This window comes from Chamaea fasciata, unplaced genomic scaffold (genome assembly GCF_029207755.1).
Source record: "Chamaea fasciata isolate MVZ Bird 193981 ecotype frontalis unplaced genomic scaffold, bChaFas1.0.hap1 SCAF_12, whole genome shotgun sequence".
Taxonomy (NCBI): domain Eukaryota; kingdom Metazoa; phylum Chordata; class Aves; order Passeriformes; family Sylviidae; genus Chamaea; species Chamaea fasciata.
The window spans coordinates 14,346,901-14,415,516 of NW_027094097.1; the positions used below are offsets into that span (position 1 = coordinate 14,346,901).

The 68,616-nt window shown below is 49.0% G+C and overlaps 4 protein-coding genes across 7 annotated transcripts in view; 1 reads left to right on the plus strand and 3 right to left on the minus strand.

The window, feature by feature from the left end:
* Nucleotides 1-28,162: 28,162 nt before the first annotated feature.
* Nucleotides 28,163-31,298, minus strand: FOXL1 (forkhead box L1). Of its 2 annotated transcripts, XM_066194723.1 has the most exons (3): nucleotides 31,152-31,298; nucleotides 30,175-30,374; nucleotides 28,163-29,318 (listed from the first exon to the last, which is right to left on the minus strand). In XM_066194723.1, exon 3 carries the CDS (start codon nucleotides 29,152-29,154, stop codon nucleotides 28,294-28,296), a length of 861 nt encoding a protein of 286 aa, XP_066050820.1. In that variant the 5' UTR covers nucleotides 29,155-29,318; nucleotides 30,175-30,374; nucleotides 31,152-31,298; the 3' UTR covers nucleotides 28,163-28,293. The 2 variants fall into 2 exon arrangements, with proteins under 2 accessions (XP_066050820.1, XP_066050819.1); XM_066194722.1 differs by lacking the exon at nucleotides 31,152-31,298 and having other exon boundaries at nucleotides 30,175-30,574.
* Nucleotides 31,299-36,002: 4,704 nt separating this feature from the next.
* FOXC2 (forkhead box C2) lies at nucleotides 36,003-38,154 on the minus strand. The gene has a single exon (XM_066194721.1). The coding sequence runs from the start codon at nucleotides 37,631-37,633 to the stop codon at nucleotides 36,155-36,157; it is 1,479 nt and encodes a 492-aa protein (XP_066050818.1). The 5' UTR covers nucleotides 37,634-38,154; the 3' UTR covers nucleotides 36,003-36,154.
* Nucleotides 38,155-43,317: 5,163 nt separating this feature from the next.
* Nucleotides 43,318-58,722, plus strand: MTHFSD (methenyltetrahydrofolate synthetase domain containing). 3 transcript variants are annotated; one of them, XM_066194725.1, is made up of 7 exons: nucleotides 43,318-43,480; nucleotides 43,900-44,013; nucleotides 45,003-45,116; nucleotides 46,808-46,898; nucleotides 47,632-47,744; nucleotides 47,956-48,081; nucleotides 55,220-58,722. In XM_066194725.1, exons 1-7 carry the CDS (start codon nucleotides 43,343-43,345, stop codon nucleotides 55,754-55,756), a joined length of 1,233 nt encoding a protein of 410 aa, XP_066050822.1. In that variant the 5' UTR covers nucleotides 43,318-43,342; the 3' UTR covers nucleotides 55,757-58,722. The 3 variants fall into 3 exon arrangements, with proteins under 3 accessions (XP_066050822.1, XP_066050821.1, XP_066050823.1); XM_066194724.1 differs by lacking the exon at nucleotides 43,900-44,013 and adding an exon at nucleotides 44,057-44,170; XM_066194726.1 differs by lacking the exon at nucleotides 45,003-45,116.
* A 7,820-nt stretch (nucleotides 58,723-66,542) lies between these two features.
* Nucleotides 66,543-68,616, minus strand: part of FOXF1 (forkhead box F1) — a 4,047-nt gene continuing 1,973 nt past the window's right edge. Inside the window, exon 2 of the mRNA XM_066194727.1 lies at nucleotides 66,543-67,891. Within this exon, the coding sequence (XP_066050824.1) occupies nucleotides 67,731-67,891 (161 nt within the window). The 3' untranslated portion in view covers nucleotides 66,543-67,730. The remainder of the gene's footprint in view (nucleotides 67,892-68,616) is intronic.

Below are 68,616 nucleotides of genomic sequence, written 5' to 3' on the forward strand. Positions count from 1 at the left end.
CAATTTGGGATTTAATCTTTCCATTTTATCAATGTCTCTGCACTTCTGTACTAGTCTAAACTATCACCGAGCACAGCACGGAAAATGGGGACTGAGATGAAAGCAAACCAAAATTTAGCTGTCCCAAAGATGAGGAGCTCTTCTCCATCACGGTGAAGAAACAAGGAAAATGGTGCTGGGAGTGGATGTGATGACAATGCCGGAGAGCCAGAGCAGGGCCATCATCACCCTTGGCTTCCCAGGCAGCTCTGGTTTTGCCTTGGATTTCACCAGAACAAATGTCCACGGAATGATGATTCCTGTCCTCCATCGGCACATTTTCAGGGAATGAAAGTCCTGCGCTGTTAAGTGTAACTGTTCACACCAGAAATGGGCCACATTCCTCCAGCCGAGCAGCAGAAATGGCTGCACTGCGCTTATCCACCTGCAGCCAGCACAAACAAACACCTGCGGGGCATCTCACGAATCGAATTGCTCAAAAGCCCTTTGAGAGCTCAGCAATTGCCCCTGGCAATGCCCCTGGGCAGAAAGAGAGGTCAAAACTGTCCTCTAAATGCAGCAGCTGGCGGTTTGTTCTGCTCCCCAGGTAGGATACATCCCCAGGGAGAGGAGCAGGAGGAGGCAGGGTGGGACAGGACGGGGCAGCAGCAGTTTCAGAGCAGGTTTTCTCTGAGGTGCACCCCCAGCTCCTGACCTCACAACATGCCCAGTGTCTTTCCTAACATGGATTTTTCCAGCAGCTGTTAATTGACTTAAAGCCTTGCTTTAAACTCCAAACCGAGTCCTGAGATGCTCCAGGAAGGTTATTCCAGCTCGAGGGGCACAACCATCCAACTGAGGAACAAAAAACACGGAGATGTTTATTTTGGGATGCTCTGGCTGCCGGTGACTAACGCTGCTAAGCCTTTGGGCCCCGGGATGCAGCTTGGCTTGGGTTTTGATTTTTTGCAAGCTGGCAGGTGACAGAATTGCAATTCCCTTTTCCCACTCCAGCAGGCTTTTGGGTTTTTGTTTTTGGTTGTTTTTTTTTTTTTTTTTTTTTTTTTTTTGTGCTGAGGACACACCACCACCCCGGGGGCTGGATGCTGGGTCAGCAGGGAAAGGAAGAAGTTCCCAGCCCTCAGGCAGACCCACATCCTGTCAGAGGGCCAGTGCCACACTCTGCTTTTCCAGACGAATCCCAGGACATGAGGCTGCAGGGAGACCTTTCCCTGTGCCTCTCATTTATGAGCTTCCTGCTGTATTGAAGGATTATTTCTGCTCTTCACCTTCTTGATGTAATGTAGGGGTGTCATCAGCTGAAACAAGGCTTTACCCCAACCACCTTTACAAATTTTTCCCCCTTTTAATTTTTTTGTGCAAATTCACTGGCTACAGACCCGTAAAATGACTTCCTGCTTATTCCTTTTCTTCCCACAACCATCTCTAGTGTCAGGCTGCGGGAACAACACCCCACCTGCTCTACTCCCCATGATCCCACTCCAATTTTCACCTCTCAAGACCAGGAGATCCAGTAATTCCCAGGCTGACCCTTGAAGCTGCCCTTGTCACAGATGTGTTGGAGATGGGGGCAGCCTGAAGCCTTCACCACCCTCTCTATGTGGTGAGAAACAAGGAATTTTACTGGTTCAAAAGTGCATTGTTGGTAGGGGTGGTGAGAACCAAACCATGGCTGCTGAAAGGATCAACCATAAAAGACTTTTTCTTCTCTTTCAGGAACAACAGGAACCTTCCTCAGCATTGCAGGATTTTTATGACAGTAAATGATGCACTACTGAATTAAAATTATTTTCACTTCTTTCTTTTTAATGAGGTGAGATTTATAGGAACCTCTTCATATTCAGAGAATCCACTTCAAGCCTTGTTTCCCATACTTTTTACATGGCTGATGTTCTGAGATGACAGAGCTTCTTCCTCAAGAGCTTCTCCATCATGGGAAACTAATAATTACTAATTAATGAATACCTTCATTTCCCCACTCCATTGTCCAATAATGGCACAGAAATGACACAGCAAAGCAGATGCAAAAGTTTAACAATACATTGAATTATTTTCCTTTCAATAAAACCTCTCCCAGCCTTACAGTTAAACTCTTAAACTCTTTGCTGTGTCATTGCCTACGTATGGAAAATAAAGAAAATAATTGGGTTCTTTTTTTCCTTTGGCTTCTGTGGTCTTTGTGTCATCAGTGTGGTGGTGACAGTATTTTCCTCAGGAGCATCATGGTTGTTTGTGTTCATTCAAGAGAGTTTTGTATCAGGAGTTTTGTGACAGGAGTTTTGCATTCAGCTTTACTGCAGGAGCTGAAATGGTGATAATTCAGATTTTTTGTTCTGTTCTCCAACCCCTTGGAGGCATGGGAAATGTTGGCCAAGGGAAAAACAAGCTCAGGAAAGAGCTGAGCGTTTCCACAGTGGTGTGGAAATCAAACAGTGCTGGGACTGCTCACATCTCTCTTCATCTCCTCCCACTAAATATATTTTCATATTTAAAATTAAAAGAAAAGCAGCCTTCCAACCATTACTAAATATTAATATATTTTAACATAGGTGCATTTTTGCCAGAAACCTACTGGGCTTTTTCCCATTGGAAAAACCCTCGCCCTCAGTAGATAGGAGAGGGGTGAGATGAGGGAGCACTCAGGAATGTCATTTATCCAAATGTCAGTCAAGCTGTGCATTGCTGTGCTCCTCCCTGGTGTAAATCCATGTGTTGTTCCCCATTTACAAGAGTTTAGAAGGGTTTGTTTTTTCTCTAGTTGAAAAGGAACACTCAAAAGTTAATTTCACTGTAATCACTTTGGGAAGGGAAAAAACATAAGGAGGGAGAGAAAGGAAAAAGATGAGGAGGAAAATCAAAAATTTATTTCAGTGTAATCAGATTGGGTAAGGAAAAAAACAAGGAGGGAAAGAAAGGAAAAAGATGAGGAGGAGAATTCCCATACAACAAAAACTCCACGACAGCAGAATCCAGATAAACATAGGATAATAATAATAATAAAAAAGAATCCCTCCTTTGATTTTAGTTGGGTGCCATGGCTTTTCTGGCTTGGCTAAATCAGCTGAGAGCTAGAGCCCCCGTGCAGTCCCATCCCCTTCCAGCCCATACAAACAGAGGAAGTGGTTTCCTGGGAACAAAACCCACATGAAAGTTGTGCTGATGGTGCTTTGCTTCCTGTCATTTCCTCCTCTCTCCACATTTCACACGTGAAACCCCCCAGCAGGACAGAGCACCTGGTGCCCGGGTCAGATTTATTATCTCATCTGAGAGGAGAGGGCACAGCTCAGCCTCCAGGATCATCATCCCGGTCCCAGCACACAACTGGGTGTCTCCTGGAATGGCAGAGGTCATGTCAGGCTCATTTGGAATGGGATCCATCCATAAATGGTGGGATAAGGCGAGCTAAAAGGGCTTTTTCCCCTCCACCAGCTCTGATCCCTGTCCTTGCCATGGTGCCATGAGGGCCTCGAGTCACAGGCATTTGTGTCTGCCCCCATTCAAAGTGATGCTTTTGCTGCGTTTACCTTGATTTGAGAATTAAAAGGTGACCAAATCAAGTTCCAAGGGGCTGGATTTGAAAACACCTTTGGAGTGACCAAATTTCTGCAGTGCTCCGGGCATTTCTGGCCTCACCTGGCTGGAAGCAAGGATCACACTGGGATGATTTTGGATTATCAGTCTTCAGTCCTTCCCAATTCTGGTGTAATAAAGTAGAGCACAGAATTATGGAATGGTTTTGGTGGGAGAGGACCCTAAAGATCATCCAGTTCCAACCCCAACACCTTCCACTGTCCCAGGCTGCTCCAAGCCCCATCCAACCTGGCCTTGGACACTTCTAGGGATCCAGGGGCAGTCACAGCTTCTCTGGGCACCCTGTGCCAGGGCCTCCCCACTCTCAGAGTCAAAAATTCCTTCCCAATATTCAATCCAAACCTTTCCCCTCCCAGTTTAAAGCAAGGTTTTTTAATATTTAAGACTGAAGGATTAAAACTTAAGCGCTTCCATGAGCACATTTCCAAAGTCATGGCAAAGATTAAAAGAGTTTAATGGGTTAAAATTCGCTTCTCCTGGGTCGAGGCTGCATCCAAAATATTGAATGGACTGCCTTGAATGTGGCAGGAACTTCATGGAGCAGAAACATGCCTGGTTTTTAAAGAATAATCTTAAATACCTTTAGTACAGTTTAGTTAAGTGCTGTTTAGGGAGCCACTGGACATTTAATGGAGCAATGAAAATAGTCTGATAAGACTGGACAAAATAACCAGGGAGCTCAGAGTCAAAAATTATGTTTCCACATCAAAGCAGTAATGCCCTTCGTTATAAAAAATGAGGCATTTTGTTAATTGCCTTATGTTAAAATATTGTAATTCTACATTTTGCAGAACCCTGAAGAACGACACGAGGGAAGGTTCTCGTTGAACACCTCAAATGTTAATAAACTGCAGATCTCCCAGTGGTTTATGTCTTGAAAATTAAGCCTTTAACATGTGTTTGAAGAGTCAAACTTCAGCTGTTTCAGTTAATTAGTAGGCTTAAAAAATTGCAGCTTAATGAATTCAGTGCTTGTTTATGTTAAACTGTCAAGGAGTTAAGCAAGGAAAAAGTGTGATTTGGGGAACATCTGATTGCAGCCCATGTGGAATTCCACATGTCAGAGAAGCTGGAAAGCATTTTATTGAGCCATTGTCTAGAATGTGAATTAATTCCCTACTACTTCATAAAAGACTTCTTAGTAGGGCTGACAAAGGATTTATCATAATTATTGCTCTGGCCTGGATCATGATTATAAATGAAACGTGCGTGGATTTTGTTTATAAAATTCCCAGTTTGCAATTAAAACAAGCTGCAATTGGCTCTTTCCCTGCCTTCTCGTCGGCAGCTGAGCTGAAAATCTACCATTTGTTTTCAAAATTAATACCTGTCAAACATTTCTTTTGGCTCCACAGGGCCAGGAAAATGGAGAAAGAAGAAATGTTTGAAAGATTTGAACAGCAGAGGATTGGTACCGAGCTGGTGGAGGATAAATGATGCTTCAAATTTGTAGGGACAAAAGCTGCAACCACTTTTCTGTTTGAAGCTTGGTTTCATTGCTGCACAGCCAAGCCAAACACCCTTAATTATGTCAAGCACCAGCAGTTTGTTTGATTTTAATTAAATCACTTTGGAGGATCCTGAACTTGGTTTTGCTCTAAATTATCACTGTGTTTGCATGAGTTTTGGGGGGCAGGTGTGCATGGAAGGGATGTATTAAATTAACGGGGTTCCCTGTGCTCCTCCAGGCAGAGTTTGGATGAGTTTCCAGCCAAGGACCTGGAAGAGCATCCCAGGACTGGCCTGGCCTGGCCAAGGTGTCTTGGGTGGGGAACATGGAATGGTCACACAGACATTTGAGGATGAGGGGTGAGTGGGATCTGCTGTCCTGGAGTGGTTCCTGCGGGAAACACTGAACTCCAGCAGGAGGAAAGGCAACTTGGGAATAAATCAGGTGAATTAAGGGTGGAATGGGAAGGGGGAGATGGCTCTCACACCTTGGGGTCATCACCACTGCCAGAAATTTGGCGTTTATACAGCCTGGAAATGAAGAGCCAGCCCAGGGTGAGGTGTGTCCCCTGCTCCTCTCATTCCAGAGGTGTAAATCTCTTAAATCCCTAACCCTGCGTGCTCCAATAATTAACACGCTGAGACAATTCAGTCTGGGCACCTCAAGTCCTCTTCTTTTCCTCCTTGTCATCTCTGTTGCCTCAGAGGTTTCTTTTACATCCCAAACACTTGCCCAGGCCCTTCAGGATGCACGAGAGTCTGGGGGAAGAGTGGCTGGTTTCAGATGGAACAGATCTATGGCTTTAACTTTACAACATTTCTATTATTAAATAAGTCTATCTCATAAATATGAAAAGTTACTCAAAGAGGATATTCTAAATCTACTGAAATATTGAATAATGAAAGAACAGACCTGAGTGGGGCTGAAAGCAAATTTGTCATAAAATTTGATCCAAAGGAGCAGTTTGAACACCAAAAAAATCCATTTCAGCTCAGAATTTCAAGCTCTTAAAATGTCCAATAATTTTAAGTCTTTCAAATCTAGTTTTTGCTGCTTGATACCACCTCAGAGTTTGCAAGGAGGACCACAGCCATCCTGGGCTCTGTGAGTGCTGCAAGAATAAACAACTCTGCAGACACGGCCAAGCCTACGAGTCACTTGTGTCACTTGTGGTTTTCCATAAAATCGTGGCCCATTCCTTCAGAAATTTTGTTTTAAATGCTGCTGCAAACACCAGCAGTACCAAGCAAGCCCAAAAATCAATAGATGGCCCATTAAACATCATAAGTGCCTATGGAAAAGCTTTTCCCCTCCCAGCAAATCAAATTCCCATTTTCCATTCACAAAATTTGTGTGTTGTTTTTTTTGAAGTCGCCTGTGCTGGATGGTGTTCAAACATCAATACATTTTTATCACAGGTTTTGGGGTAGGGTTGTTTTTTGTTTTTTTTTTTTTTTTTAATTTTACATCTGAAAGTTAAAAGCCTAATGGGATCACTGCACAGAGAGGGAATAGTTCCCAGGGAGGAAGTAATATATGATAAAAAGAAGGGTGTTTGATTTCAAAGACTTCTAACAGAAAGTTTCAGAAAGCCATGAATAGAAAACACACTAATACTGCCAGCCTACATTATGTATATCAAATAAAAATAGGGGGCGGGGGGAAAGGTTCTTTTTTTAGCTCTTGGGGGAAATTAAAATAACATTCTTGTACAGGAGAATATGCAATGGAAGTGAAGGCTTTGTTTATGTTTCATGCAAGGCAGGGAAAGGATTTTTGACTTTGCTGGAGCAAATCAAGCTGGATGCATTTCAATGCCCGAGCCTGACCATTGCAGTGATCCTTGTGCTGGCCTTCATCCTGGTGCTGGAATTATTCCTGAGTAATTCCTGAGTGGAATCAGTCCCCACACTGATTGCACTGATGGCCATCACCAGGGCATCAGACTAAACTCAGACATTAACTAACCCCCTTTTCATAATCTCAAATGTGTTTCGTTTCTTCTCACTCCTTCGTTTCCTTGTTTGATGTGAAGTGTTCCAGAGTGTTTTTCCTTGGTTGAATTCCTAATTTTATTTTTTTTTTCCCAGGAGACAGGATTGCATCCATCATCCTGAGAACATTTCGTGTCAGTTCCCTGTCCCAGTTCCATAAACACGTGTGAGTTCATAAACCTTTCAAAAGGCCAAGTTTTCTCTGAAAAGAAGAAAAATTTTTAACACATGATGAAAGTGAAAAATAAGAGCTGTTTGCATGTGCAGTGTGAGGTTTATGGGGGCTTTAGACAGCTACTGGAACCCCTGGAAATGTAAAATGGAGCTCTCAGTGTTCCTGCCTGATGGTCCAAGCAGAAACACTTGGACCTTCTGGACATCAAACAAAGATTTCATCTCCGTGGAAACTTCCCACAAGGAAAATCCACTTCTGCATTCAACCAGCAGAAGTTGTGCAAACCTTGGCCCAGACTGGGATGTGAGCTTGCAGAGAAGCTTTAAATCTCACTCGTTGAACTTTTTAAAACTTCATTTCTTTCTCTTTTCCCTTTCTCAGCCTTGTTTCTGAGCAGGTCTGGCCCAAGCCAAACCCTACCGGGAGGTTTTCCTCCCCCAGGACACGTGGGATGCTCAGCTGTGCCGAGTCCAGAGAAGTGCTGGAGCCACCATCCCTGGAAATGTCAAAAAACCCCCACGTGGATTTGTCCTTTGAGGACACAATTCAGTGGTGGTGCTGAGCTGAGGGGTGGATGTGAGGATTTTAGAGGTCTTTCCCAACCTTAACTATTCTACTGAGCAGAATCGGCCACAAGGAAGGTGCAACAAGGAGGAAAGGAGGAAAGGAAAAGTGTGGTTGTATTCCAGAAATCAGGATTCCATTTCATTCCATTGAGGGATGTGGCAGGACAGTCATTTCACTGCATCCCACGTTCCCACCCTACCAAAGTGAATTAAATATGTGAATTTAAATACTGAATTAAAATACGTGAGATCGCTTTCCTGCACCGATGTGCTGCTAACAATGTTTGGCTGGTATTTTTGTGTTGGAGTGTTTGAAGAGGGACTTTTGTCCACGTGAATATGGGTATTCATCATGTAAATGAATGTATTTATTCTGTAAAGGCTCACCCTGTCTCTGCTACACTCCTGCAGTTACTTGATAGGAATGTGACAAGAGGAAATTGAATATAAAGTCTACTGGACAGCCAATAAATCAGGCTTATATCTTTCTCTCTACCTCAGACAGGAAGGAACCCAGCTATTTTTAAATCTCTGGTCCATGGAACCAGCCAGAGCTGGTTCTCCTGTTAAAAAAGGAGGTGGGGATAAAAAGAGAAAAGAAAAACTAGCAAGATTTTAAAAGCCCTAAGATTTGTTTACCTGGCCACGTCGTAGCTCCGAGGGCATTGCCTCCCCTTCCCAGGAGCGCACAACATCCCGGCCAAAACCCACTGCAGGACCCATGTCAGAGCCAACACAGGGCACATTCATCAGCCCCAGCCGAGAGCTGGATAAAACAGCGAGCAATAAAAACACTTTTCAGAGCCCCGGCAGCACGGAGAGCGCTGCTCACGGTGCTGGAGCCACCCTGTCCAGATGTGACAGATGCTGTGTGCCAGGCAGGGCTTTCCAAGGGCATTCCTGCAGCCTGGAGCGATCCGGCGGAGCCGGTTACTCGCACATGACCTCGGCACGGCTGCCGGGGAGGAGGGATTCATTCCAGGCAATCCCCCAGTGCGAATCTTTGCTGATTAACCTTTTCATTTGTCTTCCTTTAACAAGCGGGTTACTGCTGATGAGGAGATGAGGGATTCTTAAATTTCCTAGAACTAAATTAACTATTCCTTCTCGGTTCGCTCTGGCTGAACTTGGATTATATTGCCCTCAAGGCTGCTAATTTGAAAAATGCTGTTGGATATACATAATTTTTTTTGTAGTTTATTTTTTTTTCAGTGTTCCTGATAGGGATCCAAGTGCTAATAAGGAGCTAAGTTACATTTCTTGGTAAGATTTCTTAATTGCCCATGTTGGCTGAAATTGGAACAGTTCAGAGATTTCTGTTGATTGTGTCGGCCTGAATATTATTACATGAAAATCCCTTCAGGATAACTGCAGCTTTTGTAGTATCCATTGCATCATCTTCCTAACGTTGTTCAAACCCAGTGCTACAATAATTCTGTGGACTGGAAGGAAATTAAGTGTGTCCACGAAGCTGTGCCTCTCCAGTAGGGACTGCACTGTCTTGGAATCATGGCGTGGTTTGGGTTGGAAGGAATTTAAAACCCATCCAGTGCCACCCCTGCCATGGGCAAGGACACCTTCCACTGTGCCAAAGTGCTCCAAGCCCCATCCAGCCTGGCCTTGGACATTCCAGGGATGCAGGGGCAGGCACAGCTTCTCCCCACCCTGTCAGGGAAGAATTTCTTCCCAACATCCCATCTAATAAAATGGGGTTTGGCCCTATTTGCTCTATCACCTGGACGAAGCTTCAAAATATTTGCAAGGAAATATTCCCCACTATGGAATTAGCCACACAGACAGCTCCAGTATTTTAGGAGAGTGCAGGAGAATTTTCTACATCCATGAGCTCAGAATTAAGGGGCTCAAGATTAACCAGGGGCTCTGTGATTTCTCTGTGCAAGAACACCAGTGAGATTCTAAATGAAAGGGGGGGAATTTCTGACAGATGTCTGGAAGGAATTCTTCCCTTTGAGAGTGGGGAGGCACAGGGTGCCCAGAGAAGCTGGGGCTGCCCCTGGATCCCCGGAAGTGTCCAAGGCCAGGTTGGATGGGATTTGGAGCACCCTGGGACAGTGGGAGTTGTCCCTGCCCACGGCAGGGGTGGGATGAGACGAGCTTTAAGCCTTCCAACTGAACCATCCCACGGTGATTTTAAGACAGGATTTTCAAAGCAAGCAGCAGCAGTGGGGCACATCCCCAGATGCTCATCCCAAGACAATTCTTCCCGGGAATCAACCGGGACACGGGGTCAGCCCCATCCCCACGGCTGCAGTGCCTCAGCAGTACCTGCCACTGCCATGGGAGCTCATTTAAAACACGCCTTTTTCCACACATGCCCCGAAAAAAAACCCCTTGCCTTCAGACAGCTCATCCGTTACCCCAGTCACCAGCAGCTCCAGAGGCCATTTGTTCCCTTTGAAAAATGGGGTCTCTGAAGGGACAATATTCTCCCCAAGCCGCAGCTCTCAGTGTCTCATTTATCAGCTCATTAAGAGCGCGGCCGGGCTCGGTGGGGCTGATGCAGAAGATAAGACACATCAAGCAGCAGCCCCTGACAGGAGGAGCAGCAGATCCCTGGCCAGGCTGATTGGACTCAGCTGGACTTTCCTCCCCGTCCCCAGCTCCTCCAGGAATTCCCACCTACATCTTATTTTCCCTGGTCGCTTTTAGGCCACTCTCACTCCGGGCACAATGAGAGTTCTCGTTTTGTTTTTATTCTCTTTTCAGGAAGCGCATCGTTTTCTCCCTCACTCGTTCGAATCGGTGTGCTCTCACTGCAAATCCAAACCCTCGCTCCGCCAAGGAAATGTGTTTCTCGTTTTGCCAGTGTCAGACTCTCAGAAGTAATTTCTGTATAAACTTCCCACCCTTCTTCTCCCGCTGTTTTCTGTCCTGTGTTCAAAAGGCCTTAAAAGCGTGTCAGTTTTCTGTTCCCTTCTGTGGCGCAACAATCTTTTTAGCAAATCTCACAAACATCTCTGCTGAAGATGCAAATATAATCCACTGATGCTGGCTGAATGTTTCCTTCTTGTTGGGTAGGCACCAGGAGTTACAACCCACAAAGCCTCCCAGATCAATGCAACCATTAAAAATACATGACGGATAAAAAATTCTCATTTATTCTCTATTTACATGGGCTTGGTTACCGTCAGTATTTCCCAAACCGAGGAGGAACGGCACAAAACCGATGCTGAAAGGAGATTTTACAGGCACTAAATGTGGGTTAATGAGGTATTTAAGGGTCTCAGGAATTTTGTTCCAGTAATATTTGCTGGGGCTTCTCGAGATGAAAATCACAACAGCACTCAGTTAACAAAAGTTTTTCGGCTTTCTGAACTCTGCTACCAACTGTGGCCCTGGCTGCATCTTTTAATCTCCTTATGCTTCACTTTCCACTCCAACAATAAACCTGGGACTTTGTCACTGCTGTGACAAGAAGAAGGTTTGAGGTTTCAAACTGTGAAAATGCTCTTTTTTTTGTTCATCCTGTTAAATTTTGGGTTAAAAAAGAAACTTTCCATGTGGGGAACAGTGTGTTGCTGGCTCTCCTCATTATCCAGGGCATTCCCCATCCATCCTTCTGCACTGGGATTTGGCAATTCCCAGCTCCTGATCTCTCCTGCAGGTGATGCTGCCACGTGAGTGTCACCTCTGTGCAGCACAATTTTGCTCTGAAAGTGTAAACAGGTTCTTACAAAGCGAAAAATTCTGCTCAAAAACGGTTTCATCCTGACCCTGCAGCCTTCCTGCCACAATCCTAATTCCCATGGCTACGAGTGGAGGCAGGACCAGAACTCACATAATGCCCAGCTTTGTTTTTCCTGGTTTATTCTCGCTCTCAGTGACTCTGGTGTTCCCCAGGGTTTATTCCCCCTGTCTCCTGGATATCTCTCTCTGTTCACATTAATTTTTCACTTCTTTGCGCTGTTGCTGGTCGGGTGGATGAGATCATGGGGCTGGCAGTGTTGTTTTTGGACAGCCTCTCACCTTATCAGATGGGAGCAGAGTATCCCCTCTCCTTGACAAAGCCGCACAGCCGCTGAATTCTGCTTTTTGTGGGAGCTCTGTTCCCAAAACCTCCGGCAACTGGGCAGATTTGTGTGTTTATTTATTGACCTGAGCATCTGTTTGGTGAGAAAACGTGGTGATGAGCCCCCTCTCTCCAGAGCTGGGCTGGCCACTGATGAGTTTTCCTGCCCCAAGCCCCCCCGGGAAGCAGCTCCAACACATTTTGGGAGCCTGGGAAGTGGGGAAAGAAAGCAGCCAGTCCCAAGGGTGGCTGTGGTGTGACAGCACCTGCAGGGGGATGTTTTTCTGTCATCTCCTTGGCCCTTTCCAAATGTTGTGAGTTAGTCAGCTAGACAAACAAGGGGGAAGGGCTTTTATTTCCCCCCCCCCCCCCCATTTGGTCAGAATTGGAAATACGAAGAAATCTTTTCCTGACTCTGAGGGTAATGCTGGGTGTGCTGCTGTTCCCACGTAAATGGGAGAAACTGGGAACACACCATTCAACCCTGTGACTTCTTCAAATGAGGTTTTCTAAAGAAGGAGAATCAAATTATTTCCCCCTTTGCCTTAAAAAAGATCACAACCCTCCAACTGGGGCAGCATTTCAGCTTCCAGTGCAGCTCTCTGGAGGATGAAAGGGTCTAGAGCAAGTGATAATCTAATTTATTAGCACCAGGGTTGAGAAAACAGGGAGGAGAGAAGAAAGGGAAATGAAGGAGAAAGTAAAAGGTGGAAACCATAAAAAAATGTGTTCTTGTACTGAACATCTCAAATCCTTCTGGCAGCAGGTCCCACCTTGATGGCTAAACTTAATTTGCAAGCCCACTTTTAAATGCCACAAGCTGACCCCTGGTTTGGGATCCCCAGAGATCTGCAGGCAGAAAAACAGCCTTTAATATAATAAAACCCCTCAAATTTCCGTATCTTAATGAGTCAGAATGGCAAGAGCTGACTCGATCCTGTGGATTTTATTCCAGTTAGCAAAGAAGACCTTTGTCAGATGAGAAGTTTTTTGTGGCGTTTCTGAAGACCGACAAGCCCAGAGTTCACCTGACACTCAGGAGAGGCAGAGCTGATTTAGGAGGAACAAAATGTCTGGGGATGAGCCAGGCAAACCCTTAATCACCTGCCTTCACCCAGCACCTCTGACTGGCATCCCACCAAAATATCCAACATTCAAAACATTCCCTTGTTTTTCTTTTGGATTTTTTTTTCCCCTTTCAATTTCTTCACTTCTAAGTCCCAAGCAAGATGAGAAGAGCCCAGAGCAGCGTCAGAGACAACATTTCACTCTTCACCAGGAACAGGGGGAGAAGAAAATCAGAGCATATTTTCAAACCAGATAAACCAGTTCCCAATATTTATCTTCTGTGATGCACCAGTTTCATTTTTCTAAGTGAATGGTTCATTCTCTCTTCAAAACCCACTCGCCAGAAAAAAGATTGTTTAAATCAAAAAAAAGAGGACATCCCCAGAGCCAGGACTGGGTCAGCAGATGAACTGTCAGAAACTGAGGCAGGTAGAGGATGATTTAAAGTCAGAGCTAGAGAAAAAGAGGGGAAAAAAAACAGGGAAAGTTTAAGACAGGATTGACTTAAAGATCACCTGAAGTGGTTGGTTGTGCCTGTGTGAAATCCCCTCCTGCCATTTTCTGCACAATCTGCACCTTTTGAAGAAAAACCTGAAGCTTTCTCCTGAAGGTGGATGATTTGGTTTACACATCAGAGCCTGCAAAATGTGAATCCCACAGCACCTGGTGCAGGGTCAGGGACCCCTGAGCTGATTGTTCCACCGTGGTGATGACTGCAGCTCTGCTGGGCCACGCTCTGACTGAGGAGGAGAGGGAGGGCACAGCTACTCCAGGTAGTAAATCCATTAAAGTCCATAAGATAGCAGCCAAGAGAATCTGATTTCTTCTCTGTTGTGCTGTTTTCTCAAAGCATTCATGATCTTTAATAACCTTTTCCATTTAGGAACAGACGAGGAGAGGTGGGCACTGACCCTCCAGCTGCTGGTGGGACCTCCAGACTCTGAGCACTCAGAAGCAGCACAAGGAACAGAAAAAAGGGATTTACTCCCTTAGGTAATTTAGTGTGTGTGAGAGAAGAGAGACATCACCTCTGAGTGTGAGGTCAGGGAGGCAGGAGAAGGCCCTGAGCCCAGGCCAGCATCCCCTGGGGGGTGGCTGGAGGCGAAGGGGGGGCACAGACCTGGCTCTCACCCTCTCAGTCAGAGAGAGGAGCAGCTCTGAGAGCTCCCTGCTGCAGCTTCAAAAGGCCAAAGGGGCTGGACCCCGAGCTGATTTATTCACCCTCAGTCCCACATGCACCAGAAGATCCCAGGTCCCGTGTGGAGCCAGGATGTGCGGGCTCTGTTCTTCCCGGTGTCACCATAAGAGGGATCCTCTCGCCTGTCCCTGGAGGCTCGCCTGACTTTTCTTTTGGAAGCCAAGCACACAAAGCCTTTGCGAGTTGAGTGAAAGTGCAATTACACAACTCTTTGAAGTGCCCTGCTAATCCTCTCCTCCCTCGGGGCTTTGAGCGGTGACAGCCACGGAGCTTCACCCAAAATCTTGGCTCTGGCTCAGAGCGAAGGTGCTGGAGGAGCTGCTGCATCGGAACAGCCCTGTGCACGTGGACAGAGAGTGGCCAAAAAAGCCCTTTCCAAATTAAAAAAAAAAAATCCTTTGCTGTTGGAACCCTGGACGCTGAGAATTTTCCATGCTGTCAGGCACTGACCCCCAAGCAAACACTGCATTTGACCTGGGGCCGTGGAGAAGGCTTCTAAAATTGAGTGATGGCACTGGGATTATGGGTGTGGAGTTTGAATAGAAGTGTGTGATATCACAGGGTGCAAAACTTAGAGTTTAAGGGTTTAGAACATAGCAATATATACACAAAGCAAGATGGAGGTTCTAAGGCAGAGGCTGAGTCCTTCTTTTTCACCTTCTCCGTCATGGATCTGGGTGGGATTTTGTGATTGGATAGAAAAGTCCTCATTTTGGGCCACAGGTGGTTGGTTATTAGGTTAAAAATAAAAATAATTTAGGTGTCATTTCTTAATTGGACAGTTTGTGCTTAAAAGGCCTTGTAGAGAGATAGATATGGCTCCATTTTTTTACCTTGTTAGCTAGAAGTGCTGTAGAACTCACGGCTTGTGACACCGTAATGTAGATAATAATTAATAAACATCTGAGTTCGAACACAAAATACCATCTCGAGCATTTAATCCCGACTCTGGCTGAAAAAGAAGACAGAAGCAACACTTTGCCTCTACCATGAGTGAGGAGGAAGAAACCCAGTGAAGGAGGAGAAAGCCCAGCAGTGATGAGAGCTCCAGGGGATGCAGCAGCACCAGCACTGGTGATGTTTGTGGAGCCCATCTCCCCTCCTGGGATGAACCCACGTAGGAATGAGGTCTCCACACTATTTTAGGATACACCAGTGCAGCTCCCGGGATGCTCCGAAGAAGAACAAGGCCACGTGAGGCCGATGTAGACCAAATCCTGCCTTCAGCACAGAAATGAGCCGAGATTTTCCCTCCTGCCTTCCACCAGCTCCCTCTTGGACCTCAGGGAGGCAAAGAGCAGCAAACCATGAGGCGTTCCCACCTGCCTGCAGCACCTTGGCAGGGCTGTTTGTCCCAGCCTATTTACACAGCCTTTAACGCTCCTGATGTCAGCCTGGAGACGTGTTAATAACCCAATTAAACCGTTCACCCAGCTATGGCAAATCCCAACGCTCGCTGGGGGAAGGCCGGCCTGTTCTGCTTGGCAATTCCGCAATTCTCGGGCCTCGTCGCAGCACGCAAAGGCCACGGCCCTGTGGCTGACACTTAGCCAGCCCCAGCTCGTCCCCAGAGGGCTCTTCTGCAGGGGCGAGGGGGTGAAGTGCTAAAATCTAAAGCTGGATGGACGTGCGAACACCACCAGTGCTCCCTGGCTGTCCCCACCCCGGCCGTGCTCAGCCCGTGGCTTTCAGAGGTGACAAACACCGACTGCCCTTGGCAAGATTTCTGTGGAAAAGGCACTGCCTGGATGGCAGGAGGATGTTCACGGGTGGGGAAGGTGCAGGCTGGGGCTCAGGGCTGCCTGGGCTTGCCTGTGCAGGGCTGTGGTGACTGCGCCTCTGCTTTCCCATCCACCTCAGGAAGGCAGGAATGTTTCCCTGCCCCACTGGGAGGCTCCAGCCGTTCCTGTCCACGAAGGGATGACAAAATTCTGTGTCTGTTTGCTGGAAAAGATCAGCTGTTAACGTCCCTCCGTGGCTGTCACCCTCTGGATATGAGCGGCCCCGTGGAGCACAGGTGTGGATGTGTCCATATATCCCCATACACAACGGATCCATGTTTGTATCTCAGCGAATCAACCACAAATATTTGAATATTGTGGTTTGTGTTTCCTTCAGCTTGATCCAACTTCCTTCTGATCAAAATCCGTGAGCTCAAAATGCCCTCAAGGCTGTCCTCCCCTGAGCTGGGAATTTAGTACAGACTCCTGCAGGACCAAAGAAACTGAAAATTGTGTTATGAGGTCCCACTAGAAGAAAAAACCTCCCCTCCCAAGAGTCCTTAAGCTTGGATTTAACTGTGGGCAGGTTTAATGCCGGCTGGGATCCCCAGAGCTGAAAAAGACATCCACAAAGCTGAAATTCACCCATTTAACTCAAGAGCTGTTCCAAACTGGGACCAGCTTAAGCCTGTGCTTAAATATTTTCTTGAATCTAAGCCTATATTAGTGGAAAAGTCATTGTTCCATAGCAGATTTTTATAGGCCTGTGACTTTGGGGTAGGTTTAGTATTCTCAGTAGTTTTGGTTTTTTTTTCCTTTGGATGGCTTCCTCCACTCATCATTAATATCTGGCGTCAACTGTCTTTCTTTCTCATCCATTCCCAGAGACAAGGAAAAATTTTCCCTTCTTTCCACGGATGTATTTATGTTCCCCATGGAAATTCCTCCCTATGATATATGAACTATTTTCAGAGAAGTTTAGCAAAGCCTAAATCACAAAGGGGAAGAAAACCTCTTCGGCTTGAGTTCATGAGGGGAAAAACTGGGATTGCAGTGACCTGTAGTGTGAATTTTTTCTTAGGGTTTAATTGTTATTCCCATTCAAATCCCTCATATCCTTAGCCATAAATAACACTCGCGAATAATCCTCAATTTTTGTCCCTAGACCTGCCTCTCATAAAATTAGGAGGGAATATTTAGGACCTGCCAAGATGACAGAGTGTCCTTTATGGTGGCCGAATGAAAGGAAGAATATAACTTTGGGAGAAAGCAACATGCTTTTCTTCAGCGTAGGATTTCCTCCACAGAGACATCATCACAGACTGTCAGAAGCTGGGCAGCTCTCCAAAGGTTAGATTCAGGGCCAAAACTTACAATTTCTGCTCTGCACAGGGCCAGTTCTGTCTCGGAGATTTTAAAGGCTGTCTGACCACAGCTGTGAAATTCGGAGCTCGAAGATCGAGGAGTTATCTCGCCAGCCTGGGACGGTTCCCATCCAGGCCATTCCTGGGGAACTAGCTGGGAATTGGTTGTAAAACTAGTTGGGAATTGGTTGTGAAACGAGTTGGGAATTGGCTGTAAAATGTGGATGGCACAAGGGACAGAGCCCAGCCCTGGGAGATGACTCTGCTGCAGCCACCATGGGAAAGCTCAGCTCCACATCCCTCTGCCTCCCTCCCTCCTCTCCCGCACCGAACCACCCCAAACCCACTTCCTACACAGCCTCCCTTCCCCTTGCAGAGCTGAGTGTGGGCCCTCAGCTGGGTCACCTCAGTGCTGTTGGGGCGGTGTTGTGCGAGGCAGGGGCACTGGACTTCGTGTGGGAGCTGCGTGGAGGCACAGGAAGGAGTGTGGGCTTGGATTTTTCTCATGTGGAGCTTCCGTGGTCAATAAGGTCATCCTCTGGGTTGGACACCACTCAGGGCTCAGCTCCCACGCCTGCCTAAGCCAGGGAGGGCTGTGCACAGAGGCCAGGCTCTGCTCAGGCCACCCAGGAGACACGTTCTGCTCCCAGAAGGCAAAGGCTCCCTCGTTGGCTGAGGGTGTAGCTGCCCTGGGCAGAAGGTGGGTGATTCACCTTCAATCCCACAGCATTCCTTAAGGACAGAGGGAATCCCCTGGAGAGACAACCCACACTGTGAAGAACTCCACGTTCACATCCCTGTGCCACAGCCACAGAATCCACACGGGACTCTGGGCAGCCACGACCTTGGATTGGCATCCAGCACTTTGCAGTGGACACAAAGCAATCCAGGGAGACCCTGAGCCTGGGAAAGGTCTGCACAGCCCAGCCCAGCTCTCTGGTGGTCGCCCTTTGGGCCACAGCAGAGCTGCTGGTCTTACCCTGGCTGGGGCAAAGGCAGCCAGGATTTATGGGCTCCCAGTGCTGCCCCAAGGCCCCAAAAGGAACACGCAGGAACCCCCGGCTCACTGATCCTGCCCAGCCTTAGGAAATCAGAGGAGATGGATTTTCCCTCAGACAACATAACTGCAATAGAGTTTGGGAGGCAAGCACAGAGCCCCTGGCTCTGAGCCAAGGGAGTAAGCCTGGGATAGGTTTTCTTTCAAGAATTCCAACTCATTCATGTACTTTCTTAATGATCCAAAGTCTTCGAGGAGTTGCCTTTCAGCTTCAGTTCCCTTTCAATATTTGTCATGTGTGTCAAAGCTGATTCTTCACGTTTCCTCTGTAGTTTTAACGTTCTCAGGCAGAAACTTCATTCCTTCAACATTTGAAAGATTTTTCCCCTCCTCTTTTGATTTCTTTTTTTAATGGAAGAATAGAAGATCCCTTTTAAATCAACCAGGGGTAAAAGCAGAGGGAAGTGCGTTTCATTTGGAGATGCTAACAAAGAAATCTTAAAAATTAGACTGGAAGAGGCCATGGGGTCACTAATTCCTCACATTATTTGGATGGGCAAGCAACAATCTACAAGCAGTGACCACTTGTCCAGCACTTCTGAGTTCCTGGAAACCCCAAGAGAATGCCCTCCACCAGCTGGCCCTGCCGAGGAGCAGGAGTGGGAACGGAACCCTCCCTCCAACCAACTTTACTCACAACCTGCCCCCGCCTTTGGAAACCCAAGGAAAGGCCAAAAGGTCTCTGCTGAGCCACCAGGGTGGAGTGTGACGAGTCCTGTCTTGATTAAAGGCTTGACAAGAGCAAGGCAGAGGGAGCAAGGTTGGGAGGCCAACCCAACAAAGCTTGGTAGGTGCCTGCCCAGGCAAAGCCCGAGTGCTGCAAATTAAACACTCAGTGAAGCTTGGCTGAGCCCTGAGAGACAGAACCCCCTCCAGACTCCCCCTCCTGCTCCCTGGGGCTCCAAGGGAGTCACACCAGGATCTTGGAGCATCCACAGCCAAGAGCCCTCTGGAGAGACAGAAGAGCACCTGGGGTTTTTGGATTTGGGATGGGGTTTTTGTTTTCCCCAGCAACGGAAATCAAGTGTGGGTACAAGAAGAATTAGACCAGGAGACTTCAAAGGGCTGAATCACAGCTCAGTCTGCTCTTGGGCTGGCTCTGCTCAGCCTCAAGCCTTATCAGGCAAGTTTGGCTACCTGATTTCATTTCACACTCTCCACACAATTATTTTCCTAATTGTCTATAAACTACGCCTACAGCTTTTTGCCACTTGCTTTTGCCAGCAGCTGACCTGCTGATGCTCAAGTGAAGTAAAATATCTCTGAAATTAGCTAAGAAAATAAAACTGGGCAATCAAGGGCTTCCAGACAGGCAGCAAAGCAGTGCAGAGCAGCAGCTGAGTGCCCTGTTTCAAGTTTTAGCTTGGTCTGCTACTATTTACTCTCATTAAATCCAGAGTCGTCTGGCTTCATTTGGTTTGCCAGAAATTTGCTTTAGGATAATTTAGATCAGAGTCACCAGGCTTTCCCCCACCACCACCTTTTTAGGACAGAGGATAATAATAGAGGATTTTTTTTTTTCCATGAAAGCATATGCAATTTCCTCTCTAACCATCCAAAACAAATAATCAGAAGATTTCCCCATGTTTACAATGGGTCTTTCTACTGACCTTCCCTGCAAAGCACTTTAGGAGAAATCAGTGAAAAATACTCCATGAGAAGTGGGTCACAATTGCTGTTATTGTTACTCAGAAATTATGTAGCGTCTAATCTGAAAGCAGACACAACAACTGAGGGCTTCTCTTTGCCCTTTCCATAACAAACCAATTCTATTTAACAGTAAGCATAGTTAAACGGGGATAAATCTGGTTTGCACAGAGAGACATTGCATGTTTATTAATAATCTTTGTGTTTGGTGTTTAGACCAGTTCCAAATCTGAGCTGTAGCGATGGAGAAAAACTTTTCTCTTGGCATGGTTGAGTCACCGTGACTGACTCTTGGCTCTGCCACTCTTTTTGAACGACCATAATTACATCAGTTTCAGACTGGCTACATGAGCCTCAATTTGGAGCAAAGCAAAGATGGGCAAAATTGAGGGTAATTCTTTCAGATGTCATGGGCAAACAGATTTATTCAGCCCCTAATGTGAGGAGTTTTGACAGATTTTTTTTTTTATCTTTTACCTCAGCTTTGGGAAGAAGTTCTGGGGCTGCTTTTAAGTCACATCAGTGGGATTTGGGAGTTCTTGCTGTGAATCCTCAGTACAAGGAAAGCAGGGATGCCTCACCTGCACTACCAAGAACAGGCTGTAAGGAACACAAAACACCCTTTTGGGTGAGTGCAGAGAGGACAGTTTAGGGTAAAAGCTGCATTTGCTGCAAGTGAAATTCCACCTCCCCTAATTCCCTAAACCACAGATTTTATCCAGCTCCTCCACACACAACCAAAGAGTGATTTCACCAAAGCTTGAGCCACAGATGGTTGGGAGTTTCAGCCCTCTGAGGTGTTTCGTGTCAGATTTGGCAGATTCTGGAGATAATTTTGATGGCCAGCTCAGAGCAGGAATTGAGCTGTTGTGTGATGAGTGCTGATGGAGGTGAGCCTGTGCAAAGTGCCCTGCCCAGCTTTGCATGAGTAAGGATGGAAAGAGATCCCTGGGAAACAGAATCCTCACCTCGGAGCTTTAGTGTTTGTGGATGGGATTATAAAATATGACTCGGTGCATGCCAGGAGCTGTGGGTCCTCAGGACTCAGATCCCTGTGATGGAAATGAGGGCATGTTTCTGCTGAGCTCAAAAAACGCGGTTTGAGGCTCTTGTTCCCGTGATGTGGCTGATCCTGAGGGCCTGCTCCTCCAGGGGGTCTTACTCCTGTGGAGCTATTGATGAGACAGGACCAAAAGGAGAGAGGTCACAGGATCATGGAATGGGTTGAGTTGGAAGGGACCTAAAAATTATATCCTTCCACCCCTGCCATAGACAGGGACACCTTCCACCATCTCAAGGTGCTCCAAGCCATGTCCAACCTGGCCTTGGACACTTCCAGGGATCCAGGGGCAGCCACAGCTTCTCTGGGCACCTGTGCCAGGGCCTCACAGAGAAGAATTTCATCCTAATATCCAATCTAAGCCTATTCTTTTCCATTGTGAAGCCATCCCCCCTTGTCCTGTCACTCCAGTTCCTGATGAAGAATCCCACTCAGTTTCCTTCTAGCCTTTCCAGATACTGGAAGGTGCTGTGAGATCTCCACACAAGTTTCTCTTCTCCAGGCGGAGCAGTCACAGCTTTCTCAGGCTGTCTTCATAGAGGAAATGTTTTGTCCTCTTATCAACTGTGTGGCCTCATCTGGACTTTTTCCAACGGCTCCATGTTCTTCTGTTGGGGCCACCAGAACAGGATTCCAGGTGGGGTCTCACCAGAGCAGAGCAGAGGGGCAGAATCCCCTCCCCTGACTTGTTCTCAGATTGTTTTTCAGGCAGAACAGGGAAGGGCAGCACTGGAGCTCTCCCACATTTAATTTCCTGCAGGACCACCATGACCACCAACCCCAACCCTGCACAGCTCAGGAGCACAGAGAGAGGCACAACAAGGAATGAGAGAAAGCAGAGCTGAGGAAACACAACTTTTCCTGTTTTATCTGTTTACCTTTAGGGAGGTGGATGCTTTCTGGTGTTGTCATCCCTTTTCGTTGGGTTTCTGGTGTAGCAGCAGCTGGGACACGTGGCAGGACAACAGCAGCTTTTGCAAGGCATGAAGAGCTCCTTACACACTGTGAGATCCCAAATCCATCACATGGAGCCTAATGAGGGGGCTGAGCCAGGCCAAATACAAGTGTTTAACAGTTTATTTTAACCATCCAATGAGAGTGAAACAACTTAAAAGGATTCATGCTGCCAACAGTCTTTTCCTTCTTTTTTTTTTTTTCCCCTCTCTTCCCCTCCTTGCATGGCATTTGTTAGAAATCAGGATTTTCCTTAACTAAATGTCTTGTGGTCTCCTTAGCTTTGTTTCTTAACAGGGTTGTCTTTATGTTAGTTTTCTTTGGCTTCCCAATAGAAGAGTAACAGATTTCTTTTGAAGTTTTTATTGATGAATGAGCTCCTATAAATAACTCTCTGTGGCAGCAGCTTGATCTCAGAGTTTACTCTGGAATAATAGTAGCAATGGGAATGGAGGAAATTTATGGCAGCATGACATGAAATAGTTTAATGGGCTTCATACTGTTTAACTTAATCTTTACAGATGTAAAAACAGAAATACAATTATTTAAACAACTATTATTACATATTGCTCTTCGAAGGAAAACAGAAACTCAGTAAGCAATTGGAGGTAGATAGTGAAGAATTAAGGGGTCCAGCTCACTGTGGATTTGGGAATTACTGGGTTGGGCCGGTGGATTTGTAGAGAGCCTCATCTGGAGAGCTCCAGGAGATGTGAGGTGGGTCTGCAGGTGGGATTTGGCACCAGCATGGAAAGCTGAGTCATGGGATGGAGGTGCTGGGAGCTGCTCAAACCAGTGGAAGTAGTGGAGCTCTGTCTTTGAAAGGGAAAAGAATTAACCCTATGCTTTGTTCCATGCCCCTTTAATTCCACCTATGTGCCTGGGGAAGAGTTGATCCCAATCCCACCAAAGGGGGTACTTGGACACACCCCTTCTGCCCTGCAGCCCCCTGAGGGGCACAGCTGGAATCCTCCCACTCTAGGAGCAGAAACACTCCACTCACACCAACCAAAGGATGGAGGGAGATGATGAAAAATCATCTGATTAAAGAGAATTCAACTGTTTATCACATGCCTGCTCATCCTCCCATCATGGGTTAGCTCCTGTCTCTAAGGCAACGTCACTTGAGGCAAAGGTGACCCTGATGTGCCTCTTTGAGCTGTGGAAGCTTAGGAAGGTGAAAAGGAAAATCATAAAAATTTTCTGTCTATATATCCAACCCAGAGGCCGGCTGGCATTTCACCCAGCCCAGGATCCAGCTGGAGGATGTCTGAACCAATGTGCAAGAGGTGGGTGCAAAAATCCAGTATCAGAATCACTGGGAAAGGTCACAAGACCTAATCCAAACCTGAGATTTCCTCTGGCTGTGGCTCGTGGCCAAGCCCAGCTCCATTTGCTTCTCGGTGCTTCGCAAAGAGCTTGGGTAAATATTGAAACATGTTGGTGCTCTGCGTAATTTCTATTAAAAAAAAAAAACAAACAAACAAAAAAAACCCTGACAGCTTTTGTTTCCTCCTTGAGGGAGAATTATTTGAAACAAAACTGCAGTGAAAATGATCAGCGTTGTGCGTTTCCAGCTGTCTGTTCAGTGGGAAATTCGCGTCCTCCACGACTCTTTCCAATCCACGGAAATCGCCCGTGCAAGAAAGGAGCTCGCAAATTCTCCCTCGATTTCCAAAAATGTGGGAAAGTTTATTTATTTCTCCATGCATTCCTGATTCGCAATGTGCTCTCTAAAAATGTCGCTGAGATTTAGGCTAACCGAGCTCATGCTAAATTTAGCAACTGTATTTTAAATAAACATTCTTTACGCTTTGCTGAGCCGGCTTTGAAGCTGGCTTAAAACAAATCGTGTTCGCATGAACATGAGCAATGTTTGACTTCGGCCTAAGCGAGCATCTGAATAAGTAATAATGTATTACTGCCTATAATCCGAAAATGAGATTTTAGAGGCCTAATTCAGTCAATTTAGGAGAGATTCCTGTGAGGGATAGCGAATCAGGCCTGGATTATTTCTGGAAGGGCCCGTCCTGTTCTCTCTGACCACACAAAACTTCCTTTTTGGTGTCTTGTCAGCCACTGGAGCTGCGAGGCTCAGTGAAATCAGCTGTGACTTAGCACGCACAGCGTTTGAGGAATCTGGCCCATTTTAAAGCACTTAATGATTTGTCTGGATGAAGCACTAAAAATATACTGTGGGGAGCAATTATGCAACGTCCAGACTGATGGATTGCATAACCTCATAGACCTTTTCCATCTGTAACTTCTCTCATTCTGTGATCTTGTCTTCTTGGTCTTTCACTTCAAATCAAATATGTGATCTGTTTAATATCCCCTACACTGTCTCCTGGGGGATCTCTTCTCTGGGTGTGTGGGGCTATGAATCAAGTGAGGAAGCAGATCCTTCTTCCTTTTTTTTTTTTTTTTTTTTGCTTTGGGAATTGGCTGCTCCTCACACCAGGCTTAGGAGCAGTCAGCAGGAAGCCAGTGGGTTTTGGTGTGGGAAGGGATGGTGTCTCCTCTATGTGTTTTCTGTGGTAAAGAATGGAAAGAGAATTAACTTTTAAAATGGGGCAGGGGAAGGAGAAGAGGCTACAGAGTCCCCTGGATTTATGTCACTTTGGAATCAGGCATGGACAGCCACACCTTGAGTGACAAATCCTGAAAATGGCTTCTGCTCCTGCAGAAATCCTTGATTATATTTTATACCTGCCATGGGACCAACTTTAGGAGAACACACACTGAGCCTGCCTAAAGACTGGAAGCCCCATTTATGAGAAATTGAACTCCGGAATTATTTTAATATGCCAAATTTTCAGTTCCCCTCATAGGAAACTCGCGTTTGGAGCAAAGCTTCTCTGGGAACCAAACAACTCCTCTGCGAGCCTCTCCCACTCTGTGATCTGCCCTGCTCAGAGGAGTTAAAATTGGCTGCAGAGCTGGGAGACGGGAAACCTTGCTGGGTTGGGAGAGGTCATTCCTCTGCAGAGGAAGAGGGGAAGGCATCTCTATCGCCCACACAGGCAGCGTGCTGTTTATTCTGCATCCCGGGCTGTTTTCTCCAATTCTCCCCAGTATTCCAGACTGGTGTTTATGGCCAGCCCTGAGAGGTTGGGAAAGGCAGGAGGAGGGAGATTCCAGGGATGAGTGAAATGCTGGGTGGCAGCTCTGTGCTTGGCAGTTGCTTTTTTGGCTTGTGAAGCAGGTGTGAAACCATTGGCACCGATTCCTTCTGCAGCTTGTCAGGGCCTTGACGTTTCCGTGGCACCTTTGGCTGCAACAGCACCAAAATTCACAAGGATGTGGAGAGGATTAAAGGATGCTCAGCCCCATGCAAAAGGCAGGAATTGGTGCTTTGACTGCACACTCATTGCTCTGCTGTTGCTTTTGCTGTGGGCTTTTATTTAATGTTTTTACTGTATGTTTTTATTGTATGTTTTTATTGTACCATGACTTCTCCCCTCTCTATAAACAGATGACGTGCAAAAGCCGTGTGTGGTTACTCATCCGGCCCGCTGGCAATGAGACTTTTTCTTGGTATTCCTCCCCTGTTACAGCACTGGCCTGATCCCAATTAATTCCAAATTGCCCCTCAGAACTGCTCACCATGTTCTGAGCTCGTTGGAGTTAGTGTCACTTTTGTGCAGAGCATGCAAAGTTTACTAATTTCACTCCCTCAAGCAAAACCAAAATCAAGCTCAATGCGGCTTTTAAAGGCTGCAGCTGTACTCGGTCCCACTCCACTCCACCAAAACAGAAATGAGATCAAATGTCAAAGCAAAGCTTCGCAAAGAAACAAATTCCCATTGCGTAGAAAAAAGACGGGTTTCAAAAAAAGTGTCTGTGATAAAAATATATGTCGTGTATTAAACTGAAAGTCACTTTTTTTTGCCACCAAAAAACCGCTCTTGTGCAGAAAGGGCTCAGACGGGGAGAGGTTCCACATGTGTGAGTAGCAAAGGAATAAAAGCCCTGTTTGCAGGTCCAAAAAGGTATTTTGGGGGGCTGGAAGAGGAGCTGAGAGGTGACAAAATTCGGAGTCACAGCTGGGAGGCCAAGGTAGGAGAAAGGGAAACAGAGGAGCTGAAGACACAGATTAAAAGTGGTGACCGAGAGCATAAATATCCAATTTTGGGGGGTAAAACCTTTCCATGGGCCGGGCTGTGGGGACACTGGGGATGCAGGATCCCTCCCTGTGAGAAGGGCTTGATGGAGATCCATCAAACACATCCTGGGAGGCAGCATCAACCTCCCCCCTCAGCCTGAGCCCAGATCACCACACGGGAGGTGGAGAAAGGAGCTGATCTCTCTGCTGGGCTCATTTCCCTCCCCCTGCAGCTTCCTGCGCGTGATGTCACCTCCCAGACCCCAAACGGGCCGGTGGTGTCAGTGCCCAGCCTGGAATGGGACCTCCTGGCCAGGTGGCCCCCTCTGTCACTGGTACCTGTCCCTAATGTCACACAGGAGTGGCACTGCGTGGCCAGGGGTGGCACACAGTGACATTTAACCCTCCCAGCACTCACTTAGCCCTAGGAATGATTCCTGTAATAGTTATCTGTCCCTAATGTCACACAGGAGTGGCACTGCGTGGCCAGGGGTGGCACACAGGGACCTTTAACCCTCTCAGCACTCACCCAGACCTGGGACTGAGCAGTGACACCATAACGTTTTACAAGCATTTCTTCGTTTTCTACTTCAGTGCCAGGACTTCAAACAATGGACCAAATAGATATTCAAACAGGAGCTGTCAGAAATAGGATGCAAATAAAGGATTTTATTAAAATAAAGCCTATTTTGCAAATCGGTTTGGAAAAAAATTAATCTCTCTTTTTTTCTCTCCTTTTTTTTTGCATTGAGAAGCTCCAGCTCAGCCCATCCAGGGGATCTGCCTATGAGCATCCTTTTTGGAGGGGGAAGCTAAATAGCAATTCTCACCTTTTGGAGATTTTCTGTCTTGCCCCAAGTGAGAGCTCTTTGCCTTGAGCTGGAATGAGTAACCCTGGTCCAAATATCAAGGAATTGATGCCAACCTTCCTCTGCTAAAACTGAACCAAAGCTCACCTGAAAACCCCACTTTTCCAATATCCAGGTGCTCATTTAACAGCAAGCTTTGCTTTTGAGACGGGGTGGGATGAAAGAAGGGGAAGAGAAAGAGGAACTATCATTTCAAGGAAGATTTCATCAGTTTCAAGGAACAGGTAATTTCCCAGTTTTTGTTGCCTCTCCCATCTTTTCGTGGCCCATCATGTCAGCACCAGGATATTTGCTGCATCCCGCAGCAGGCCCCACTCCTCCATCCTCCAGCACAAGCCTCACATCACACCAGCCACATTCCTGAACAAAAATACCTTTATTGGATATAGGTTTGGTTTCATAATGAAAATTGAGAATATAAATTTTTTTTTCCAAAAGGGTATTTATCCACTAATATACAAAAAGCCTCTATTTACGGCAAACAAAAATACAAAATATTCCTGATTTCTCACAACATGTCGGGATTCTTCCTTCTTTACAAAAAAAAAAAAGAAAGAAAACTTTAGAAACATAGCTGATGTCTATTTTTTTTTCCTGGTATTTGTCCTGACCTCCACAACTCTGTCTCAGTCTTTTTAGGTCAGATCCCATTAAGACACGGAACACGGACAAATCTCTGTGTTTGCTCATCCATCCTCTCCTTTTTGGCAGAAAGAAGCAGAAACTCAGTGGAGATACCCCAAAGCACCAGTGCTGGGCAGGAAAGCAGTTCCACACCATGCTGGATCCAAGCAAGCAGGAATATTCGGGATGAGCCTGGATTGCTTGGTCTGCCACCAGTTCAGCTCCAGTTACCCACTGGGACGACTGGGCCAGTTGGAGTATCAGGAATTATGATGTGCCTGTGGGTATTCATGGCAAAAATTGCCGGTGTTATTAGTTCCTGTGGGTATTGATGGCAAAACAAAACTCGGCCTCCTCCTCCCCCCGGGACGGGGCTTGGTTTTCAAAGGAAAAAATCAAGGAAGAAAACAGAGACCTGCAGGGCTCGAGAGAAAGCCGGTCTGAGGAACCTGAGGGATGCAAAGGCTGAAGGTGCAGAGCAAAGCCCACGGGGCTCGGGGGCCGGCGTGGGCATCCCCCCGGTGCTGCCTCCACCTCCGCCCATCACGGGAAAACAAAACCGCTTTTTACCTTCCAAAGTCGCTCTGGCAGGGGGTGGGAGGCACCCTCTAAATAGAATCCGCAGCAAAGACGCGCCTTGAAAATGCCCTGAAATCCTGAGTCACCTTTAAAAAAACATCGCTTTGGGGTTTGCTTTTTTTTTTTTTTTTTTTTAGGTCTTGACCCTCGTGGTGAGGTCTGAGTCCGATCTCTCCCTCCCATCTCGCCCCTCCCCGGAGCAGAGCTCGGGGTCGCGGGGGGCGCGTTAATTCTGGGGCAACTACTGGAAATTAAACACGGCCTCGGAGAAGTGCAGAGGGAAGCAGGAGAGGAAGGGGATGCCGATGTGGTAAAGCCTGCCGTGCACCTGGGAGTCGAGCATGAGGGAGGCGTTGAGGGCCGGCCCGAAGCCGCCGCTGGCCACCAGGGAGCCGGCGGGGCTCTCCCGGGCCGCCTTGGGGGCAGCCCCGGGGGCCGGCGGCCGCAGCCCCTGCGCCAGGATGCTCTCGATGCTGAAGCTGCGACCCCGGGAACCGCTCTTGAGCGGCGGGGCGGCAGCGGGAGGGGCCGGGGGCTGTGCCCCGGGAGAAGCCGCTCTCCCCCCTCCCGGCCGCGGCACCCCCGCATCCCCCGGCGCCGCGGCCGCGCTGCCCTTGGCCCGCTTGGGCTCGACGGGGCGAGCGGGCGGCCCCGGCTGCTCGCCGGGCTTGGAGTCCTGAGGGGCCGCGGCTTTGGGCTTCCTCTTCCTGCGGCGGTAGTTGCCGTTCTCGAACATGTCCAGGCACCGCGGGTCCAGGGTCCAGTAGCTGCCCTTGCCGGGCCGCCCCTTCTCGCGGGGCACCTTGACGAAGCAGTCGTTGAGCGAGAGGTTGTGGCGGATGCTGTTCTGCCAGCCCTGCTTGTTGTCGTGGTAGAAAGGGAAGCGGTCCATGATGAACTGGTAGATGCCGCTGAGCGTCACCTTCTGCTCCGGAGCTTCTTTGATGGCCATGGCGATGAGGGCGATGTAGCTGTAGGGGGGTTTCTGAGGGGGGTCCTGCCGGGACATGGCCCCCCCGGGGGCGAAGCCGAGCGCTGCCGGCAGGTAAACCATGGACGGGCTGCCCAGGGGGGAGAGGTGGCTGCCGTAGATGTGGCTCATCGCCGGCGGGCTCGCAGCTCCGCGTCTTCCCCCTCGGAGCCGAGCGAAGGGACGGGGCAGGGCAGAACCGTGGGACGAGTCCACCGGGGAGCTGTTTGCGCGAGCTCAGCTCCCAGCCCTGCCTGAAGGAGCTCTCGCTCTGCCTCTGTCCCTGCTTCATAGCTCTTAAAAAAAAAAAAAAAAAAAAAAAAAAGGGAAAAAAAAAAAAAGGAGGGGGAGAAAAAAAAAAGTTAAATAATTGTTGTAAGTTTGCTATTATATGTTGACTTAGCGCTGGAAAATAAATTGTCTCTGATAAACAGTCGTTTGTGTTCTCAGCCCACCCACATTAATTAAAATTTCATTGCTACAAAACTCCGAGCTCTCTCCACGTGTCTCGCTGGTACCAGCCAATGGTCTCCGGGTTATTCCTTCATTTGTTTATAGAATTAGTCTGTTGATAAGTCTGCCCACCCAAGTCGAATCAAGCTGTGTTTATTTGGAAAAATTTCCGGGCACCCAATATATAAACGCACTGATCTGATGTTTGAAATATCACGTCCACCCTTTGACGCTGCAAGCACACACAGCAGAGCAGGATGTACACTGCTGGACTGGAGGGATCCCCGCAGCAAAACTGGGGCATCCAACAACACACACACAAAAAAATAAAATAAAATAAAAAAATAATTGAAGAAAGGAAGAGAAAGGGATGGATGAGGGGAGGAGGCGGAGCTGCGATGGCGAGGAAGGAAAAGGGAAGGGGGGGGCTCAGGTGTGGAGGGGTCCCGATTTTCCAGCCCAAGGAGAGCCCTGGGGACGGGCCAAGGGGGACCCCCGGTGCAGCCCCGCTCCCAGCCCGAGCAGGCAGAGCTGCACCGGGGGAGGCTGCAGCAAAAAAAGGGGAATTTGGCAGGCCCGGGGAGGAGGGTCAGTATTTGTGAATGCGGGCCTGTTGCTTTATATTATGTACTTTCCTGTTTATAACAAGGAGGGGGATTATAACAACTTTACAAGTGCACACAGCTGGCCAGTGCTTACATTAGGAATTTGTGATGCTCTTTTTCTGTATAAACGTCCAGGTTTGGGGCTGTGTTTTCTGTTGTGGGATTTATTATAATTTTTTTTCTTTAATTTACTGACGTAACAGCTTTAATCCGAGGCCCTGAGGGATTCCGATGCAGTTGGAGGTGTCGCCTGTGTCCCCCCGCGGGTTTAGGACCCCCTGTCCTGTGGAGCATCTTTTCTCCGAGGGAGGGAAGAAGAGGCCTAAGGGGGAGCCTTTCTCCTTCAAAGAGAAATATCCCAACCGCGCAGCTCCCTCGAGCCTGCCGGGATTTTTACCTGGCAAGGGAAGAGGTTAAAGCTCCGAGCAGACGCCTCCACCTCCCCATCCCCGGATTTCCCTTCAAGTTCCCCTCACCCCTGCGGTTTCGCGCCCAGCGTCTCTCCCCTGTCGGGAGAAGGATTTTTATCCCCGGGGTAAAACCCAGCGCGATGCTGTGGAGCTGCGGATAGGTCCTGAAAGCTGCAGATCTCCAGGAGAGCCCGGGAGACGCAGCCGGGGTGCGCAGGGACGAGGTTTACAGGGCGGGGGTGTGAGGGTCTCCCCTCCCCACGTGTGGGAGGGGAACTCACCCCTCTAACACCGCCCTTGCCCGAAATTCTTCATCCCTCCCGCGCCCTGCGCACCCCCGCCGGCCCCTGGGAGCTGCAGCACCCTGTCAAAAGCGCGATAAACCCCCAAATAAATAAAAAACCAGAGGTGAAAAGACGGATTTGGGGGGGTCTCCGCCTCTTGACACTGAGCAGCAGCACGCCCCGGCAGCCTCCCCGGCCCTGCAGCATCCTCGGCAGGGAGGGATGGAGCGGAGCGCGGCTGCTCTGACCCGCCCGGCGCATCCTCAGAGCAGCCGGCCGAGGGTCTTCCCCCACCCCTCACCCTTCTCCCTTCCCGCCTCGGGGAGTCCCCCGCTCCCAGAGACACTCCAGGCGCGGATTAGTAAAATAATAAATACTCGCGTGTGCGGCAGGAGACAGTCACACGGGCTCCCGCTCTCTCCCTGAGCTCCCTCCCCCAGGAAAATTCTTCCTTCCTCCCTCGTTTTCCCCCTCTGGGCGGTGGGAAATCCTTGGAGGCGGGGATGTGGCTTTTCTCTCCGTTCCTTCTTCCCGGCTCTTGTGTTATCCCTGTCATCCCTTTCCTGCCGGCGGCATGGCTGGAGCTCTTCGGCTGCGTTATCCGCACGGGTTCAGCCGCCGAGAGGAAGGGACAGAGGGGGGTTCTTGTTGGTGTTGTTGGTACCGTCGATCTTTCCCTAAACAGAAAAAAAAAAAGAAAAAAAAAAAAAAAAGAAACAAACAAACAAAAAAAAAAAGAAACAAACAAACAAAAAAAAAAAAACCACACCAAACAAACAACGCGGAGCCGGCGATGGAGGCGCTCCTGGATGGATTTCCCCTCCTCTCCAGCTGACGAGCCCCTTTTAAAGCTGCAGCGAGGAGAGATCCCGCCTGGAGCCCCCGGCGGGAGCAGGGCGCAAATGAGCTCTCCCCATTCCTGCTGCGTCCCGGGAAACGGAGCAAGGAGGGCTGGAAAACAGCGATCCCCAATCAGCGCACCCAGGGATGGGGGGAGCAGGGTTGGGAATCGGTGATTCCCACTCCCGCTGCATCCCGGGATGGGGGAGTAGGATGTAAATCGGTGATTCCCACTCCTGCTGCATCCCGGGATGGGGGAGCAGGATGTAAATCAGTGATTCCCACTCCTGCTGCATCCCAGTCTTTTGGGGGGGGGGGGGGAAGGGATGTAAATTAGAGCTCCCGTTTCCTGCTGCATCGCGGGATGGAGGAGCGCGAGAGTGTAAATCAGTGCTCCCCATCCCTGCTGCATCTCAGACTTGTAGGGAAGAAGGGGTGAGAATCAGAATTCCCCATTCCTGATCCATCCCGGGAAAAGAGGAAGAAGGAGTGTTAATCACTGCTCACCTTCCCTGCTGCATGCCGCGATGGCGGGAGCAGGGCAAAAATCAGAGCTCCCCACTCCTTCTGCACCACAATTTCGGGAGCAAGAAGGGGTGTAAAATCAGAGCTCCCCATTCCTGATCCATCCCGGGGAAAGGCGAAGAAGGGGTGTAAATCAGTGCTCCCCATTCCTGCTGCATCGCGGGAAACGGGGGAAGAGAGGGTGTAAATCAGTGATCCCCACTCCCACCTTACTCCTGCCCGGGAGAAACGGGGCTCTGAACAGTGCTCCCCATTCCTGCTGCACCCCGGGATGTGGGGAACAGGGCAAAAACCAGCGCTCTCAACTCCTGCTGCATCCTCACCTGAGGGGGAGCAGGAATGCGGATCAGTGTTCCCCAGTCCTGCTGCATCCCGGCCTGGGCTCCCTCAGGAATGTGGATCAGAGCTCCACTCTCCTGCTGCATCCCGGCCTGGGCTCCCTCAGGAATGATCTCCCGGTAGGATTTGCCCACCCATCGCCCCTGGCCGACCACGGCGCTGCAGAGGTGGCCCGGGACTGGCCCGGGATGAGGGATGTATTTCCTTCTCTCCCGGCCTGTCAGTGCCAGGGATGGATTTTCTGCAAAGTCCCTTTGAAAATGACAGAAGAGCTCGTGGCCTTCCCCAAAAACCTCTCGGTCGGCGCCTTCCCACGAGTTCCGTGGAAGGTGGGATTGATTGGGAGGGCCGGGACAGCTTGTGCTCGGCTCTGCGGAGGCTTGGGGGGATTCCTGAAGGGAATGGGGTTCACCCGGGGCGTGCAGCACCAGGGAAACGCTCCCTTCACCGGGCTGTGGGGACGAGATGGAAAACCCCTGCCTCTTCTCCCCAAAACCGAAACTATCTGGGCTTTTGGGCAGGTGGTGAATGGCAATAGGAGAAAAAAAATTATTAAACCCATCCACCATCCTCATCCTCTTCCCGGAGCCACCCTGAGCCCCAGCCCAGAGCCACCGGTCATGCAGCAGCATCAGCCAGAGCCCGGGGCCGAGCCTGGCCCCCCTGAGCTGCGGGAAGAGGGGCTGTGGGGGTCATGCTGCTCCTTCGAGGGGCTGCAGAGCCGAATCGGGTCATGGCTGCGTTCTAAAGTGACCCGGGGCCTTCCTCCTTCCTTCACTTCTTTCTTCCTTCCCCTCCGCTCCGGCCGGGCTGGAGTCACCTGTCGCGACAGGCTCCGATTGCGTTATCGCGCTCCTTATCGCGGCTTTTAAACGGAGCCACCAAAGCATCCCCCGCGTCCTGCACGGGGCTCTCGCCTCTCCTGCGACACCAGCCCACCCCAAAGGGCTCTCCTGAAACACCAGCCCACCCCAAAAAACTCCCCGTGGGGTGCTGGGGGTGACTGGGGCCGAGGGACAGGAGGGGACACAGCGAAGGGACAATGGCCGAGAGGGACGGGAAGAGGGGAGAGGGGATGGGAGCGGCGGAGATCCCGTGCTGGGGCGAGGTGGGGAAAGAAACACCAAAAAGGAGGTTTTTTGGGGGGGAAATAGGATGCCAGGAACTGTCCAGCACCAGCTCGGGAGGAGCTGCAGAGCCCTGGGGGTGTCCCAAACCCCGGGAAAAGGGGGAAAAAGGGGAAAAGGGTCTCCGATTCCCCAGCGCCCTGGGGGGAAGATGCGGGAGCAGCGGCCATCCCGGGATTTCTCGACTCGTGTGGGAAAACCCACAACAAGCACCTGATTTCAGTCATCTCCCCCCGCAGCGTCCCCGGCATCCACGCAGGAAAAAAAATCCCACGGGAAGAGGGTCTGGCTGGAGGAAGAATTCTTTCCCAATTCGTATCTTCCCTCCCCCTTTTCCTCCTATTTATTTTAATTTAACTCCCCTTATTTCCTTTTTTTTTTTTCTTTACACTCTGTATTTTCTCTTAAGAGAGCACTTTTACTTTTATTTCATTAAAAAAATTAAAGAGAAGCAAATAAAAAATTAAATAAAAAGCACGCTCTGAGAGCCAGGAAAAATGGCAGGGAGGCTTTTTTTTTTTTTTACAAGAATGTTCCTTAAAATACAGATCAAGTGAGGCTCAGACATTTTTTTCTCATTTAAACCGAGAATTTCGGTGCTTTTTGCCAGCTTTCAAGCGCAGGCGAAATTTAACCGGTCAAAACCAATTTAGATCATCGATTTCAACAGCCTGACGTGGGTATAACTCTTCCCGAACCCCCCCAGCCCCCCAAAAAAGGGTTTTGAGGGGCACTGTGGGGCTGAGGGTGCTGGCCTGGGGGCACGTTTGGGATTTATCCCCTGGAAATGTTGGATGGATGTCATTTTGCAGCTGGGAAAAGAGCCTGGCCCCACAGAGCTGGGTTTTGGAAAGTCCCAAAGACCTCCTAAACTCTGCTGTAGGCTCTGCCGGTGTTCCCAGGCTTTCAGGATTGCTAAATCCGGCGTTTTGCCCCTGGATTAAAGCTGCTGGAACAGGTTAAAGGACGATTTGGGAAAAGGCACAATATCCTGCAGTGCGAACAGGAGCTTCAAGAGACGAAGAGAAAGTTTAAAAAAAAAAAATCAGCCAATTTCTCCGACAATAGAGGATTTCAAACCCAAAATGATTCCCGAGTGAACTTTACACCTTTCTAAGCCTCCGCAGGCGAGGCCGGGTTTAAATGGTCGCTCTCCCTCCCAGGCGCTCGGGATCGCTTTCAAGAAAAACCAAATAAATAAATAAAATGGATTTTTCAGGGGGTGGGGAGTGTTTTCTGCCCTGGGAAGAGGCGCCGAGCCCCGCGCAAGGGCTGCGCTCGCAAGGACAGGGGCGAGAGGAGCAGAAATAAATCCCCTCCCTCCCGTTTTCCCTGTTTTCCCCATTGGAGGCCTGGGAAAACTCCTGAAATTTCACGATTCGGGATTGAGGGGACTCAGCCCCGCGGTGGTTTTCCTTATCCCCCCTTCCCCGGCTGTACAATTCCAGCTCTTCACGTGAATTCAACTTTCTCTGCAATAAAGAATCCTCAGAAACCTTCAGGAAAACCACCTTGTTTTTAAAAACAGCCACGTTTTTTTCGCGTGAAGGAAGAAAAAAGCAAAACAAAACACCTGTGAAAAAACCCAGTTTATACACAGAGAAGCGCCAGACTTGGAGCAGAAAAAACCAGCATGGATTTATTTTAAGGTAAGTACAACAATTAGGACCACATAAGACAAACGAACTTTGAAGCAGGTTAAAGCAAAAAAAAAAAAAAAAAAAAAAAAAAAAAAAAAAGTCCTTAGGAATGGTAAAGGTGAAATCTATTATACAAAATATCACACGTCGTAAATAATAATAAAAAAGTATCAGATACTTTGTCTATTTTTTCCTTTAAAAAAATCCACCAGCAAAAAATAAATTATTTCCTCGTCTTGCGGAAAGAACAGCTCTAAAACAAAAGAAAATCTATTGCATAATTGTACACAGAAGAAGAAATCACTTGTCATTAATTTGGAAGTTAGGAACCGTTGGGCGAGACAAAAAACAATCCAGTGAACTCAACTTTAAATATTATATTAATGGCTCTGAAAATCAGCCTGATTAGAAATCCACATATTTTTTACAGCACAACAGAGAACTCAAAAAAAAAAAAAATACCCAGGACATATATTTATATATATATTTATAAACTTTTTTTTCCTTTTAAAACGTATAAATGGTCGTTGTGATATTGGTCCATAAGTTATTTTTCTGAGACCCCCTATACTTTAGCATATAAAATTTGCCACTTTTAGATAGACATATATATATATATAATTTTTTTTTACCTTTTTGTTTTCTTTCCTTTTTTTTTTCTTTTTCAAATGAGAGATCCCCCTATTTTTTTTTCAAGTAAAATATACTTGTCCATAATTTAAGGATGCCCAAAACCGGGGCTTTTTTTTTTTTGGGGGGGGATCTTCAAACTCTGTGGCCGCAAAGTCCACGGGGGAAAGCTGTCAGATATATTTTTATTGGGGTGGGTTTATTTCTCCCGATTTTTTAAAAAATAATTATTATTAATTTTTTTTTTTTGAACGGGGCTTAGCGGGGGTTGGCGGCTACTCAGTACTTAGTGCAGTCGTAGGAGTAGGGGGCGGCGTGGCGATATAGGGAGGGCGCGGATCTGTAGGGGATCTGACAGGCGGAGTTGCTGCTCACCTGATGCTCGCTCAGCGCCGCGCTCTCCATCCCCAACCGGTGCGACGTGAACATTTCCCTCACGTTGGGAAAAGTCTGCTGCTGCGAGCCGAAAGTGTGCCCGGGCAGGTGGCTCAGCTCAGCGCCGTGGTTGAGGTACCAAGAAGCCGCGGGTTGTCCTCCCGCCGCTCCTCCTCCTCCTCCTCCTCCTCCGTGGGGATGCCCGGTACCCAGCGCTCCGTCCTGCCCCGCGGGCAGGCTCAGCGTGCCCAGAGGGGACGGGGCACCTCCGCTGGGATGCTCGGGCAGCCCGTCCTCCAGCGGGGCGCACATGTGAGCCGGCCTGTCGCCGCTGTAGAGGCTCATGGCCCGCATGCTGCAGTGGTAGCTCCCACTAGTGTCCAGCGCCTGGCTGCACGCCGCGCTGTAACCCGACGGCTGCCCCGCGGGGTAACCCAGAGCCAGCCCGCCGCCCGTCCTGCCCGAGGCGGCACTCACCGGGCTCAGATCCCCCGCGGGGGAAGTCCGCAGGGTCATGATGCTCTCCACGCTGAAGCCCGGCAGCCCGTTGCCGGCCGGGTGATGCTCGGGCAGGGACGCGTCCGGCGAGGCGGAGGCGGCGGGGGGCGAGGCGGCGCTGCGGGGGCTGTCCCGCAGGGCCCCGCCGCTGGCCGGGCTCAGCGTCTCCACCTTGGTGATCACGGGCAGCTCGGGAGACGCCGTCTCGCTCTTGATCACCACCTTCTTCTCGGAGGCCGGCGCCGAGGCGGAGGAAGAGGAAGAGGAGGAGGAGGCTTCCTTCGGGAGGTCGGCGCCGGGCAGCCCGGGGGGTTTGGGCTGCTCCTTCAGCAGCCGTTCCCGGGCCTCCTCTTTCTCCTTGGAGACGTCCTTCTTCTTGAAGCGTCTCCGGCGGCGCAGGAAGCTGCCGTTCTCGAACATGTTGTAGGAGTCGGGGTCCAGGGTCCAGTAGCTGCCCTTGCCCGGCTTCTTGTCGTCACGGGGCACCTTGACGAAGCACTCGTTGAGCGAGAGGTTGTGGCGGATGCTGTTCTGCCAGCCCTGCTTGTTCTCTCGGTAGAAAGGGAAGCGGTCCATGATGAACTGGTAAATCCCATTGAGCGTGATCTTCTTGTCGGGGGCGTTCTGGATGGCCATGGTGATGAGGGCGATGTAGCTGTAAGGTGGCTTCACCAGGTCCTTGGGGGCGGTGGGTTGGTGCGGGTGGTAGGGGCCGTAGGAGCGCCCCATGCCCGCCGCGTACTGCTCGGCGTGGCCCGAATAGACGCTCATGGGGTTGCCCATGCCGCCGTACGTCCCGGCAGCCCGGTAGTAGTTCTGCTCGCTTAAATACGGCACCACTCCCAAAGCGTTGGGGTCCGAGACGGAGTAGCGAGCCTGCATCATGGAGAGGGGCTTCCCTCCGGGGCGGCCGCGGAGGCGAGGAGGAAGAGGAGGACGGTGGAAGGGCCTCACCCCCTATCCGGGACCCCTCCGCGGAGAAGGGAGAGAGCGGGAGAGAGAGAGAGAGAGAGAGAGTCTCGGAGCCGAGCTAAATCCCAGCGTGTCCTCTAGCAGCGGCACCGCAGCGGCATCCTCCGGGTCGCCGGGGGTCTCTGGCGGCCTCTCCCTCCCTCTGTATGACTGTGATTCTTGTACACACGGCCCGCGGCGGCGGCGGGCACTGCTGCGGGGAGCTGGGCTGGGTGGGGGGGGCTCTGTCCTCGCAGGAAAAGGGAATTTTAAAAAAAAGAAGAAAACGAAAACAAAACAAAAATATAAAAAAAAAAAAAACTTGGAAAAAAAAAAGAAAAAATTAAAAATAAAAAAAGAAGAAAAAGTAGCCTTGCGGGAAAAGAAAAAACCCCCAGTCCTTGTCACAACAACGGCCCGAAACGTTCCGGAGCCCCCGGAGGGGTGCGGGAGCCGCCGAGCTCCCTCCCGGCCGCGCCGCGCAGCTTCAAAACTCGCCCCGCGCCGCCGCCGCGCTTTTACTCCCCGCTGGCCCCGCCCCCCGCCGCGCCCGCCAGCCAATGGCAGGGCGCGGCGCCGCGGCCGCAGCCAATGGGAGCGCGGGACGCGGCGGCGCCGGCGGGCGGCCCCCGCGCGCTCCCGGGGCCGGGCCGAGCCTCGCGTCCCCTCAGCGCCGCTTCGAACGATTTGGCCCCAAAAACCTCAACCCCGAACCGGTCGGGGGGATCTGGGGGGATCTGCCCGCTGCCCGCCCTGCGGATAACTTAAAAACAGCGGAGTTTTAAAGCGGGTTTTTTTTGCAGGCAGGTTGATGCCGGGGCCGGCGGGAGCGGTGGCACCGCGCGGGTCGCAGTGCCGGTGTCGCGGTGTGGCTGTGCCCGACAAGTCCGGGTTTGGCATTTTTTAAAAATTTATTCCAGTGAAATTCCTCGGGAGAGGCCGCCTGGTGCTCGCCCGGTGGCGGTGACATCGCTCCTCGGCCCCGCTGGCGGGTTCAGAGGTTTCTCTGCCGCTGTTGGGGGAGTTTGGGGATATTTTATTATAATAATAATAATAAAAAAAAACCCACCAGAAAACCAACAAAAAATAGAGAGCGGATTTAAGGGTCTATTTTTTTTTTTTTTCGTTCCGGGCATTGCAGCGGGTTTTCTTGTGCCTGTGAAATCCGCCCCTCTGCCTTGTCCCTAATGAGTTCATTAGAGGCAATCAGAGTGGGACAATTAGGGACGCATGGTGACCAAGTGTAAACTCAAGTGTTTGGGGAAACTGCTGAGAATTGTTCTGTTCCACCCCAGAGAAGAGCGGATCTGACGGGCGAAAGAACCGAGGTGGGAAACCAGCGATTTCGCCGCTCCGCAGGGAAAAAAGAAAAATCAGAATATATCTATAAACCAAAATAACCCTACAAAATCGATTCGAGCCCGAAAAGACCGAGATAAGGTCGAAATGAATTTGCTGTCACTTCGGCCGGGCTCCTTCCCGCCGCCTCCCCCGAGCTCTGATTCCTGAGCGCTGAGTTTTGGGGTTTCTTACACTGTAATTCTGCCTTGCCCTCCTTGCAATTTGTGTGGTTTCGTAAGGCTTTAAACAAAGATTTTTTTTCTTTTTTTTTTCTTTTTTTTTCCCCAAAGTCGGGCTGGGATTTTGGCTGGCTGCTGGCACCGAGGGTCCCTTTCCCGCTCGGTTGATGAGGACGAGACCGCAGCCGGCTCCGGCCGTGGGAACCCGGCGGGGCTTGTTAATTACCGGAGACTTTCTTAATAAGAAAGGAAACGATTTTATGCGATAACCGAGGGGAGGGGGAAAAAAATTAAATTATGAGGCAGCTCCTCTTCAAGGAGGAGGGATGGTTTAAAAATGATCTGCGATGGAAAAATTGGTTGGGAAGTTTCTGCGGGCGCTTCAAAATTGTTATTTAATTTTGACGGAAATTATTTTGAATGTTCGGGGAGGGTTTCGTCCACCGAGAAAATGTCCGGGGATATTTAATAGGGAATTCGGCGAGATAAGCTGATACTTTTCATGTAAATTATTGACCATAAAAGAAAACCTTTTTTTTTTTTTCTGGAATAATTAAAGAACGACTTCACACTTTAATGTTCGGTTTTCAAATAAATCACTTTTCTCGTAACAACTTGGGCTGTTTCTTAGCGTACACAAGCACACGGAATATCTTTAACGATATAAGTTTATAAAACGCAGGGAAATTTTAAATGCAGAGCTTGAGCAAAGCCACCCCTGCGGTGTCCCAGTGCCGTCCTTTCCTGGAAGCCTGGAGAAATATCCTCGATGGAATCTTACCTCTCCTCGGCTGAAAACTTTGCCGAGTTGAAATTTCTATAGAATCCCCCAAAGCTGCAAAATTTCTTTGCTTTCTGCAGCTGGGCACCGAGCAGAGACTGAACCAGCGGGCTCGGAAAAGCCCAAAATTGGAATGATTTGAAGAAAAATAATAATAATTAAAAAAATCAGCATTATGAAAAATACTGGGGGGAGTGCGGGGAGAGGAGCCCGATCGAGGAGAAGAGCGGGAGGCGCATGGAAATGCGGGGTTCCTCCCGCGGGGCTCCCTCCTCCCGGTTCTCCGGGGGAGCCGCCGGTTCTCCACTCGCAGCCTTTACTGGCAGCGGAGCTTTCGCAGCGCTCGGGGCGCCCCGGGGACCGTTCCGGGACCGCTCCCCGTGTCGCTCGAGCGCCGTTCCCGAGGCCGTTCCCGGTGTCGCTCCCCAGCTGATCCCGGGACGGCTCCCGGACTGTTCCCGATGCCGTTCCCCATGTCGCTCCCGGGCTGTTCCCGGTGCCGTTCCGGGGCCATTCCCGGGCCGTTCCCGGTGCCGTTCCCCGGGGCCGCTCCGGTCTCACCTGCCTGCGAGGGCTCCGCGCGGCGTGTGTCGCCCCCCAGGGGACACGGCGGGGACTGCAGCGCCCCACGGCACCGCCCGGGCGCGGGGACAGAGGGACAGGGACGGGGACGGAGGGACAGAGATGGGGACAGAGAGACAGGGACGGGGACAGTGAAAGACTGAGCAGCTAAAGAGGAAAGAGGCAGAAGTGTGAGAAAGGGGATGAGTGGAGAAAATAGGTGGGCAGAGGGAGAGGAAAAGTAGGGAAGAAACAGAAAAAAGAGAGGAAGGGAGAAATGAAGGAGGAAAAGAGGGGAAGGGAAGGGAAGGGAAGGGAAGGGAAGGGAAGGGAAGGGAAGGGAAGGGAAGGGAAGGGAAGGGAAGGGAAGGGAAGGGAAGGGAAGGGAAGGGAAGGGAAGGGAAGGGAAGGGAAGGGAAGGGAAGGGAAGGGAAGGGAAGGGAAGGGAAGGGAAGGGAAGGGAAGGGAAGGGAAGGGAAGGGAAGGGAAGGGAAGGGGGAGCTCTGTCTGGCACCAGTCCAGCCAAGACCCATTGATGCACATGAATTTTTCCCTGTTTTGCACCTGTACTGGAGAGGGCAGGAACCTCTGGCTGCACGGGGTCCATCCCAGTTTTCCAGACATTTCTGGGCTCAAACAGGCCAGCCCAGGCAAGCTCCACCTGCCTTAAGGTGCCTCCTTCACCGGGTTATTTCATAAACACAACAATTCGCTCATACACTCTTTATTCACACATGGAAATCCACACTCCTTCCATTATTGAAAACGCCATTAAAAATGCTTCCCTTTAAAATTTGCAGCCTTTTAAAAATTTTCATCATTGAAGCCCAAGCGGAGCATTCTGGCTGGTTTAAAGCTCCTTTTTGGGTGCATTTGGGCTAATTTTCGTGGCTGTCCTGGCATGTTCAGCCTGCAGTTCCAAGGAATGATTCCTGCAGCACAAGGAGTTTCCTTCTGCATTTTTCCCAGGGTTTGGATTCATCTGATTCATCTGTCCCTCCCTTTTTTTTTAAGGTGTTTTCACAAGTTGTGGGTGTTTCAAGGGAGGGCTGCATTTTGTTTGTTTCAAAATCCCAGATCCTTTTGCAACCTCTTCCACTGAAATATTTTGAAAAAGAGATTTTCCTGTGGCATTGTATGAGCTGCTCCAGGCCGCAGTGACAGAGAAGACCCTGCAAAAAAGGAATTTGGGGCAAATTTCAGCCCTGTGGAGACAAACCAGCAGGAAAAAAATGTCACCTGTCAGCAAACTCCTCAATTTTTTTAAGTCAAACTACCCTGTTTTGTAGAAAACAGCTCAGGCCCTCTTTTCTGGAAGCAAATCCTCGGAAGGGAAAGCTTTGCTGAGCTCGGTTGGAGGGAGATGTAGGTGGTCTAGAAGGATCTCAGCGCTGCTTGATTGTTCATGGATTAATTACCAGCACTGCTGTCTGTCCCTTGGGGTGGGGACACTGGGTGACGGTGGCCAGGCAGTGCTGGCTCTCCCGACCCCATTAGTTCAGGCCAGATCCCCGTGGGGACAGCGCAGTCACTGGGAGTTTTCCGGGAGCTGGAAGCGCAGGAATGAGCTCCAAACACCTCGGCCCAGCTCTGCATGGGTGGTCTGCCGTGCCTGGAAGGATTCCCACTGGCTCCGGCAGCATTCCGAGCTAAGGAAAGGCTCTTCCCAAACCCCATCACAGCACCAGAGCTCCAACCCCTTTTTTATTTTTTTTTTTTTTGGATGCTTACAAGCAAAAAGGTGAAGCCTCACCGCAGCATTTATTGCAATATGCAGGGATTAATCCAGATTTGGGAATCGCTTGGAGCTGGAGGGGGAAAAGACTCCTGAACTCGACGGAGTCTTGGCCTTTGTGGAGAAAAAAAAAACCAACTCAGAAAGGGAGTTTGCATGTGCCCAGCTCCATCTGCAGCCGCTCAGGGAGGAACTAAAATCCGAATTTGTTCCGCTTTTTTGGGTTGGCACAGGCGCATTCAAGCCAAGCACAAACTCTGAAGACATTTCCCCCCTTTTCCTGCCACACTTTAAAATAAACCTCGGTTGTTTCATTGTTCCCATGACCCCTCCATCCTGCTCCGCTCAGGAGCGTCGGGATCCTCAACGCCCTCCCTCTTCTTGAGGTGGTTTTAGTAGGATACGCTAATTCCATAAATAATAAATCGTGCAAACAAATCATTTATTATCCAGTTAAAGGCGAGCAAGAAGTGAACCTTCGGGAAGCCGGCAGACTGGGGAACCCACATAGAGGCTGGATATTGTTTTATTCACCACCAGCCAATTTTAACTGGAAAAGAAATTAACGTGAGGGATTATTTTACAAAAAGCGGAGCGGGTTTTCACCCCCAGCCATAAGACGTGACGGAAAGCCCGTGGTATTTGCATAATGCGGGCGGAAATCTCACGTTAATGCGGCAGCACAGCCTTTTTTACGTTTAATTCCAGAAAAAAATCGGGCCCTGAGCGACCTTCCCTCAACCTGCTCCGCCAACTTTGCCTTCAAGGCGTTCTGAGCCTTCAGTGCCGCCGTAGCCGTCGCGCACGCGCCGGAGGAGTTGTGACCACCGAGGAGGCCACGCCCCTCAGCGCTGAGATGGAGGCGTGGTCTGTATTGTGTGACGTCAGTACTCGGAGGGGCGGGCGTGGAGGAGGGCGTGGTCGTGACGTCATGGGTAATGACCGGCCGAGGGGCGGGGTGTCTGTGACGTCACGGCGCGGCGGAGTCCGCGGGAACGCGGGAGGGGATGGCGGTGACGTCACGACGGGCGGGTGTGAGGGCGGCGATGGCGGGGCCGGGCCGGGCGCTGCCCTCAGCGCTCCCCTCCAAGTGGGACATCCGGGAGAAGGTGTGGGAGCACCTGGAGGCCTCGGGCCTGGCCGACTTCCCGCGGCCCGTGCGCGGCCGCATCCCCAACTTCAAGGTACGGCGGCTGCCGGGAGCCCGCTGCTCCTTCCCTGCCCCACCTCGGGCCCCGCCCGCTCTGCAGCCCAGGCCGGGACGGGGCCCCCAGTTCTCCCCAGTTCCCCCCCAGCTTCCCGGGCCAGCACCTCGCAGCCCTCGAAGGAAAGAAAACAAAACCACCTCGTCAATCATCGAGACACAGAATGGTTTGGATTGGAATGGAACTTAAAACTCGTTCAGTTTCCACACCTTCCACTATCCCAGGTTGCTTCGAGCCCTGGCCAGCCCGGCCTTGGATATTTCCAGGGATTAAGAGGAAATTAACAGCCCCTCAGTTAAAAATCTGCGGAAATCAGGCTCTTTAGAGGGCGAAAGGCTCCGAATTGCCCGTCCCTGCCGTGGGCTCCTGGGTGATCCGCCGATATTTTATGCGAACAGGGCGCCTCCCACGCTGCCACCAGGCTTCTGGGCTTGCAGGAGTTCCGGGCTGCCCGGAGCGTAAAAATAAACCCCGATGCTCCCCAGAGGAACGCCCGCTTCCTAACGCTGGAAGTAAGTGAAAAATCCTCTCTTTTTGGCTCCTTCCCCCTCTCAGGGCTCCCTGCAGGCCTGCAGCTCTCTCGGGGAGCTGGCTGTGTTCGGCAGGGCGCGGGAGGTGAAGGTGGATCCCGACAAACCTCTGGAAGGTGCGCGGCTGGCGGCTCTGCAGGTAATGTCAGCGTTGGAACACGTAAATCACGGGAGGATTATAGGCAGGTGGTTTTGTTGAAGAGCTCTGGGAATCAGGGCATACAAACCCAGATCTGACACCAGCACGGATTCAAAATGGGCATGTTTTTATACCCTTTCCTTATATGACTCTATATATTAATTATTAAACTAGTATTGTCCTGTTGTATACATTGGTCTTATCCAAGCATGAATTCTTGTAGTTTCCATCAAGCCCCCCCCAAATATCGTTTCTCGTGATTCTTGTTTAAGATAATAATCATATTCCATCACCAAACAATCATTACAATTAACAGTCACATCATTTATCGTATAATAATTATGCAGGTGCAGTTTCACGTGATCTAGTAAAGACAAAACCTAACCCTCGTTTCCAGGGGTAAAACTGGTTCCCTTTCTCAGGCCTACCCAGGCCCAACCTTTCTTTCCACCTCCCCTGAATCCATTGTATACAATTCCTATGATTTTTAGAAACATTTTAACCCTATGCTATTTAGAGACATAGCTTTAAAGGAGGGGGTGTCATTAAGGGTATGTCCTCAGATATCTTCAAATGTATGTTTTACCTCTCCTTTCTTCTCATTTCTTGTCTTATTCTATTTTATTTCTTATTCTTATATCTTTTCTTATTTCTTCTTTTTATGGAATTTTCCTGTATTGGAGGGAAATAATCTTACAAGCACTATGCAATCAACAGCACTAACTACAACATAAAAATATAAATATTTGGCCACGTAGGTTTTTTTTTGCTGTGTGACAATAAAAAAATATCCCTTCAGTGTGAAATGAGCCTTTTCACGTGGTTCCCCCAGGCAAGGAAGACTTTGCTGGTGCCCACCCCACGTCTGAGGACTGGGCTGTTCAATAGGATTGTTCCCCCTCCAGGTGCAACCAAGGAGATCCTGAGAAGATGTGCCACGTCTCAGGTGGGGATGAGGGATCAGGGCAGGCTGGATTAATTTGTGGGACATTTTAGGTTTAGGATGGACCAGCTGGAAGTTGGAAAACCTGAAATATCTTCCTGTTAGGATGTTATTCTCGTGTTTGTGTACCCGACCTCCACTGATAATATTGAAATCAGGAGGAAATTTAGTCTTAGCAGGACGGGGTTGATTTCTCTGTGGGTTTTTTTGGGAAATCATGAGCGGCTTGAGGTGAGTTAGATCTTTCTTCGTGCTCCTACATTCTGCAGTTTTGAGCTGCTGAACCCTCTGGGGAATATTTTAGTGCTCTTAGGTGTTACCAGATAGAAAAGACGAGGTTTGTTGTAGAATAGAACATTCAAAGAACTGTGAATTGCAGCATTTGCATGCAGTGAGGCCCGGACACGTGGTGAGGTTTGGGTTTTGCAGCGCGGTCTCTTGCTGCCCTCTCGTGTCACAAATCTCACTGCACAGCTCCAGGCTTTGGCCAGGGAGCCCTGGCAAGGTTTATATCCATCTTTATTCGCCAGGGAAACTCAACTGGTACAGCATGAATAGGTCACTGCGTGGATTTATTTCCTCCTTTATCTCCTGCTAAAGGCAATAAAGTTCTGCAGCAAGCCCATAAACAACTGGGGTTGTAAATGGCTGGTAATTAGCAGTGACTTTCTTTGTTGGAGTCATTAACTAATTAGGCTGTTCAGGGCTTGAGGAGCACTTTTGAAAGAGACTTTTCCCTTGGCCTGCTGTCTGATCTGGGCTCTCAGCACCATGTGTCTGGTTTTCCCCCCAGCCCACTAATGAAAAAACTCTGTTGGGCAGTTTGTATTTACAAAGCACTGTGCAAACAATCCTCACCACACTGTTGGGAAAGTGCCTGATGGGCTTTAGTGCTGATAGGCAGCCGCAAATTACTGAATTCTTGGGGTTTGGGCTCTGCACAGAAAACTTTTGGCTCTTTATTGTGATTTTAATACCGTTAATTTATAATTAGCACTGACTTGAGTTGGTGTGAGGAGCGTTTACAGTGTGCTGTGCACGTATATTGGGAGTGATTGAATCACAAATTATATTTTTAATATTTAAAAACCCAAGTAAACATAATTTTTAATTTTTGCAATCTGGACAGAATTTTCATTAAGATGAGAACAGATTGAGGAGGAGTGGGATTGAACAGGGAGAGAGGGGAAGAAAAAGAAATTGTATCACTTTGTGTAGCTTCAGATTTCTTTGTGCTGTACCTGTGTCCAAATTAACTTTGCGATTTGTGTTTCAGAATTAACTGGAGCATTTGTGGTGCTCTGGTATTCCTCAAGTTTTTAGTAGAGTAGGGAAGTGTAAATAGGAAGTGTCACTTGCCCTCGTTTTTAGGAGCAGATTTCCAAAAAAAGTGTTTCAAAACATCAGGTTTTGATCTTGAATAAATAACCTTGCTTCTAAAAGTGCCCACCTCCCCCAGCTCTCCTTGCGGCGTGCCAAAATTCTTGTCACTGTAGTAGGGAATCTATTCTAGGATTCCCTAGGGGACAACTTCCCAGACGTGTACAGCTTGGCTAAACATGGAAGAGACACTTGGAAACGTGGGGAGTTACTTGGATTTATCAAAATATCCTGGATTTCTGCCTCAATGCTTGGAAGATAGTGCACTCTGTAAACCTCAAATGCTGGTTTTTGGGTTTTTTATTTTCCTGCAGGGTGTCAGAGACTACAGCGTGCCTGTGGGGCTGGATGGGAAAGCACAAGTGGACCTGGTTGTTGTGGGATCAGTGGCTGTCTCTGAAAAAGGTAAGGAGAAAAACTTCCAGCAGAAAAGTCCCAAGTTCCAATCCAGTGTCAGGAAGGAACTGACACTGCATGGCAGAGATTTGTCCTTGGAACTGAGTCGAGGTCCTGGGTGACAAATCCGTGCTCCCAATCCCAGCAGGAAGCACAGCACTGGTCTCAGAGATGTTCTGGCCTTCAGGAAAACTCTTGAGGCAAGCAGTTCTTTGTGTTTTAAAGGAATCCCAGCAGGCTCCCTGGTCAGGGATGTGCTCCGTGTGAAAGGACATGTGTTAGAGCTGCTGATTCAGTGCCTATTTGGGGATCAGATTTTGCATTTTCTAGCATTTTGGAAACCTGCTGGTGCTGGAAAACTTTCCACTGACTTTATCCCTTGCCTAAAATAACACAGTTTTTATATGTGACCCAGACTCCTCTTTACCCACATTAACCTGTGTTGGACATGAATAGAAGGTTCTAAATACAATTGCTAAATAAACTGCTGTGTTAAGTGCATTAAATTTGTTTATTCTGAATGGGAAGCTTCTGGGATCTTTTAGGAGTCATCGAAACTGATGTTTCATTTCCTTCCAGTGCTGATTTCAAGGAAAGTTGCACTCTGTGAGAGATGCTGATCTGATTTTTTCCAGAGTTGCAGACTGCTCGGTTAATTACACGATTTTAACAACTTTCTACTCTGCTGTTTGGGTTTGTTTTTGTTTGGTTGGTTTTTTCCCCCCACTTTTCTGTGCTTTAGGCTGGAGAATTGGCAAAGGGGAAGGTTATGCAGACATGGAATATGCAATGATGGTGTCCATGGGTGCAGTGCAGGAGGACACACCTGTGGTGACCATCGTGCACGACTGCCAGGTGAGCTCAGATCCCCAAATATCCCCTCTCCAAGGGAGGGAACTCTGTGGCTCCTCCTGCTCTGTCTGGAGAGGAGACATGGAATGATGCTGGTTTGGCATCTTCATTCCCATTGTCCTTGATGGATTTTCATGTGACAAGACAGCAGGAATGGGGCACAGTTTTAGGGGGTTTGTTTTTTTAGCTGCTTAACCAAAGCTCTGCCTTTTAGGTGCTGGACATAGCAGAGGAGCTCATGGATGATCATGATTTAACTGTGGATTACATCCTCACTCCAACAAGGACCATCCAGACTAATTGCAAACGGCCAAAACCTCAGGGAATAATGTGGCACAAGGCAAGTTCAGTCTTAATTCAGGTTAAATCTTCAACCTTTGCTGCTGGTGCCTTACTGGTACCAATAATCTGCTGACAGACCCCTCATTTTTCCTTATAATTTTTTTTAATTAGAAATATTTGGTAAAAGAGCAACAAACAAAACCTGTGTGCAGTGGGGTTTAAGGGGTGATGGTTCTCTAGTGGGTTCACTTTCCAAGGATAAATTTGGAGCTCGTTTTCAGCTGGAAGAACAGTGATTTTTAATGAATCTTTATTTATTGGTAATTCCTCTATTATGGATTTGGCCTTTTCCCCCTGCCCAGCGGCAGAAACTTCCTCAGCTCCCCAAATAGTTTCAGAAAAAACCTTGAGTGAATCGTTTTACTGGAGGTTCCTGCTGGGAAAACTTTTTCTTCGTCATTGAGTTTTCATTTCTAAAATCATCCAGTTAGGGAACAGACACCATCCTGCATGAGGGAGTACAGCAGGAATGCTGAAAGGAGGAATTGTGCACCCACACCTCGCAGAAACTGAGGAATTTTAAGGGAATATCTTTCCAGGAAAATCCAAAAGCTGCTTGTGAAAATTTGCCAACCAGCAAGAAGAGTTAAATTTCTTTAGGTAATGTATCTACAACAAACAAATTCTAGCCAGGACTATTTTTATTCCAATGGTGGGAGAGCATTTTACCCTGCCTGTGGTTGAGCATTTGAGGTTATAAATAAATAAATAACAGCTCTGTCTGTCCTAGTGCATTTTTTCCATTGAATTATTTTTGAATTGTAATTTTTTTTTTAGGATATTATTGAATGTAATTGTGTTGAAGGCCTACCCCTTGTGCTCCATCCATCTTGCCAACATACTTCTGATCAGTTTGTCTGCCTTGGTGTCAGACTTCTCAGTAAGTGGCCTTGCAGACGCTTTTTTTTTAATTCCTTTTTTCTGTGCCTTTAGCAGAAACTGAATTTTTCTGCAGCTCTGAGAATGGAGCACAGATTGACCCTTTGTTTGAATATTTGAGTGTTGATTTAACACCTCAAGCTGTGTGGATTAAACAGGAATATTGGAGAACAGGCAGAGCAGGGATAATCATCACTTTTCTGTCTTTTTGGGGCCAGAACAAAGTGTGGTGTGTGTGTGTGTATATGAAGAAGAAATTACCATGATTCCCCAGGGAAATGAGTGACATTTATTTTGTGGTGGCACCTGGATGTTCAGAGAGTTTGGAGGTGGGAGGTCTGGTTAATTTGTTAGGGGCCATTAAAGTGTTTGTCCTTTGGATTTTCCTGGCTACTCCTCCATCATTTTCCCTCCATCCTTTTCTCCTTCAAATCCTGGCTTTGCTGTTGCATTCCTGTTCCTCAGAGAAAAACTAAATGAACCAAGAGGCAGTGAGTAAATAAATCATCCCCTTCTAAACATGTCAACAACAGGTAGCTTCACTTCATTGTGGAGACGAGCGAGGTGGAAAAAATACATTGTAAAAAAACCAGAAAAAGTTGATCCTTGGGGCACAGGGCTGGATCAGGGCAGGACAGTGTTTAGGAGTTAGAAATCCAGGTGTTTGCAAATATGGGATTACAGGTAAGGGTGTGCTGCCAGTAAAAACTCTGGGTTTGCAGCTCCAGAGGAGGTGCTCACCCAGCAAACAAATCCAAGCTAATCCATGGCTCCATTTCCATGCTGCATTTTCCTGGAGTGCTCTTGTGTGTTCTGTGCTGTTTAAAGACCTTCCAGGAACTGGGAGAGCCACAGTATCATCAATACCAAAGAATCTTTATGAAGCGCTCTAGAAACACTCCTAAATCCACAGTGCTGGGGGATGTTTGTGGAAGTTTTGTCCCTCTGAGGTCACAGTTTTGGGACATCAGTTTGAGTTACTGGAGGACAGCAAGAGCTGCTGAGAGCTGAGCACTCTGGAAAACTTTATTTGGATGCCAGTGGAGAATTATTTGGCTTCATCTGTGTTGAAAATCCAACCCATTGTTTCTGGGAACTCTATATTCACGAAGCTACTTGCTTTCTCGTTTAATATTTTCTGTGGGTGACTGTGATTTTTATCTGGGACGCTGGCTATTAGATTTGTCCCAATTATCAAGTTATTTGTGCTGTGCTTATTTTAAATTGGAACTGTACAGACAAATTAAAATATTTGGGTTCATGAAGAGGGAAGTGAGAGTAGTTGGTGGGAAAATCATTGTATTTTAGCAAGCATTTCCTTCTGGTTTTGAACTGAAAGTTTTGTAGCAGTAGGAAAAGAATTTTCCTGAAGTGAAATCGACTGGGAGGGGAAATCCCAGTGGCAAAAATGGAAACCCTCTGGCAACAAACAGCTTTGATTTGGTTCTTTGATAGAAAATTTGGAAAGGAAAGCTCAAAAAAAATGCACTCATCCAAGCTGGCAAACCCTTTAGCAGAAGGAAATTGCAGTCAGTGCAGCCAAGGCTTTGTTTTGGTGTGTTTTTTTGGGATGGTGGGAGCAGGGAAACGCTTCCACACGTGGTCACACATCTCAGCACCTTTGCAAAGCTGAGCCTCTCTGCAGATTCCCTGGAATGCAGCTGGGCAAGGTTGGATTCCAAGTGTGGGTTGCATGAGTTTCTCCTGAGGGACAGCAGCAGGCTCCACGGACTGCCAGCTCCCAGAAATATGCCCTTGGATTGTGTGCACATATTTGGACATTTTGTACTAATGAATGATAAAATGTTCAGCTCTGCTGGCCTTGTCTGTGCCACAAATCCCTGTTTGCTCAGAGCTGCTGGAAACGAGGACACAGCATGGGAAGTGGGCTCTGTCCTGGAGCTCTGGGTCAGTCTGGGCTCTGAGCCCTCTGAGGATGGGCCGAGATGGACCTTGCAGACACCTCTTGCCCACCTCCTTGGAAGGGCTGATGGATCTGCAGATGTTTGGTGGTGTTTGCAGCCTGCCAGGGCAGCAGCATCAGTCTCCATCTTAAAATCGTGGAATGGTTTGGCTTGGAAGGGGTTTGAAAGAGAATTTTATTCCAGGGATCCAGGGGCAGCCACAGCTTCTCTGGGCACCCTGTGCAGGGCCTCACAGGGAACAATTCCTTCTCTATATGCAATTTTTCCCCCCTTCCATTTTGAGGCCATTCCCCTTGTCCTGTCACTGATGAACAGTCCCTCTCCTTCCTTCCTTCAGCCCATTTCGATCCTGGAAGGTGCTGGGATGTCTCCAGGCTGAATTTTCTCAGTCCTTTTACCAACTTTGTGGCCTCCTTTGGACTCCAACATTCCATGTTTTTCTGATGCTGGGGACACCAGAGCTGAGCATGGTGGGTTCTCACAAGATCCACATGTTCCTGTGTCAGTGAGAGGAGGAGCTGTGGGAAGCAGAATGAAATGGAAGGATGAGGAGAGTCTCCAGTCCAATCCCAACCCAATCTGCCTTCCCTGTGTGCCTCACCCCAGGGCTGCAGTGCTTCCAGGGAAACCTCAGTGCTGTTTGCCTTGGCCTGGGCTGGCTCAGGGGTCAGCATTACCCTGCCAGAGGACAAACACATCCTTCATTCTCCCCAGCAGAACACTGGAAGTGGCTCAGGTCAGAGCTGTGTGGGAGCAGAGGGTGAGGAGAGCCCTGGTGTTCCAGCAGGGATACACCAGGACTCCATCTGCTCCCACACCTTGGGATCAAACCAGGTGCCATAGCCATGGATGCTCTGGGTTAAGATTTCTGTTGGCATTCAGCATCCGGGACTTTTTTTGCTCAGGTTTCTGTCAGAAAGGGGCCACATTTCCCTCCTCAGTTCCTTTCCCAGTAACTGTGTGCCAGAAGAATTTATCCAGCCTGCTGTCCTCTTTCCCCAAGGCTCTCCCAGCCATGGCAGGGAGGAGGCAGCGTTATTAAATGATTAATTGCCTTTGGTGGAGTTATTTTTAACCCAAATCACTTCAGAGTTTATGGCACAGACCCACGGGCACTTCTGTTGGCCAAGCCCAGAGGGCTGAAGTTGGAATTGGTGGTCAAGGGATAATAAGAAACTTCTTCAGCTTTGCTTTCACTACCAGAGCTAAATCCCAACCCTCAATCCAAAGTTTAAAAACATCAGTCAACGCTTTGGCCTTGACTTTAGAGGGATGGGGGAAGCTTCTAGTGCTGGGTTTGCCCGTGTTCACAGAGCTGGATCAACCAGACTTGGGCTGGAATGTCCCTTCAATTCTGGCTTAGCCTAAGGCAGTAGGGACAGGGACAGAGACGGGGGCAGGGACAAGGATAACCAAGGCTAGGGAGGAGTGACCAGCCAGCACAGCACCCAGAAGTGTGCAGCTTCTTTGAAAGAGAGGAGGAATATCTTTGGCCTCTCTTCACATGGAAATAAATCCTTGCAATCCTCCACAGCTCACAGGACAAAAGGAATTTTTTTGCATGATTGTAATTAGCAACATATTGTACTACCACTGGGTTCTTTTGTTTGCTCTTTTGCAACAGAGCAGAACAAGCTTTTTCCTCTCTCCTGCCACCCACTGCCCCCTTTGCCCTTTCAGTTCTCACCCCCAAAACCCCCAAAACCCAACGGATTTGTTTGTTGAATTGAAACCACAAATCGAGTTTCTGCCTTTCTGTGGCATAGAAGTGAGGGAAAATAGGGAAGGTTTGACCCAGCTGAAATGTTCTTTTAGACCCCAGAGCAAAAAGCCCTTAAGGTAAATCCTCTGTGCCTCTTGTGACAGGAGGGTAGCAGAACTTGTCTAGTGTTTTTTTACCAATCTTTGCTAATACAAAAAAGCCCCACAAGTCCTAAATCAGCTGCCTTTGGTGCTGTGAGGATCTGTTGCTGTTGTGTGTGCACAGGGCTGGATTTTAAGGGAATGGTGGTGTTTGATCAGAACTTTAAAGAAAATAGCTTGTAGCCCTTGTAAAAAAAAAAAAATCCCAGAATCATTGAGGTTGGAAAAAACCTCCAAAATCATCAAGTCCAACCTGTGACTGATCCCAGACCAGACAACTGGGTGTCCTGTCTTTCCTTAAACACCTGCAGGAGTGGGGACTCCACCACCTCCCTGGGCAGTGATTCCAATGTCTAATCCCCTTCCTGTGCAGGAATTCCTCCTAAACCATAAATGCCGTTGTCGCTGCATCTTCCTGATGTTGCCAGGAGCCTGAAACAGTAGCTAAGAGAGCTGAACTCTGATGCCAAAATCTATTTAGTGGGAGGAGATGCCTTGTGGAAGTCTAGTCCTAGAGTTTGTGCTGTTCCCTGGATTATCTAAATCGTGCCCTTGGATTGTCTTTGGAAGCCTGGGAGTTCCAGAGTTTATCCTCTCAGTGCCCATCTCTGATTGCCCTAATCTCCAAAGCCCTGAGGGTTTGCCCTTGGTAGCATTTCCTTTTCTAACCAAACACCCAACCTTGGCAACTGAGTTTGATTTTAGGATGAAAGGAACTGTTCTTGGGAAGAGGTTGAGGTTGTGCTTTGGGCCCAGGAGTGATTTGGTTGCATGAGAACAGAAAAATGTTTTTCCTCTTTGGTTTAATTAGCATGGAGCTTACATTTCACATCAAAATTTGACAGAGGACAACAAATGTTCTTAGTTGTTGGCCAGGACAAACAAAGTGAGATCCTTCAGCCCTTGGTTTGATGTTCTGTCTCTCAGGGAAGGGGAGTTTGCTGTCAAACACAGCACTTGGAATTCTTGGCTGAGAAAAACAAATCAGCCCAGGATGCAGAGTAGTAACTCTGAAATCTGGAAATGGTCTGCACCTTTCTGAGTGTGAAGGCTGCTGGAGCAAGTCCTTGCTCTTTGATGTTGTGTTAGCAGAACTAGCACAGGCGCTTCATGGAAATCGTATTTTTATTTAGTTCCAGCCTGAAATAAAACCTGCTTGTTTGCTCTTCAGAAGATGAGCCCTGGAAGCATTAAGGGAATTCTGTTGAGTGACTTTCCTGTCACCTCATCCTGACACTGCCCCCACCCTGGCTTGGCTTTTCCTCGAGTCACTTCAGAGCTGGGCTCCTGGCCCCAGAGGGCTGAGCTTGATGTTGTGCAGATCCAGACTGGCTGTGGCTGTAACTGGAGGAGCAGGAATTCAGAGGCTCTGGGATGAGTGAGGTCTGAGCTGGGACATCTGCAGGCTGGGATGGACTGCTGCTGCTCCAGTGGCCCACTCACATTCTGGGCTATTAGCCTGGGTCTCTGCTCGCTCAGGCATTGCTTCCCCAGGCTCTGTTTTGCTCCCTAAATTTCAACATTGGATCTGGTGTTGATGGATGTTGGATTTGTCCAGCAGCCAAGCAGGAATTCCTCCTCCTTCCCAGCGCAGCGTGCAAGCCAAGAGCTCGACCACATTAGCTGGGGAACCACTGTATTTCCTGCCAGTGTCTGAGTGCAGCCTGGGGCATCTCATGCCTCACATGGATGGGCTTCAGCTGTTGAGAGGAAGAGCCCTTCCAGAAAAGCTCTCTGGGAGCAGGGCACGGATGGATGGATGGGAGGAATAACGGGCTCGCAGCGTGCGGTGTCCGAGCGCTTCCGCTCCCTGCTCCAGCCCAGCACATCCGTGTGGGATGTGAGGAGCTGTGGGTGGTGTGGGAGCTGGGGTGGCACACAGGGGACGTGCCCCAGGCAGGGGATGTGCCCCAAGCAGGGGATGTGCCTCCAGCTGGGCCCACATCCATGGGAACCCTGCTCCAAGGCACGCTCCCGCTGCAGCTTCCACCATTGTGTGAGCCAGCCCACGGGATATCCTGTGCTGGGGCAAAAGAGCACCAGAAGCTCTGCAGAATGGAAGTGTCTGAGGGATTGGGGTGGATTCTGCCAGGGCAGGAGCTCAGGCCCTCAGTCAAAGCAAACACAGAGGGACAACAAGGAGAAAGCAGATCTGAAAGCACTCGGATAAATAAATGTCAAATTGGAATAGTCCTGGCTTTGGTTGGGATTTGCCTGCTGGATCCACGTTGTGCCGCTTGCTTCAAGAGTTACTAATGTTTATTTTTGTCCTGCAGAGTATATTTAGGGAGAGACTTCCCAATCAGGCCAGCAATTAGGCACATTTGGAATGCTCTGGCACTCTGCATGGCAGCAAGATAATAAGGTTCCTCTCTTTTTATGGCACAAACGAGCCCCGATGCTCGTCAGCTTTTTCTGGAAGGCAAGAAATCCTTTTATAATAATTACATCCATCTTCCTCCTTTTTAGGTCAGCTCTGAGATGCTGGGAAAAATCCCCATCCTAAAGACTCTTCGATGCAGGGAGAAGCAGGCTGGCAAGGATGTCACCCTCCGAGATGAACACCCAGCCTTGGCAAACACCAACAGAGCAACAATTTCAAGCAAGAAGGTGATGGCTGCAAATACCCAACCATGCTCTGCTCCAGCCTCAGCTCCAGTGGGACAACGTCACGTGGAAAGTGATCCTGTAAATCCCAAATTTGATCCTGTAAATCCCAAATTAGAGGGATCTGACACAGTGACTACGGTGTATGTGGGGAACTTGCCTGGCAGCCTGAGAGTGAGCGAGCTGAAAAGTGCCCTGAGGGAATTGCAGGTGGTCCCTGTGGGATTGAACTGGCAGGGAGCACAGCACAGGGCTTTCCTGCATTACAGGGATCAGGGAGCTGCTCACAGAGCTGTGTCCTCCCTGCAGGGCCTGAGCCTTGGGGGCAATGCTCTGAGAGCAGAGCTGGCCAAGAGCCAGAGGAGCAAAGGGCAAGGAGAAATCAACAGTCACAAATGAGTACGGAGGAGAAAAATTTTAAAGGTGTTTTCATTGTTTTGTGAGAAGCCAACCTGAAGTTTTAAGGTTTTTTAGGAACCCTCAGGTTTAACAAAACCAAATTTCTGCACAAACTTTCCTCACTCCTGCATTTGGGCATGCAAAGGTTTGTCCCCACAAGTGACAGAGGAGCCATTTCTCTACAAATAGTTGCCCACAAAATACCCACACTCTGGTTTGGGTGTTTTTGTTAAGCCTGGCTTAAAGCCCTGCCCCTTGGCACCTGCAGCAAAGTGGTTCCAGTCAGTCATTTAAGGTTAGATATGCCCCATTATACCTGTGGGGTTAAAAGCCAGCAGCAGGAAATCTGTCCCAAGGGTTACAATTCTGTTTACTAAAAAATGGACTTTGCCCGTTGGAAGTTTTAAATTTATTTTTTATAAAAATGGCCAGAGAGAGAGAGAGATAGAGATTGTCTTTTTGTGCCTGGAAGAGTGGCTGTGGAAACACTGGCTTAGTTCTAGTTCTAGTGAGAGCTGGTAACATCAGGTGGGAAAGATGGGAACCCTTTGCTCAGCTTTTGAAAATCAGCCCTTGGTAAACCTTGTATTTCTTATTTCAGAGGAAAGAAAATCCCAGTTTTCTCTCTCTTTCCTCAAAACTTTCTGATGGATCAGATAATTAGAAAATAGCTGCTTTTCCTCATTGTCTGTTATAATGGGATGTGATTCCTTTGCCTCTGTGAAATAACATCATCATAATCATTATTATTATTATTATTATTATTATTATTATTATTATTATTATTATACTGAAAAGCAGGCACAGCATGGTCAGAATTTATTAGTGCTCAGTCTGGCATGGAATTCTTTGGGAATTTGCTGGAGATTGTAGCAAAGCCTCTGTGCCTTTGTCACCATCCCTGATGCTCTTCCCCATCATCAGTGATGAGGAGGGCAAGACAGCACCACACGATTTCTCCAGGTGAAAATACTCCCAGGCACTGTCCTGGCCATGAACATTCCCTTCCAGTGGAATGGCCAATAATGATTTATCTGCTATGACTCTTATTACCTTTTATCTTTTTTTTTTTTCCCCTTGGGTTTCCTATTCCTGAAAAACAAGTTGAATTTTGGCCCAACCATCTTTTTGAAACAGAAGCACTTTTGCCAGTGATGCTGGGCATGTAGTCAAAGTAAGCATCTAAATGGATTGCTTTTTTTTTGAAGTAAGAGTTGGAAGCTTTTTTTTTTTTTTTTTTTTTTTAGCCAGGGAGTACTGTTAAGTATATTTTAAGCAGATTATTATGCCTCGAGGGTCAGCCATTTATTCAGTATGAAATAAAAAGTTCTCATCGTTGCCGTGTGGCTCTGTAGGGAAGAGCTCAAGGAAAGGTTTGGAGGAAGAGCTCAAGGAAAGCCCAGCACAGGAAGGAGCTGGAGCTGCTGGACAGAGCCCAGAGGAGGCTCCAGGATGAGCAGAGGGATGGAGCAGCTCTGCTGGGAGGAAAGGTAGAGAGAACTGGCATTGTTCACCTGGAGGAGGGAAGGTTTAGGCGTGAGCTTATGGTGGTATTCCAGATAGAAGTGACTCCTCCTCCCGATGGAGAGGGACATTAGAGTGACAGGACAGGGGGGAATGGCTTCAAAGTGACAAAGGGCAGGGTTGGATGGAATACTGGGAGAAATTCTCCACTGGGAGAGTGGGGAGACCCTGGCACAGGGTGCCCAGAGAAGCTGAAGCTGCCCCTGGATCCCTGGAAGTGTCCAAGGCCAGGCTGGACAGGGCTTGGAGCACCCTGGGACAGTGGAAGGTGTCCTTGTTCACAGCACAGGGCTTGGAACAAGATGGTCTTTCCAATCCCTTCCAACCCAAACCATTCTGTCATCCTGTGAACTTCTTGTAAGGTCAGCAAAGGATCTGGAAAAAATCAGTAGCTCCATTCCATTCTGTGTACAGCTCCAAACGATTTCCAGTATCACTCAGTCCAAATTCAGACAAGCCCTGCACAACCCTCTGCCTCTCATTTCAGGCCTGAGAGTCAGGGTTGTGTTACTACCCAAACACACTCACTGCATCATCAGCTTCCAAAGCACAGGAAAGAAAAGCAAAAAAATAATTATCCATCCCTGCCTGCCCCTTCCAAATGATGGCAAATTGAGTCATGGGATCATTTGCTGTTCCTTTTGACTCTGGGATATTTCTTGCTCTGCTGAAGAAGTCCAGGTGACCTTAGCAGTTAAAAACCAGTTACTCTGCCAACAAAAACTTCCAGCATCTCAAACTTCCCCTGTTGCATTTCAGGTGGAGCCACCCTTTTCTGGTCACATTTGTAGGAAATCACATCCTCTACCTTCTTTCCTTTCTTCCCTTCTGAAGTTTCAGTGCAGGTCTGTTTATGTGTTCTGTAAGTGTGGTAACTTTGCTTGCTTTCCTGTCAGCCCAGCCTGCAGCCAGGGCCCAGTTTTGTTTGGACAAACATCTGGATGTTTTTCTCTTTGCAGTTGTGGTTCTGTGTGAAGCCCACAGGTGAGCAGTGTCCAAAATCTTGACTCTTTCCAGCCTTCACTTTCTTCTGTCATGTGTTTCATTTCGCTGTATTTACCCAATATCCTGTTGCTTTCCCAACTGAGAGTTAAACTCCAAACCATGCTCTGAGGAGATGCATCAGGGTGGGAATCAGAAGGAATTTCTTCATGGAAAGGGTGGTCAGGAATTGGAAGGGGCTGCCCAGGGAGGTGTCCAAGGAAGGGCAGGACGTGGCACTCAGTGCTGGTGACAGGGTGGGGATGGGTCACAGATTGGATTTGATGATCCTGGAGCTCTTCTTCAACTTTCATGATTCTATGAACTGTAGTTAGGAAGAAAAATAATTACTGTGAGCTTAAGATTATTAGCATTTTGAATGGACTGGGAAAATGCTGCAGTGATGCTTGTGTTTTTGATCCAGGTTATTATTAAATGTCAAGGTCTTTCAGGTGCTGCCATCTCAGTAAATCTCTCTCTGAAATCAGTGCAGTTCTACCTTGGAAAATGAGGGAAGCAGGGGCAGCAGGAATGGGGCTCTTGGTGCTGCTCCTCTCCAGCTAAAAGACATTTCAGTGCCAGCTGCCAAACTGCTGTTGAATTAAATTCAATCAACACAAGAGTGGCCAAGGCACAGCCCTGCACGGCCTTCTGGTGTCTCCAGCTGTATGATGTGGATTTTCTCTTGTGGCCTGACCCTAAAGGAAAGAGCAGATTGTGCAGAAAAAGTGAATGGGGCAGTCTGCCTCTCTCAGAGCTATTGTGACAGGCTCTCTGCATGCTCAGGACGGCATCACTTAGAGCAGAGTCAGGAGGGATTTCTGTAAGTCCACAGAACTCTGAAATGAAAGAGATTTGATTGAATCCTTGGGTTCTGATCTCAGAAGAAATCTCGAGGAATCAAAGCCTGTTTATCTTTTACTTTGGCCCAGACCAAGGCTACGCAAGATACCAACAATCAAATCATAAAATCCAGACCCTGAAACATTCTCTGACTGAATTAACAGCCTTTAAAGAGCAGAATACTTCCTCAAGTCACAATTCCTTATTCTGTACCTGCTGCAGCTATGACCTGTGCACAAAGATAGAAAATGTGCCTCATCCCAGGTGGATCCCAGCCCGGTTTTACTGCTTAAAACTTGTCAGAAAGTCTTCAGCTGTGGCTGGATGCTGCAGAAAAGTCTTGAAATGCTGCTGATAGATCTCTACTCTGCTTTGAATAGGGAGTGAAGTGATCCCCAGCACAGCCTTGGGTGCAGCAGCAGCAGCAGAGCTGTGTGATGAGCAGAAACGTTCAGCAGTACAATGGGAAACGCTCTCCTGAGCCAACTTTGTTGGGAATAATTCCGACCGAGGGCTCTCTATTCTCTGCACAGCCCGATGTCCTCGCCTGTCATGTGGTCGGGCACATTCTTTCCAGCTCTTTTCATGGCCCAAACATTTGGGATGCTGCTGGTGAGCTGTCGTGGCTGCTCTCCCCTCTTTTGGAGGGTTCACTGGGGGAAGATGCTGGTGTGGAGTGAACCCCTGGGAGCTGGGAGGGTTTGGGCTCAGCAGTGACCACCCAGGTGTTCCGTGAGGGACGTGACCTTCCCAGGACCATTGTCCCTTTCTCCTTACCCTCATTCGTGGGATAAATGCAGAGGGAAACCAGCGTGGGATGAATGGAGCCTCCAGCAGCTCCACGGTGGAGAAGAGGGTGACTTTGGAGGGGGTTTTTGTTGGAGGCCATCGGTGCCGGCGTGGTGTGTGGCACAGGGCAGGGAGGCAGCGCCGCAAGCCGCTCACAATGAGGCCGAGGTGGCTCCGTGCCACCCCCCAGAACAGCACAGGCGTGAGGGTTTTCCTCCAGCCAGCCGTGTCCATGCATTTCCTGGAACAGGGACAAGGCCACACAGCTTCAAGCCACCAAAGGCAGCAGTAAACAAGCTGGGTTGCTGGGTAGGCTCTGAGTTACAAGAGTCAGAGACTGTTTTGTTTCCAGAGAAGGAAAAAAGAGAGAAAAATCTCTCACCATCAGGGTTTTTTTCCTGGATCTCACATCCAGGTCCACATCCAACCCTCCAGCATCTCCCTGACCCCCTCCCAACAAGCAGCCCAGAAGGACAGAGCTTTTATCCCATTAATTAAAAAAAAAAAAATAAATCAGGAAAGGGATGGTTAAACATTGCCTCCAAGTCATGCCTTTTCTCTTTTTTTTGTGTATGCTTTTTTAGTTTCATCATCTTCTACTGCTCCGAAGGGAGAAACAAACAGCTTTTTAGGGGAATGCTTCCACTGAAAAATCCAGCACTGGGGCTGTGTTTTTTTCTCCACAAGGGTGAGGAAAAGCGTGTGCAGGGATTTCTCTCATTCCGGTTCCTCCGGAGGAGCAGCCCCCTTGCAGCACTTCTGCCTCTGGAGGAAACATCTGTGGCCGTGGCCACGTTCCTGGGGCAAACCCCCCTGCTTGGGAGGCTGCTGTGTACCAAATGCTTCGATTTCCTGGTTGCCATCTCTTAAAAGATTATCTCCCTCCCAGAAAAGGGCAGCGTTTCCCATGTTTCCATGTGTTATGTCCGTGATGGCTGCTATAAACATCATGGAACATTTCCCTGCCCCTCCTCTGACATAGGTAGCAAAGTCCCCGGCTTTTCATCTTTCAAAGCTCTGCAGAAATGTTTAGGGTCGTGTATCCTGCCATTGTTCTGGGCTGGGCATCCCACTGAAGTGCCTGGGAGAAATGAGTTCAGGATATGGATCTATCTCTGGTCCATCTCTGCTGTGGCCCCAGGAACATCCACATTTTACAGATGGGAAGGCAGAGATGGCTCCTGATAGACTGGAGGCAACTGGTGATTCCCACCCCTTTGGAAAACAACAGGAGGGCAGGCCAAAAACTCAGCAAAAGCTCTCAAAAAACCTCAACCAAGCCCCTGTTGAGCCTTTCTGTGTAGCAGAAAATGTCCCCAACAATTATTTTGATACCTGGAGCCTTTAATCCCACTGGTCTCACCCCAGAACTTTCCAGCACAACCCAGGGACAAACCACAGCTCCTGCTCTGGGAGACAAGGCATGAAACAGAATTTTTCCCCCAAAATGTGCCACCTCCAGCGGTCTCCAAGCCACACAAATGTGTGACCATCCACCCATCCCACACTTTGAGCCAAGCCAGGTTTGCCTTTCCTTTTAGGAATGAAGCGAACACATAGGGGCAGTTAGGTGGGATCAAAAAAAGGCCAGGGGGAGAAGGGAAACATTCATGTGGTGAAAGCGGCCGCATTTCTAAGCATTAACATCCCCGTGGCTGCCACTCCTTCGGATCTCAGAGTGAATAATTGTTCAGACAACAGTCCTACTTGTGTTTTTCCTGAGGGATCTCGTGTTTTCCGAGGGTTTCCAGGCACCTGCACTGCTCAGGCTCCGGAGCGTGGCGTTTCCATCCCTCTGGAGGAGGCAATGCCTGGAGCTGCTGCTCTGCTGTGACTTTTCTTCACCCCCACACAACTGCTGCAGCGAGTTCTGCTCCAGATCAACTCCTCCTGGTACCCCAAAGTCCCTGCAAAACTTTCCAGGCCGTGTCATCCTGCTTTCCCAGGTGTGTTTGCTTATTTTTGCAGTAATTAGCCTGAAGCTGAGCTGAGCCACAGAGCTGCACTTTTCTGTGCCATTTCCAGGGGTTTTGAGTTTAAATCTGCTTTAAATAAAGGGAGTTCTGTGCTCAGGCTGGTGCTCTCACTGCTGAAGCCAAGTGGCACTGCCAATGTCCTCACATCTCTTTCCATGATTAAAACCCAGGGGGTTTGACCTGTAGAATTGCAGTTTGCCCTCTGGTGCTCATTCCAGAGATCCTGGGGGTCTCTGAGGTGACCTGGAGGAGCACCTGAGGAAAGATCAGTATTGATGACACAGTGACTCCCTCAGCGAAATTTTCCAAAGGATCTGCAGCTCCCCTGCAAGAAAAATTAGTTCATTTTAAGACTGGAGTTGGAGTATTTATCAGAAGTTGGATGAATCAGAGCAACCTGAGATCACAGCCATGGAATGGTTTGGGTTGGAAGGGACCTCAAAGCTCCTCTCATCCCACCTCTGCCACGGGCAGGGACACCTTTCGTTGTCCCAGGCTGCTCCAAGCCCTGTCCAGCCTGGCCTGGGACACTTCCAGGGATCCAGGGGCAGCCACAGCTTCTCTGGGCACCCTGTGATAATGGGAATTTGGATATTGAGCCAGAAGCTCAATAAAATTTATTCCTTCTGTTGTCTTTTATTAATAATAAACTCACAGGATCATTCAAATTGGAAAAGATCCCCTGAGATCATCCAGTCCAACCACTGATACTAATATTCTGGTTTGAATTTCTTACTGGGATTCTGACAGGGAATGTTACTTAAGAAAACAAGGGAGGCCTCACTCATGGAACCAATCTGAGAATTTCTAGGAATAGCATCAGCTTCCAGCTGCTGTTGGCTCTGGGGACACCTCCCGCTCCTCAGGGGTCTCCTCTCATCCACCTGTTTTATCCCTGAGGATGGCTCCTTATTCCTTGGCAGGGATAAAAGCCCCCAGGAGCATCCCAGCACTGCCTTTTCCTGCAGAGCATCAGACAGGAGTTATGCTTGGAAAGGGAACAGATGTTCAGGTGTGCATTGCAGAAATCCAAATCCCCTTCCAAAAGTGATGAGCTGTTGTTTGGATCCTCTGAGTCCCACAGATCCCCAGTTTTTTGGTTTTGAGGGAGATTCTTATGGATCTCAGCCTTTATACCTGCTAAGAATTTGGTGCCAAAGCTCTCCCTTGATATTCCAAATACCCATTTAAGATTCCAGATGTTGTTCCCACCGGTGAAGTCTCCAAGGTTTTCTGCCAATCTGGATAATCAACCCCATCTGAGAGCATCCTGTGTCAGGTGCCTGTATCCATGGATTGCTCCATGCTTTTCCAGGCCAGATATTCCCATCTGTCCCACCTGGGCAAGGAATAGGTTTGATCCAGAAGTGCTCCATAAAGGAGTTTCACCTGGTGAGAAGATGGGAAAAAAGGATGTTCCCCCTCATGGGTCTGGGTGTGCCAGAAGGGAAAAATAAAAACAAAGTAAATACGTTCTTGAAGAGATTTTTTAAAAATTATTAATGAAGAAGAAGAAGAAAAAAAAGCTTTTTATCATCCACCTGGTGGGGAAAGGCTCCGAACCGTCCCCGACTGGGCGGCTTTGAGGCCAAATTTTGGGAAAGCCGCGGGCCGGCGGTCCCTGCTCGTCGCCGCCAGGTGGCGCTGCCGCCAAGGGAACGGCACCGCCCCCACCGGGCCCGACCCCGGGATCGTCCCGATCCCACCGGGATCATCCCAACCCACCGGGATCATCCCAACCCCGCCGGGATCATCCAACACCTCCGGGATCGTCCCAATCCCACCGGGATCATCCCAACCCACCGGGATCTTCCCAAACCCACCGGGATCATCCAACACCGCTGGGATCATCCCAACCCACCGGGATCATCCGAGCCCACCGGGATTGTCCTAATCCCACCGGGATCATCCCAACCCACCGGGATCATCCTGATCCCACCAGGATCATCCCAACCCACCGGGATCATCCAGCACCTCTGGGATCATCCAAATCCCACTGGAATCTTCCAAACAGCCAAGGATCCCTCAAACCCACCCAGGATTGTCCAAAAGCCCCCAGGATCCCTCAGTCCCCCGAGATCCCTCCAATTCTCCCACAGGATGCTCCAATCCCACCGGGATCATCCAATGTCCCCAAGACCCTCCAGAACCCCCCAGCATCCCTCCAAACCCCCCAGAATCCTCCCAGGATCCCTGAGAGATCCCTCACCACCATCCCCACCCCACTGCTGCCTCCCAAAAAATGCTGCAGATCATCCCAGTGGACCCTCCCAAAAACGTGTCTCCCCCCACAGGGGACCCAGCCCCACATCCCCTCTCCCAGCGCTTCCATGGGATCCCTGCTCCATCCTGTGCTCCCTCCAGCTCCCAACGTGGGGCTGTGTGTCCCCTCCCTGGGCAGGTGACAGTAGCAGACACAGCCCCAGCTCCACGGTGGCCTTGTAAGGATCGGGGGGAAACATCCTGGAAGGAGTAGAGGGAAAAATCCCTGCACAAGGCCTGGGGACACCAATGTCCCCTGATCCAGAGGGGACACACCAGGCCCTGTTTCTCATCGTGCTCCAAAATTTCGTCCCTGTAGAAAATTCCTGGGCCTGCACAGGGCATCAGCCATGAGAAGCTGTTTCCTGCAGTAGAAATGCCAAAACCCCAGAAGAAAATGAGTTGTGTTCCCTAAGGATTGGGATGTGAGGGATGAGGAGCAGGGAGCAGCCAGACCTGAGCCTTTCCAGCAGCAAATCCCACATTTCTGGGCAAGTTTATCCCTCCTCTCAGAGCCCAAGAGCACTCCTGGAAAAGTGCAACAGCAGCTACGGGGTTTGCCATCCCCTGGGACAAAAAATCCTGGGAAAAATCCCGATGGGTTTTTGCAGATGGAGAGCTGGGGGGTTTCACCTGGGACAAAAAATCCTGGGGAAAATCCCGCTGGATTTTTGCAGATGGAGAATTGGGGGCAGGAGCTGGGGGGTTTTTCAGTCTCTCCTGGAGGGCTCTGGGCTGGAGAGCTCCTGTTTAGACTGTGCTCACTGGCTTGAGGAATATGTGGCGTCCACGGAATGCAGCGGCTCTGTTTTTCCAGGTTTGGAAAGCGACGGGAGGGAGGGGAAGGAATCACACCAGGCTTTGTTTGGGGAGCAGATACGGAACCCCAGCAAGGTGCTGCCTTGCCCTTCCCAGCCTCCAGCAGCACCAAATGCCAACATCTGATTCCAAAATCCATCCAAAATCCATCCAAAATCCATCCAAATGGGTGAAAGCAAAGCTCGGGAGTGCCAGTGGGATTTCAAGGAGCTGAACTCCCAACCCTGGAGCATCGTCTCAGCCACACCTAGTACGGATATTTGCTTCAGGAGCAAAAAAAAAAACCCTCTGTTTTCAGCTTGTACCTGAAAGGATGGAGACACCGCCCTCGCCTCCAACAGGGATGGGCAAGGATGTGGGAAAGATCAGCCCAGAAAAGCAGAAAAACGGGGGAAACCAATAATGCTGCAGGAAGATTGCTGCTGGCTTAAAAGAGATTTAAAACCCCCCAAAACATTAACAAAATTTTTTTAAAAACCCACCCTAAACCCCACAACGCTCCTCAAAAAAACAAAAAAAAAACCCGCAAAACAACAATTTAAAAAATCTGAAAAGGACTCTCCCAAGTCTAATAACGCCTTGCCTTAATTGCAATAATATTACAAATTTGTCCCTTGTCGTTACAGCGGACTTGGCTTTTAATTAAGCTGATTCCGCAGAGCTGGGCTAATTAGTGTGCACTGATTAAATTTCCCTCCATAAAGGCAGAAGTCCACAACCACGCAATCGGATTAATTCGCCTGCATCTCTTTTTTTTATGGGCGTTGATATCGAATGTCGATAAATACGGATTGGCCCACGAATTAAAGCAAAAATTCCTGGATATTGGAGGATCCTGAATTAGCCCAAATCCCGGCAAATTTTAAAGGAAAATTCCGATATTTAAATGCAGATTTGTCACTGCCCCCTGCACGACGGAGAGATGGTGCAGCTGATCTGCTTAATTTTTATTTCCGGTTATTAATTCCTAATAATTTGGGTAAATTTCCTTCCGCTTTATGCATCTTTTATTTCTTTTTCACGCCGGAGAAAAGCCCGCGGGAAGTTCCCTGCCGGCGGAGGGACCGCAGGGATGCGAGGCTCGGAAAATTCTCGGGATGGAGGAAGAGGAGGAGGAAAAAAAGGAGCCGGAAAATTCCCGGGATGGAAGAGGAGGGAAAAAAAAGGAGCCGCGGGCTCCATCCCGGCAGCCTCACACCTGGAATTCCAGGGAGAGGCAAAGAGCTGTCAAACAGCGCCTTTCGCCTTGGGGGAAGAAAAAAAAACCAAACAAACTGGAATAATCCTAATAATAAAAAGCTAAAAATAAAAAGCGCCGCCGCTTTTCCTCCTCCTGCGTTTTAATACCCTCAAGTGAAATATTTCCCAGCTGGGAAATTGGCAGCCAGGACTCCGCGAAGGTGGAAAAAAACCTTAAAAAACTCCTATAAAAGTCAATTTTGAGTCTGCGCCGGGACGAGGAATTATTGCCCGAGGGTTTGCAGGGCCGGGCCGGGGCTCCGTGCTCGCGGAGGCCATGGAGTCCTCATTAATTAAGCTTAATTACGCCGCATGCTCGTTTATTTGCTGCTCATACAATGGTGAAGCCCATGTACAAATAACATACAGATTTTATTTCGGGATTTTTTTTTCCTTTAGGGACAAAACGTACACACACACGCACCAAAAAAAAAAAAAAAAAAGGCGAAAAAACCAAAACAACAAACCCACATAATTACAATTTTATACAGTGCAGAAAGAATTAAAATAGGTGTCACCGAACTGTACAACGTCAGGGCGGAGAAAAAAAAATATAGAGAGGGGAGGGAGGGGAATAATCCTTCATTATATATAGATTTCTATAAAAACATATGGAGGATTGTCTTTACACAGAGACCACGGTCGCTTGCAAATTTACAAAGGTTAACTAAAAAAAAAAACCCAAATCTATATGGCAAATATTGCCAACAGAGATTCCCCGATTTAATACTGATCAACTGAGACTATTCGTGTCTCGATTATTAGCAACAACAACAACAAAAAGGAAAAAAAATGTAGAATAAATAACAGGATGAGCATGGCTGTCTCTTTCCAAAGTGCCTTGTTCTCTCTGCATAGGGTCTGATCCTGCAGTCTTTATGCAGGCAAAAAAAAAAGAAAAAAAAAAACCAAAAAAAACCAAACCAAAAAACCCCACCAAAATTAATAGTTCCAAAAAAAAAAAAAATCCCTCTGAGAGACTTTTTTTTCTTTTTTTTTTTTTGCCCGCTGGGTGTTGGCCGGCAAAAAAAAAAAAAAAAAAAAAAAAAAAAAAAAAAAAAAAAAGTATTTTTCCGGGCTCCAAGTGAGACGGCACCGAGGGGATTTGAGATTTGAGTTCGGGGTCTTTTCCAGCCCACTCAGCCCAAGCCGGCTCTGCTCCTCCCAGCCGGGCCGGTCGCATCGCTCACCGCCAGCTCCCAAACTCAGTTCGCAATTTCTTTTTTTTTTTTTTTTTTTAAAGAAGCATCAAAATCTCATTTGGCAAAGCCTCACCCCAAACTCGCAGTCGGGGCTTTCGGCACGGACGGGGGGGGCGCTTTTACTTTCTCCTCCAGCCCTCCCCGAGCAGAAAAAGGCACAGACGCTGCGGGCTCGCACCCCCGGCCGATGCTCAGCTCATTCCCCGGGGCCTCGCTCCGCTCTGCCGCCGCTTCCCGGAGCTCCAGTCCGCGTTCGTGCTGCCCAAAGCCGGGCTGGGACACCCCCGCTCCACCCCGAGCGTCCTGGGGGGATTTTCCCGGCCTTTTCCCGGCCCGGGCTCACATAACGCACGGCTTGATGTCCTGGTATGTCACTTGTTGGTGGTAATAGGAGCCGCTGCCCGCCGAATGCATGGAGGACGAGGCCATGGCGTTGAAAGAGAAGACGAATTCTTTTCTGTCGCACATGCTCGGAGACTGCGAGTGATACCGCGGGATGCCTGCGGGACGGGGGGAGACACGGTCAGCAGCGCCAGAGATTCAGAAGGGGAAGGGGAGCGAGGGGGGAGGAGAGAAAAACACTGGATGGGGTTGAAAAAAAATCCTAATAACCCAACTGGCCCGCACGGCCCGGTGCAAGCGAGGATTCGGGGGGATTTTGGCACACACGGGGGGCAGGTGCGGCAGAGAAACCCCCGGGAAGGCGCTGCCCTGCCCGAGGGCACTGCCACGAGAAGGGATTCGCCTTGAGTTTCTGATTTTGTTTTTTGGGGTTTTTTTTGGACATCAAGATTTATTTTCTTTCGCCCCGGCTGTTTTTCCCGTGCGGAAAATCCTCCGGGTGCGGAGCGGGGGAATCTCCCGTTTGTGCCAGGAGGAGGCCGAGGGCGAGAACCGCCGGTCCCGAGGCTGTTCCCACCGCTCCTTCCGCCACCTCGGCACGGAACAGCGCCCCGGGAATTCGGGGTGCGCTGCGGATGGGGTGCCCTGCCCGGCAGCGCTCCCCACCGCTCCTTTGGGTGAAAATCAGAGCGGTTCGGTGAAGGCCGCGCACGGCACGGTGGATCCTCGGGGAGGATTCCCAGCCCCGTTTTCCACAGGCCCTGGATGCGCTGTGCTCCGGGAACAGCCCCAGGGCCAGAGGGTGCCCGTGGTGGGCACTGCCCCGGCCGGCTCTGGGGTTCTGCAGCTCCGGCCCGGCCCGGCCGATGCTTTTTCCCCGTTT

Coding starts and splice junctions, on each gene's coding strand:
- FOXL1 (XM_066194723.1), bottom strand. CDS start 29,154: ATGAGCCACATCTACGGCAGCCACCTCTCCCCCCTGGGCAGCCCGTCC.
- FOXC2 (XM_066194721.1), bottom strand. CDS start 37,633: ATGATGCAGGCTCGCTACTCCGTCTCGGACCCCAACGCTTTGGGAGTG.
- MTHFSD (XM_066194725.1), top strand. CDS start 43,343: ATGGCGGGGCCGGGCCGGGCGCTGCCCTCAGCGCTCCCCTCCAAGTGG. Junction 43,481..43,899: donor GCCGCATCCCCAACTTCAAG/GTACGGCGGCTG, acceptor TTATGCGAACAG/GGCGCCTCCCACGCTGCCAC. Junction 48,082..55,219: donor AGGGAATAATGTGGCACAAG/GCAAGTTCAGTC, acceptor CCTCCTTTTTAG/GTCAGCTCTGAGATGCTGGG.